This window comes from Ranitomeya imitator, chromosome 9, assembly GCF_032444005.1.
Source record: "Ranitomeya imitator isolate aRanImi1 chromosome 9, aRanImi1.pri, whole genome shotgun sequence".
Classification (NCBI taxonomy): domain Eukaryota; kingdom Metazoa; phylum Chordata; class Amphibia; order Anura; family Dendrobatidae; genus Ranitomeya; species Ranitomeya imitator.
Window position 1 is genome coordinate 105,867,803 of NC_091290.1, and position 72,089 is coordinate 105,939,891.

Here is a 72,089-nt window from a genome sequence, read left to right on the forward strand (position 1 = left end):
GGGAGAGGGATTACCGAGGGTGAATGGTAGCAGCCAAACTGTTGAGGAAGGTGAAGGAGGCAAGGAAGAAGTGGAGGACGAACTGGCGCTGGGCATGGAAGACTCATCAGATGAGGGAGACCTTGATCAAATTTCTGTTTTGCGGGGTTGGGGGGAGAGGGCAGACGAAGGAAGCATGATTCTCACCTCGCCACCACCAAGACAACAAGGACTTGGTCCTACTGGATGCGCAAGACACGTGAGTGCCTTCTTGCTGCACTACCTGCAACATGACCCTCGGATTGTCAGAATCCGAAGTAATGCCGACTACTGGGTTGCCACACTCTTAGATCCCCGGTACAAAAGTAAATTTGGCGAAATAATTCCTGCCATAGAAAGGGATTCACGCATGCAGGAGTAGCAGCAGAGACTGTTACAGAATCTAACATCTGCTTTTGTACAAAACACCAGTGGTGCATGTAGTGAATCTCTGAGTTCTAACTTGCCAACCGTGGGACTATCGGGTCATCACTCAAACCGTAACAGTAACATCGTATCTGGTGGTAACAGCAATTTTTTCCAATCATTTCAAGATTATTTTAGACCATCCTTTGCAAGGCCACAGGAGACAAGAAGTCTGACGCACAGCCAATACCTAGAGAGGATGGTACAAGAGTATCTCCAAGTTAACATCGATGCCATGACTGTGGAACTAGACCCTTGCTCATATTGGGTTTCCAATCTTGAAAAATGGCCTGAGCTCGCCACTCATCCCTTGGAGATCTTGTCGTGCCCCGCAGCCAGCGTTCTCTCTGAACGTGTGTTCAGCGCTGCTGGTGGTGTGCTGACAGATAAGTGCACGCGGCTGTCCAGTGACAATGTAGATAGACTAACGTTCATCAAGATGAACAAATCCTGGATCCGCAAGGACTTTTCTCCCCCTGTGTCATCTTGGGGAGACTAAAAGCTTGATGATTTTTGAAAATCACCTTACCAACCATTTTAAAAAAAACTCTGGTGAAATTGGTGCCACTTAAGTGGTGTCTGTGGCCAAATTTTAGGAAAATTTTTTTATTTATTTATTTATTTATTTAGACCCCTTGCTGAGTTTTACATGACGTTGCCATCATCAATTCCAGGTGGGTGCGGTCGTCTGTAAAATTGTTTACTCATACTATGGCCTGGGATTCAGAGGTCTGCTCCAAAGCTTCATTGTCTGCTAGTCAGCAGAGTAGCCCAGCCACCCACCGCCTGTTTACCTAAGTACTATTTTTAACGGCATCTGGCCCAGGAAATCCTTTTGGGCCTAGTAGAATTTGGTGCTACTTAGCAGCGTACCCCACCCATGAAGCAAGCTACACCGCCTGTTTACCTAGCTACTATTTTGTAACGGCATCTAGCCCAGGAAATCCTTATGGGCCTAGTAGAATTTGGTGCTACTCAGCAGCATACACCATCCATGAAGCAAGCTAGACCGCCTGTTGATCTAATTACTAATTTTTAACTGCATCTAGCCCAGGAACTTGTTTTGTACCTAATAGCATTTTGTGCTACTCAGCAGAGTACCCCACCCATGAAGCAAGCTACACCGCCTGTTTACCTAACTACTATTTTGTAACGGCATCTAGCCCAGGAAATCCTTTTGGGCCTAGTAGAATTTAGTGCTACTCAGCAGCGTACTTCACCCGTGAAGCAAGCTACACCCTCTGTTTAACTAAGTACTATTTTTTAACGGCATCTGGCCCAGGAAATCCTTTTGGGCCTAGTAGCAATTTCTGCTACACAGAGAGTACCCCACCCATGAAGCAAGCTACACCCCCTGTTTAACTAAGTACTATTTTTTAACGGCATCTGGCCCAGGAAATCCTTTTGAGCCTACTAGCAATTTCTGCTACTCAGCAGAGTACCCCACCCATGAAGCAAGCTACACCGCCTTCTTTCTTTCTCAATCTAACTTCTCGGCTCTGGGGTGTCCACTCTCCCTCCAGCTCTTTCCTTCTCACAGGTGGACTACCACGTGTTTTCACACTGTGGCGAATCTTTTGGGCCCAGGCATAAGAAGTCGTCGAGGTAATGGATAATATGTGCCGCCTTACAAACGTCCATGACGACACATTCGAGGAAGCAACTAAACGCCTCAAATAGTGAGCAGGATATGGAGCACCCCATGGGCAAACAGCGATCTATGTAGTATGCTCCTTCACAGAAGCAGCCCAATGGGAGGACACTATTCGGAGGCACAGGTAGTAACCGGAACGCCCCCTCAATGTCTGTTTTGGCCATTAGGGTGCCGCTTACCAGCTTCTTGACCTGCCTGATTGCCTCATCAAAGGAGGTACAGTACATAGTACTGTACTTGGTTCCGCATCGATGTTGTCGTTTACTGACCTGCCCCTTGGATATGACATATGGTGGATTAGTCTGAATGTATTGGGTTCATTTTTTGGCATAACTCCCAATGGGGGTACCACTACGTCTTCTAAGGAAAGTGTTCTGAATGGACCCGCCGCCATTCTACGGAAATATATTTATTTTTTTATTTTTTTTGTCAAGACGTCTGGGTGTTGGTAGATTGATTTCAGATTTTTACTACAGCCTTTCTTGATTTTAGAAGGGCATGACATGCCTATATCTGTGTCTCCTCCTTCTTTTACTCCTCCACCTCTTTTCTTTTCGCATGACTATATGTAGTTGTGACTTTTCCATGTGTTTGTTGTGTCTTCTGAGCAGTTTGTCTGCTTTTGGACACCTTTTAAGGTGTTTTCTATGTGTTTTCTATGTGTTTGTATGTGTTTGTGTTTGCCTGCCATTGGTTTCAATGGGGTTCGACGGTGTTCGTTTTAACGTTCGACAAACATTCGTCGAACACGTCCCTGTTCGATGAACCGAACCGAACCCGAACACTAGGGAGGTGGCTCAACACTAATCATGAAACATAAAAATATAAACCATGGCATCAGTATAAACTGAATTTATTGCAGCATGCTATATTTTTACAGATGACAATTTAAAGGGAATCTATCACCATGTTTTTGCTACCCCATGTGAGAGCAGCATGATGTAGATGCAGAGACCCCGTGTGTATATGTGTGTGTGTGTGTGTGTGTGTGTGTGTGTGTGTATAAGTGTGTGTGTAAGCAGAGTAGGGAAAATATTATAGCAGCTAGTCTCCACCCACTGGCTCAGAGACAACTTAAAATTAGAGGAGAAATTAAAACTTGTGAAAAATTCAAGATACAAGTAAATTAACACCAAAAATAATGTTATTCCTCATGTACTAAACAATAATAATATGCTTTAAGAGTCCTCAATTATTAATTGTAATAAATGTTCCTAAACCAATTTTAATTACCAGAACATTATTTAATTTTCAAATGCCTGTAACAATACTTTAAACATCTATAAGTTATTTTTATGGTGCATTTTTTTTAAATTTAGTCACAAAAATGACCATGTTCTATGCTTTTGCTTACTTAATTTACAGCTTGTTGCTTTGGAGCCATGAGTTTACTTAAGGACAAGTATAATCAAAGCTTCAAGTCAACAAGTCAGAATGATTATTTGTCATGAGTCATAAAGCTTTGTGCAGGATAATTCTGATGTGTTTTAATAGCATGCAGTTATTTTGGTTTTACTTTAACTTGCTAACTATTTATATTGCAGCCTGAGGATTACGACACTTTTAGAAAACACAAAACATCTACTAAAATTCATTTGGATGCAGAAGAGTGTTTCAAGACATGTATGACCTTACATGTGTCCTATGCAATGTGCCTTACAAGTAGGACAAGAGATTATTATTTAATATCTTTACTCTTTTTCGTATTACCAGAATAGATTTTGGGCACAACAATTTGACCATGATTTGACAAATGTTGCCACATGATATTAACATTTAACATTTGGCACATACTCTATTAATTGGAACTCTTTTTCACATAAATAGAACAATTTATGCAAGGATATAATTTTCAAATGTCTGAAATGTGAAGTTGTGTACTAAAAAAAAACAGAAAAACAGCTCTGAGATATTGAAATTTTCAAGACTAATATTGTTTGAGTTTTTCTATTGTGCGTAGGGATCAATTCTCTATATTCTCTATAGCAATTTCATCATCACCACAGGCAAGGCGTCAACCCACTAGTTCAGAGGCAACTGGAAATTGAAACTAGAGCCTTGAGAGAAAAACTGGTGAAAAATTCAGGGTACAAGTCATTTAATGGCAATAAAGAATGTTATTCATCATGTTCACACATGTAAAACGTATTCTGAAAAGTCACCTGATATTACAATTAAATTTTAAGCATATACATAAGTTGTTATGGATTGTTCATGAATACTGTCAACTCTTAATAGTTGGAAAAAGATGTATATTTGCGCTCCGATATACCTCTCGTTAATGCCGATACTTTATTGAAAAATAATTGACTAATGATACACGGTCAGGGAACCTTGACAGCCAGTGATGATAGTGTGGCAATGTAATGTTTGACTGACATCAAAGGGGAAAAGTCGTACTTTATCTATTCCCCCCATGGCAGATAAATATCTGAAATACAGTTTGGGTGAATCAGGGCACTTGTAGCTCAGAAATAAATGAATTAAAATACCTGTTCCACGGCGGTGCTGTTCAAATCGCTAAGTTCTTCAGTACCCCCATGAAATCCTTCCGTGCTGTGTAGTTAGTGGTTCTATGTTTAGATTTGAAGACCCCGGGCGTCCTCCAGGAGTCTTCACCCACGTGGAGCGGGAGTGCGATGCCTCTTCACTTTATCCCTGAAGAAGGAATACGTCTATTCCGAAAAGCGTATGTTAATCTATCCCGCTTCCTATAGCCAGTCACGTGAGTGACTACTTTTTCTTCATAGGTGCAATACAACTTCAGGCTGCAATCTGGTGCACTAGTATAAGGGTCTGGATAGGGACACTATTATTATTGATGTTTTTTTGGCACATGTTCACTTATTTTGATACCTCTCTTCCGTTCCTTTAAATAATTTTATTTATAGTGAGCCATATTTGATGTTGATTGCATGAAGCTCATACTCTACCTGCCTAGAAGCTGATTAACACTGGCTTACTAACTTTGGTGTGAATTTGGTGGTTCCCCCTCTGTTTGGGGTAAGTCTTGTGTACTGTGTAAATATAGCTTTTGATCATTTTATTATTTTGTCTAATAAATGTTAAATTTTAATTTACTTATGGTTCGCTTCATTTGGTTACAGGTTAATCACTGCTTGCTTGGTGTATGTACTATCGCAAAACCTGTTCGTCTAGGCACAATGCCTGTAATATAACGAAAATTAGTTGGGGGAAGGGGAAAAACATTACTCAAAACATTGGAATATACTTTATAATCCTATGCCTCTTTCCATAGCTAACAACCTCCTAAATGACAAGATCAGGGCATATGTAACTATTAAAACAATCGGATTTCCACCTACCCAATGCTTTGACTTCCCCGGGTAACATACCGCGTGAATCTGCCATTGTCGCTGCACCAATACGGAAAGAGCCTAATTCCCCCATGAGCTTTTTAAAAACCACTGAAAATCGATAATGAGTCAACGGTGTATTATCCTTATGAAACAATAAGACACTACCCTCCCCTCTAACTCGAAAATGCTCTTTTACCATTTTAACTGTGCAGAACTCCATTTTCAATTTGTTTACTGACAACCATGTACATTGTCCAAAAACATCCGTTTTAACCTCCTAACACATTTTAATATGCCTTCGCAAATGACCATATCCCTGAACAGCAGACCATTCTCCCAACTTCCCAGCCCTCCACCTCAAAAACCAACTTCTCCACCATTACTGAAGATTGACTCTCTACTCTACTCTCAAGATTGCATCTCACCACCTGCTCTTCTCTATTTACACCTTTGGCCTGGGACAGCTCATAGAATCTCATGGCTTTCAGTATCACCTCTATGCTGATGACACAGAAATCTACCACTGTAGACCACCCTACTGACCAGAATCTTTCAATGTCTGTCCGCTATTTCATCCTTCTCCACCACATTTCTAAAACTTAACATGGACAAAACAGAATTCATCATCTTTCCTCCATCTCACGCGAACCCCCCGATGAAGCTATCCAATATAGTAAACGGCTGCCCATCCTCCCCAGTCCCATGAGCTCGCTGCCTCTGGGTAATCCTTGACACTGATCTCTCCTTCAAACCACATATACAAGCCCTCTCCACTTCCTGCCGCCTTCTACTCAAATATATTTCACGGATCCGTACATTCCTAAACCCTAGTCCATGCTCTCATCAATCCTGCCTTGACTACTGCAGCCTCCTGCTCTGTGGCCTCCCCTCGAACACTCTCACACCCTTTCAATCTATTCTAAACTCTGCTGCCCAACTAATCCACCTGTCCCCCTGCTATTCCCCGGCCTCTCCCCTCTGTCAATCCCTTCACTGGCTCCCCATTGCCCAGAGACTCCAATACAAAGCCTTAACCATGGCATACAAAGGCATCCACAATCTGTCTCCTCCATACATCTGTGACCTCGTCTCCCGGTACTTACCTACACGCAACCTTCGATCCTCACAAGATCTCCTTCTCTACTCCCCTCTTCCCCCCATTGCATGGAAGATTTCTCTCGTGCATCACCCCTACTCTGGAATTCACTACCACAACATATCAGACTTTCTCCTACCATCGAAACCTTCCAAAAGAACCTGAAGACCTACCTCTTCCGACAAGCCTACAACCTGCAGTAACCACCGATTGACCAAACTGCTGCACGACCAGCTCTACCCTCACCTATTGTATCCTCACCCATCCCTTATAGATTGTGAGCCCTCACGGGCAGGGTCCTCTCCTCCTGTACCAGTCATGACTTGTATTGTTTAAGATTATTGTACTTGTTTTTATTATGTATACCCCTCCTCACATGTAAAGTGCCATGGAATAAATGGCGCTATAATAATAAATAATAATAATTCTCTGAATTCTTAATGTGGAACTAAAAAAAACATCCGTTTTGACCTCCTTTTAGAAGTTGAATAACACAGGCAAAGTATCTATAATTTTTTTTTAACTCCAGAATCTCAGAAAGGAGACAATTAATGAAAAATCTGCTAATAAGTAATTTAGGCAAAGCAAACATTTATTTATTAGAAATAGTAAGACTTGCTGGAAGCTGAAAAGCTGCTGGAAGCCTCTATAACATCTTATACAGTACACACAACGTAGATGAAAAATAATATGGTGTTGCCCTCACCTGGTATCGAAAGGAATATCTCACACTGGTACACATGAAAATCGGAGCGGAACTTGTAGTACTAAGGCACCAGTGAAAAACCCATGTTCATTGACTGGAACTTCCAGTAAATGTTCTTGCCACACATCCAGTGTGCTTCAATGTAACGTGGTTTGAACTTTTTATGTAACACAGGTACTCTATACAGTGCTACTATGTGTGGTAAAGCAATAAAGGCAAAGGTGGTTTTAAGTTACAATGGGTTTAGAAATATTATAGCCACTCATATAGTGACAGTTAGCTGTTAGCGGTCATGTCGAAGGACACGTAAGCTACTGCAACGCCCTGCATATGGGGCAAGCAAAATGGCTTATAAGAAGAATTATACCACATTTCTAATTTGAGGTATTTGCTAATATTAATATTCTCACACTTACTACATAATGGGATAAGATCTTGGAAATGGAAATACCCCTTTAAAGTCCACTGTAACTGTATTAAATATATTTCACAATCTAGATTCCCTATTAGTGTGCCTTCAAAAAAAACTGAAATATATCTCTATATATATATATAGATATATGTATATATGTATAAAGATACTTAAACTAAGCTTTTATTTAAAATTTCTACACAAAAGGAACATAAAATATAGCCTTAGTCCTAAGACTTGGTGATATGATGCACATAATTAACTTCAATGAATATAATTTGCAAATGCTGCGATTTTTCCTCTAAAATTGAAACAAGTCAATGACAGATTTAAGAATATTTCCAGTAAATTTCAGCAGGGAACATCTAGTACTACAGTCATTATTTGGCAGATATATCCTCTTATTTTATGGTAGAGTAAGTCTGGCTTCCGTCCATTATTTAGTTTTTAACGCATGTCGACAAAATAAGCTGAAGTGAAAAATCTGCCTGTGTTTAACAGCTCAGATAAATTAGAACGGTCATTTATAAAACACAATCATAGAGAGAAAGCAATGGGTCCTAAGGGAAGCAATTTCTGAAACAAAACTTTTTTCCATGGTCATCATCCAATGAGGTGTCAGAGAACATTAATAACTGCAAACTTGCTTAAGGTCACGGAAAAAAAATAATTAAAAGCTAAAAGTGAAGATGAGAGAGCAAGTGTCTTGTTAGAATTTATGTATGGTGCTTTGGAACCGTCTGATACAGAAAAAGATAAAAAAAAAGATTGATTACTACAATGGTAGGATGTTGCCAAGTTTAGAAATAAACAGCATTTTCACTTTTTCTCCTGACTTTTTTTTACAACTTGCTTTATTGGGTTAACCCCTTTATAGTTAACTCTCAATCATAGAAAATAATTCCCGGATTACTGCAGGATTTATTAGGAAGTAATGTAATTATTGGTAATTTATTTATTGATTTTACTCATTTGTACATTAACCCCTTTACCCCCAAGGGTGGTTTGCACGTTAATGACCAGGCCAATTTTTACAATTCTGACCACTGTCCCTTTATGAGGTTATAACTCCGAAACGCTTCAACGGATCCTGGTGATTCTGACATTGTTTTCTCGTGACATATTGTACTTCATGATAGTGGTAAAATTTCTTTGATAGTACCTGCGTTTATTTGTGAAAAAAACGGAAATTTGGCGAAAATTTTGAAAATTTCGCAATTTTCAAACTTTGAATTTTTATGCAATTAAATCACAGAGATATGTCACACAAAATACTTAATAAGTAACATTTCCCACATGTCTACTTTACATCAGCATAATTTTGGAACCAATTTTTTTTTTTGTTAGGGAGTTATAAGGGTTAAAAGTTGACCAGCAATTTCTCATTTTTACAACACCATTTTTTTTTAGGGACCACGTCTCATTTGAAGTCATTTTGAGGGGTCTATATGATAGAAAATGCCCAAGTGTGACACCATTCTAAAAACTGCACCCCTCAAGGTGCTCAAAACCACATTCAAGAAGTTTATTAACCCTTCAGGTGTTTAATAGGAATTTTTGGAATGTTTAAATAAAAATGAACATTTAACTTTTTTACACAAAAAATTTACTTCAGCTCCAATTTGTTTTATTTTACCAAGGGTAACAGGAGAAATTGGACCCAAAAAGTTGTTGTCCAATTTGTCCTGAGTACGCCGATACCCCATATGTATCAGTAAACCACTGTTTGGGCGCATGGGAGAGCTCGGAAGGGAAGGAGCGCTATTTGACTTTTCAATGCAAAATTGACAGGAATTGAGATGGGACGCCATGTTGCGTTTGGAGAGCCACTGATGTGCCTAAACATTGAAACCCCCCACAAGTGACACCATTTTGGAAAGTAGACCCCCTAAGGAACTTATCTGGATGTGTGGTGAGCACTTTGACCCACCAAGTGCTTCACAGAAGTTTATAATGCAGAAACTTAAAAATAAAAAATCATATTTTTTCACAAAAATTATATTTTTGCCCCCAATTTTTTATTTTTCCAAGGGTAAGAGAAGAAATTGGACCTCAAAAGTTGTTGTCCAATTTGTCCTGAGTACGCTGATACCCCATATGTGGCAGTAAACCACTGTTTGGGCGCATGGGAGAGCTCGGAAGGGAAGGAGCGCAGTTTGACTTTTCAATGCAAAATTGACAGAAATTGAGATGGGACGCCATGTTGCGTTTGGAGAGCCACTGATGTGCCTAAACATTGAAACCCCCCACAAGTGACACCATTTTGGAAAGTAGACCCCCTAAGGAACTTATCTAGAGGTGTGGTGAGCACTTTGACCCACCAAGTGCTCCACAGAAGTTTATAATGCAGAACCGTAAAAATAAAAAATCATATTTTTTCACAAAAATTATATTTTTGCCCCCAATTTTTTATTTTTCCAAGGGTAAGAGAAGAAATTGGACCTCAAAAGTTGTTGTCCAATTTGTCCCGAGTACGCTGATACCCCATATGTGGCAGTAAACCACTGTTTGGGCGCATGGGAGAGCTCGGAAGGGAAGGAGCGCCGTTTGACTTTTCAATGCAAAATTGACAGGAATTGAGATGGGACGCCATGTTGCGTTTGGAGAGCCACTGATGTGCCTAAACATTGAAACCCCCCACAAGTGACACCATTTTGGAAAGTAGACCCCCTAAGGAACTTATCTGGATGTGTGGTGAGCACTTTGACCCACCAAGGGCTTCACAGAAGTTTATAATGCAGAGCCATAAAAATAAAACAAAATTTTTTTCCCACAAAAATTATTTTTTAGCCCCCAGTTTTGTATTTTCCCTAGGGTAACAGGAGAAATTGGACCCCAAAAGTTGTTGTCCAATTTGTCCTGAGTACGCTGATACCCCATATGTGGGGGGGAACCACCGTTTGGGCGCATGGGAGGGTTCGGAAGGGAAGGAGCGCCATTTGGAATGCAGACTTAGATGGAATGGTCTGCAGGCGTCACATTGCGTTTGCAGAGCCCCTAATGTACCTAAACAGTAGAAACCCCCCACAAGTGACCCCATATTGGAAACTAGACCCCTCAATGAACTTATCTAGATGTGTTGTGAGAACTTTGAACCCCCAAGTATTTCACTACAGTTTATAACGCAGAGCCATGCAAATAAAAAATATTTTTTTTTCCACAAAAATTATATTTTAGCCCCCAGTTTTGTATTTTTCCAAGGTTAGCAGGAGAAATTGGACCCTAAATGTTGTTGTCCAATTTGTCCTGAGTACGCTGATACCCGATATGTGGGGGGGAACCACCGTTTGGGCGCATGGGAGGGCTCGGAAGGGAAGGAGCATCATTTGGAATGCAGAGTTAGATGGATTGGTCTGCAGGCGTCACATTGCGTTTGCAGAGCCCCTAATGTACCTAAACAGTAGAAACCCCCCACAAGTGACCCCATATTGGAAACTAGACCCCTCAATGAACTTATCTAGATGTGTTGTGAGAACTTTGAACCCCCAAGTGTTTCACTACAGTTTATAACGCAGAGCCGTGAAATAAAAAATTTTTTTGTTTTCCCACAAAAATTATTTTTTAGCCCCCAATTTTGTATTTTCCCAAGGGTAACAGGAGAAATTGGTCCACAAAAGTTGTTGTCCAATTTGTCCTGAGTACGCTGATACCCCATATGTTGGGGTAAACCCCTGTTTGGGCACACAGGAGAGCTCGGAAGGGAAGGAGCACTGTTTTACTTTTTCAACGCAGAATTGGCTGGAATTGAGATCGGATGCCATGTCGTGTTTGGAGAGCCCCTGATGTGCCGAAACAGTGGAAACCCCCCCAATTATAACTGAAACCCTAATCTAAACACACCCCTAACCCTAATTCCAACGGTAACCCTAACCACACCTCTAACCCTGACACACCCCTAACCCTAATCCCAACCCTATTCCCAACTGTAAATGTAATCTAAACCCTAACCCTAACCCTAGCCCTAACCCTAACCCTAACCCTAGCCCTAACCCTAGCCCTAACCCTAACCCTAGCCCTAACCCTAGCCCTAACCCTAGCCCTAACCCTAACCCTAGCCCTAACCCTAGCCCTAACCCTAGCCCTAACCCTAGCCCTAACCCTAGCCCTAACCCTAACCCTAGCCCTAACCCTAGCCCTAACCCTAGCCCTAACCCTAGCCCTAGCCCTAACCCTAGCCCTAACCCTAGCCCTAACCCTAACCCTAACCCTAATCCTAGCCCTAACCCTAGCCCTAATGGGAAAATGGAAATAAATACATTTTTTTTTATTTTTCCCTAACTAAGGGGGTGATGAAGGGGGGTTTGATTTACTTTTATAGCGAGTTTTTTAGCGGATTTTTATGATTGGCAGCCGTCACACACTGAAAGACCCTTTTTATTGCAAAAAATATTTTTTGCAATACCACATTTTGAGAGCTATAATTTTTCCATATTTTGGTCCACAGAGTCATGTGAGGTCTTGTTTTTTGCGGGACGAGTTGACGTTTTTATTGAAAACATTTTTGGGCACGTGACATTTTTTTATCGCTTTTTATTCCGATTTTTGTGAGGAAGAATGACCAAAAGCCAGCTATTCATGAATTTCTATTGGGGGAGGCGTTTATACCGTTCCGCGTTTGGTAAAATTGATAAATCAGTTTTATTCTTCGGGTCAGTACGATTACGGCGATACCTCATTTATATCATTTTTTTATGGTTTGGCGCTTTTATACGATAAAAACTATTTTACAGAAAAAATAATTATTTTTGCATCGCTTCATTCTCAGGACTATAACTTTTTTATTTTTTTGCTGATGATGCTGTATGGCGGCTCTTTTTTTGCGGGACAACATGACGCTTTCAGCGGTACCATGGTTATTTATATCTGTCCTTTTGATCGCGTGTTATTCCACTTTTTGTTCGGCGGTATGATAATAAAGCGTTGTTTTTTGCCTCGTTTTTTTTTTTTTTTTCTTACGGTGTTTACTGAAGGGGTTAACTAGTGGGACAGTTTTATAGGTCTGGTCGTTACGGACGCGGCGATACTAAATATGTGTACTTTTATTGTTTTTTTTTTTTTTATTTAGATGAAGAAATGTATTTATGGGAATAATATATTTTTTTTTTTCATTATTTTGGAATATTTTTTTTTATTTTTTTTACACATTTGGAAAATTTTTTTTTTACTTTTTTACTTTGTCACAGGGGGGGACATCACAGATCAGTGATCTGACAGTTTGCACAGCACTCTGTCAGATCACTGATCTGACATGCAGCGCTGCAGCCTTCACAGTGCCTGCTCTAAGCAGGCTCTGTGAAGCCACCTCCCTCCCTGCAGGACCCGGATCCGCGGCCATCTTGGATACGGGGCTCGAGCAGGGAGGGAGGTGAGGAGACCCTCGCAGCAACGCGATCACATCGCGTTGCTGCGGGGGGCTCAGGGAATCATCTTTGATCGCGGTGTGCCAGGGGTTAATGTGCCGGGGGCGGTCCGTGACCGCTCCTGGCACATAGTGCCGGATGTCAGCTGCGATAAGCAGCTGACACCCGGCCGCGATCGGCCGCGCTCCCCCCGTGAGCGCGGCCGATCGACTATGACGTACTATCCCGTCCAGGGTCAGATAAGCCCAGGGCACCTCGACGGGATAGTACGTCTAAGGTCACAGAGGGGTTAAACATTATTCAGACATTATTTCTTCCTAGATCTCTCAGGAATGTATTTGTGATACTATTTTACTAGGGCACTGTATAGTGACGGTATCTTGATGAGGCACCGTATGGGGATAGTCTCTGATCTAAGGTACTAAACGTATAGGGGCCTTTTAACTGGGCAGCATAAGGTTTGCTACCTGCCAGAATCTGCAACAAAGGCTGAGTAGTTCCAGCAGCCTAGGTGATGCTATCTGCAGAAGAGGCTGACTAGTTACAGCAGCCTAGTTGATGGAACCTTTTACCTTTGCAGGAAGGTTACGGCATATTATCACAGCCATGTGTAGCTGCTATGGATTCTTCCCAGGTCAAATAATTCAGTCCCCTAATGAAGTATACTTCAATAGAACTTTATATTCATGAGTAGGGACAAGCAGACCGATGGATTTTCGGGTTTTAGAAACATAGTTTGGTTCAGGCATCAGAACGGTACCCAAACCAGATCCCGAACCCGATTCCAGTGAGTGGGTGGCCCGAACATCAGCAGTTCCCACACTGTCCTCTGTGTGACAGCATGGGGAACAGTGGCTCTGACCGTTGGTAGCCTCTGGGTGACACTTTTACCACGCTGTCACATAGAGGACAGCATGTGAATCAGCACCAGTGATGGGTTGTGACAAAGCTACCTCCAGTTTGGTGTCGGCTTATGACTAAAACTCATCAGTGTCTCCTGCTCTTGCTGATAGCAGGAAGATCAGGTGATGTTGATAAGAAGATGAACGTGGATTGCTTTGTAGGATCATTTTATTATTAAATTGGTGAACGAGGGCTAGTGTGGGGGAGTCTTTATTTAAATAAAGGTTTTTTTTCTCAGTATGTGTATGTATCTGCTTTTTTTATTCTTACTACTGGGTTAGTAATGGGGTGTCTGATTGACACCTCTCAATTACTAATCCCAAAAACAATTACCCCAATTGCCGCCACAATAGAGCAATCAGGAAGAGCTGAGGCTAAGCACAAAAATTGGCACATGAAATATGATGCAGGCTGATATTTGTAGGTTGGGAATGGCCCAATAACCATGGCCATTTCTAGTCTATTACTATCAGCCCACAGCTACCTGATTTCCTTTAATTGGCTATTAAAATGGGGGGAACCCATGCCCTATTTTTAATAACCAGCCAAGGAAAAAAAGATAGCTGTGTGCTGTTCTTACTTTTCTGGGAAGGGGCCAAAATTCATGGACCTTCCCATCCTATCAATGTCAGCCCCTTCTGTCTGCTTTGTCTTTTCTGGTTATTAGAAATGGGGGGGAGGCAAAAAAAATGACAAAGGGTCCCTTCTAATTTTAATAACCAGCTTTCCTTTGCAGGTCATTTTTTCCTACAAACAAAGGGAGTTAGCATGGGAGGCAACGTCTCCCCCTTCTGTTGTGAATTCTGCCTTTGGGCTCCCTCCGGTGGTTGTAGGTGGTAATGCAGTTGTCCCTGGGTTGCAGTCCTGGTCAGGTGTATCTGCTGATTGCAGTTCTGACTGGGGTATTTAGGTGTGCAGGATTCATTAGTCCTTGCCAGTTGTCCATGGTTTTGGGAGGTGTTGGATCTCTGTCTGGTTCCTCCTGCCTTGCTGCCAAATCAGCAAAGATAAGTGTCTGGTTTTGTTTCTGTGGCACACATGCTGTGTGCTTTGATAATTCAGTGCTATTCATTTGTTTTTTCTTGTCCAGCTTAGATTGTGTCAGTATTTACTCAGTCTTGTTGGATTCTCGGGAGTTGCAGATATACGTTCCACGTCTTTAGTTAGATGGTGGAATTTTTTGTATTATCTGCTGTGGATACTTTTGGAAGGGTTTTAATACTGACCGCTTAGTATTCTGTCCTATCCTTTCCTTTTTAGCTAACTGCGTGTGTCTTTCCTCTCCTACTCACAGTCAATATTCGTGGGGGGGTGCCTATCCTTTGGGGTTCTGCTCTGAGGCAAGGTAGTATTCCTTTTTCCATCTATAGGGGTATTTAGTCCTCTGGCTGTGTCGAGGTTTCTAGGGTTTGTTAGGCACACCCCACGGCTACTTCTAGTTGCGGTGTTAGTTTAGGATTTGCGGTCAGTACAGTTACCACCTACTCCAGAGAAAGATTCATGCGGCTCCAAGGTCACCGGATCATAACAGTACAACTGGCCAATAATGAGTTAAATGCATCTCAGAAGAAGGGAAGAAAGGTGTTGAGCCATTTTTTTTTCTACAGTCTGCTTTGCCTTCTCTTCCCTCTTTTTCTCTGGGTGGCTGAGGAGTCTTGTGCTAGCATGGATGTTCAGGAATTAGCTTCTCGTGTAGACCAGCTTGCTGCTAGGGTACAGGGTATCTCTGATTATATTGTTTAGACTCCTGTTTTAGAGCCGAAGATTCCTGCTCCTGATTTGTTTTTTGGTGACAGGTCCAAATTTTTTGAGTTTTAAAAACAACTGTAAACTGTTTTTTGCTCTGAGACCTCGATCCTCTGGTGATTCCATTCAGCAGGTTAAAATTGTCATCTCCCTGCTGTGTGGCGATCCACAGGATTGGGCATTTTCCCTGGAATCTGGGAATCCGGCTTTGCTTAATGTAGACTCCTTTTTTCAGGCTTTAGGATTATTATATGATGAACCGAATTCTGTGGATCAAGCGGAGAAGACCTTGTTGGCCCTGTCTCAGGGTCAAGAGGTGGCAGAATTGTATTGTCAGAAATTTAGAAAATGGTCTGTGTTGACTAAATGGAATGATGATGCTTTGGCGGCAATTTTCAGAAAGGGTCTTTCTGAATCCGTTAAAGATGTTATGGTGGGGTTTCCCACGCCTTTCGGTCTGAGTGATTCTATGTCTCTGGCCATTCAGATTGACCGGCGCTTGCGGGAGCGCAGAACTGTGCGCGCTGTGGCGTTGTCCTCAGAGCAGATTCCTGAGCCAATGCAGTGTGATAGTATTCTGTCTAGAATGGAACGACAAGGATTCAGACATCAGAATAGGTTGTGTTATTATTGTGGCGATGCTTCTCATGTCATTTCAGTCTGCCCTAAGCGGACAAAGAGGATCGCTAGTTCATTTACCATCAGTACTGTACAACCTAAATTTCTGTTATCTGTGTCCTTGATCTGCTCATTGTCATCATTTTCTGTCATGGCATTTGTGGATTCAGGCGCCGCCTTGAATTTAATGGACTTTGAGTTTGCCAGGCGTTGTGGTTTTCCCTTGCAGCCTTTGCAGAACCCTATTCCTTTAAGGGGCATTGATGCTACACCTTTGGCTAAAAATAAGCCCCAGTTTTGGACACAGGTGACCATGCGCATGGCGTCAGCCCATCAGGAAGATGGTTGATTTCTGGTGTTGCATAATTTGCATGATGCTATCGTGCTGGGTTTTCTGTGGTTGCAGGTACATAATCCTGTGTTGGATTGCAAGTCTATGTCTGTGACTAGTTGGGGTTGTCAGGAGGTTTATAATGATGTTCCTTTGATGTCAATCTCCTCTTCTTCCTCTTCTGAAATTCCAGAGTTTTTGTCTGATTTTCAGGATGTATTCGATGAGCCCAAGTCCAGTTCCCTTCCACCGCACAGGGACTGTGATTGTGCGATTGACTTGATTCCAGGCTGTAAGTTTCCTAAGGGTCGACTTTTCAACCTGTCTGTGCCTGAACATACTGCCATGCGGAGTTATGTTAAGGAGTCTTTGGAGAAAGGGCATATTCGGCCATCTTCTTCACCGTTGGGAGCGGGATTTTTTTTTGTTGCTAAGAAGGATGGCTCCTTGAGACCCTGTATTGATTATCGCCTCTTGAATAAGATCACGGTCAAGTTTCAATACCCTTTACCTTTGCTTTCCGATTTGTTTGCTAGGATTAAGGGGGCTAGTTGGTTTACGAAGATTGACCTTCGAGGGGCATATAATCTTGTTCGTATTAAGCAGGGTGATGAATGGAAAACTGCGTTTAATACGCCCGAAGGCCATTTTGAATACCTTGTGATGCCATTCGGGCTCACTAATGCTCCATCTGTTTTTCAGTCCTTCATGCATGATATCTTCCGGAATTATATTGATAAATTCTTGATTGTATACCGTATTTTCCGCTTTGTAAGACGCACTTTATTTCCCCCAAATTTGGGGGGGAAATGTGGGTGCGTCTAACAAAGCGGATATACCGCTTACCATTACAGGCTGGGAGGAGGGGGTGTCCGCCGCCGCTACCGCCTGCCGCCGCTGTCGTCCGCCGCCACTGCCGGGGTTGTCCGCTGCTGCCCCGGGTGATGCTGAAGGCTCCGGTGCTGCGGGGGGCTCTGGCGACATATTGTGAAAGACCAGAGCCCCCCGGCAGTTCTTCCATGCGTTCCAGTATGACTAATTCCGGGACAATGGCCGCCGGAATCTCGGGAGATGAGATTTCAGCGCTGAGATCTCATCTCTCGAGATTCCGGCGGCCATTTTCCCGGAGTTAGTTCCAGTATGACTGACTCCGGAAAAATGGCCGCCGGAATCTCGGGAGATGAGATTTCAGCGCTGAGATCTCATCTCTCGAGATTCCGGCGGCCATTTTCCCGGAATTAGTCATACTGGAACGCATGGAAGAACTGCCGGGGGGCTCTGGTCTTTCACAAAATGTCGCCAGAGCCCCCCGCAGCACCGGAGACAGCCCTACAGCACAGGAGCCCCCTGCAGACCCCTCATCCCAGCCTGCAGCAAAGGAGCCCCCTGCAGACCCCTCATCCCAGCCTGCAGCAAAGGAGCCCCCTGCAGACCCCTCATCCCAGCCTGCAGCACAGGAGCCCCCCTGCAGCACAGGAGCCCCCTGCAGACCCCCTCATCCCAGCCTGCAGCAATGCTCCACTCCTGCCTCCGGCAACGAGCCTGGGACCCTGATCCACCACAACCACAACCCCCGGTAAGTAATAAGACGCATGGATTATAAGACGCCCCACCAATTTATTAAAAAATAGTTTTTTCCTATTTTTCTCCTCAAAATTTGGGGTGCGTCTTATAATCCGGAGCGTCTTACAAAGCGAAAAATACGGTATTTGGACGATATTTTGATTTTTTCCGATGATTGGGAGTCTCATGTGGAACAGGTCAGGATGGTATTTCAGATCCTTCGTGACAATGCTTTGTTTGTGAAGGGGTCTAAGTGTCTCTTTGGAGTGCAGAAGGTTTCTTTTTTGGGCGTAATTTTTTCTCCCTCATCTATGGAGATGGATCTGGTTAAGGTTCAGGCCATTCATGATTGGATTCAGCCCACATCCGTGAAGAGCCTTCAGAAATTTTTGGGTTTTGCAAATTTTTATCGCCGTTTCATTGCTAACTTTTCCAGTGTGGTTAAACCCTTGACCGATTTGACGAAGAAAGGCGCTGATGTGGCGAATTGGTCCTCTGCGGCTGTCTCTGCCTTTCAGGAGCTTAAACGCCGATTTACTTCTGCTCCGGTTTTGCTCCAACCGGATGTTTCTCTTCTGTTTCAGGTTGAGATTGACGCTTCGGAGATTGGGGCAAGGGCCGTTTTGTCTCAGAGGGATCCTGTTGGTTCCTTGATGAAACCGTGTGCCTTCTTTTCCCGTAAGTTTTCGCCTGCTGAACGCAATTATGATGTCGGCAATTGGGAGTTGTTGGCTATGAAGTGGGCGTTTGAGGAGTGGCGACATTGGCTTGAGGGAGCTAAGCACCGTATTGTGGTCTTGACCGATCATAAGAATCTCATTTACCTCGAGTCTGCCAAACGGCTGAATCCTAGACAGGCTCGATGGTCCTTGTTTTTTTCCCGTTTTGATTTCGTGGTCTCGTATCTTCTGGGTTCTAAGAATACTAAGGCTGATGCCCTCTCTAGGAGTTTTTTGCCTGATTCTCCTGAGGTCCTTAAACTGGTCGGCATTCTGAAAGAAGGGGTGGTCCTTTCTGCCATTTCCCCTGATTTACGACGGGTTCTTCAGGAATTTCAGGCTGATAGACCTGACCGCTGTCCAGTGGGGAAACTGTTTGTTCCTGACAGATGGACTAGTAGAGTGATTTCTGAGGTTCACTGTTCTGTGTTGGCTGGTCATCCTGGTATTTTTGGTACCAGAGACTTGGTTGGTAGGTCCTTTTGGTGGCCTTCTTTGTCACGTGATGTGCGCTCTTTTGTGCAGTCCGGGACTTGTGCACGGCCTTGTTGTTCCCGTGCTAGTGGGTTGCTTTTGCCATTACCGGTCCCTGAGAAGCCCTGGACGCATATTTCTATGGATTTTATTTCTGATCTTCCGGTTTCCCAGAGGATGTCGGTTATCTGGGTTGTTTGTGACCGGTTCTCTAAGATGGTTCATTTGGTGCCTTTGCCTAAATTGCTTTCCTCTTCAGATTTGGTTCCGTTGTTTTTTCAGCATGTGGTTCGTTTGCATGGTATTCCGGAGAATATTGTGTCTGACAGAGGTTCCCAGTTTGTTTCTAGGTTTTGGCGGGCCTTTTGTGCTAGGCTGGGCATTGATTTGTCTTTTTCTTCTGCATTTCATCCTCAGACAAATGGTCAGACCGAGCGAACTAATCAGACTTTGGAGACTTATTTGAGATGCTTTGTGTCTGCTGATCAGGATGATTGGGTGGCCTTCTTGCCATTGGCCGAGTTTGCCCTTAATAATCGGGCTAGTTCGGCTACTTTGGTTTCGCCTTTCTTTTGTAATTTTGGTTTTCATCCTCGTTTTTCTTCTGGGCAGGTTGAGCCTTCTGACTGTCCTGGTGTGGATTCTGTGGTTGACAGGTTGCAGCAGATTTGGGCTCATGTGGTGGACAATTTGGTGTTGTCTCAGGAGGAGGCTCAATGTTTTGCTAACCGTCGTCGGTGTGTTGGTTCCCGGCTTCGGGTTGGAGATCTGGTCTGGTTGTCTTCCCGTCATGTTCCTATGAAGGTTTCTTCTCCTAAGTTTAAGCCTCGGTTTATTGGTCCTTATAGGATTTCTGGGATTATTAATCCGGTGTCTTTTTGATTGGCGCTTCCGGCCTCTTTTGCTATCCATAATGTCTTCCATAGATCTTTATTGCGGAAATATGTGGTGCCCGTTTTTCCCTCTGTTGATCCTCCGGCCCCTGTGTTGGTTGATGGGGAGTTGGAGTATGTGGTTGAGAAGATTTTGGATTCTCGTTTTTCGAGGTGGAGGCTTCAGTACCTTGTCAAATGGAAGGGTTATGGCCAGGAGGATAATTCTTGGGTTTTTGCCTCTGATGTCCATGCTGCTGATTTGGTTCGTGCCTTTCATCTGGCTCGTCCTGATCGGCCTGGGGGCTCTGGTGAGGGTTCGGTGACCCCTCCTCAAGGGGGGGGTACTGTTGTGAATTCTGCCTTTGGGCTCCCTCCGGTGGTTGTAGGTGGTAATGCAGTTGTCCCTGGGTTGCAGTCCTGGTCAGGTGTATCTGCTGATTGCAGTTCTGTCTGGGGTATTTAGGTGTACAGGATTCATTAGTCCTTGCCAGTTGTCCATGGTTTTGGGAGGTGTTGGATCTCTGTCTGGTTCCTCCTGCCTTGCTGCCAAATCAGCAAAGATAAATGTCTGGTTTTGTTTCTGTGGCACACATGCTGTGTACTTTGATAATTCAGTGCTATTCATTTGTTTTTTCTTGTCCAGCTTAGATTGTGTCAGTATTTACTCAGTCTTGTTGGATTCTCGGGAGTTGCAGATATACGTTCCACGTCTTTAGTTAGATGGTGGAATTTTTTGTATTATCTGCTGTGGATACTTTTGGAAGGGTTTTAATACTGACCACTTAGTATTCTGTCCTATCCTTTCCTTTTTAGCTAGAGTTGCCTCTTTTGCTAAATCCTGTTTTCTGCCTGCATGTGTCTTTCCTCTCTTACTCACAGTCAATATTCGTGGGGGGCTGCCTATCCTTTGGGGTTCTGCTCTGAGGCAAGATAGTATTTAGTCCTCCGGCTGTGTCGAGGTGTCTAGGGTTTGTTAGGCACACCTCACGGATACTTCTAGTTGCAGTGTTAGTTTAGGATTTGCGGTCAGTACAGTTACCACCTACTCCAGAGAAAGATTCATGCGGCTCCAAGGTCACCGGATCATAACACCCTCCCTTGCTAACTTGGTGGTTGCCGTTTGAAGATTTTCTTTTGTTCTCTCAAAATAATAGTTTTCATGAATATATTTAATTTTATGGTAGCTATATTGACGACCTGAAGTGGAGGCAAAAAACGTTATTACTTACATTAACAATAATAATTTTATTCTTTGGTTTATATATTGCCTCTTTACTACATTTATTAATTACCATGATGTAAATCTATCTGGTGACATCAATACAGGTAAAATTTCCATACTTCCCTATAAAAAATGGACAGATATAAACGTCATCCCAGAGGCAAATTCTTTCCACCCTCCACATAAGAATGTGCAATATTGTAGAACTTTTGGAACACTTGTTGAATAAAAGGTCAGGAGATATTAATTTACCATTTTGTATAATTGCATAAAGAAAACTATTTGCTATAGGTACCCAAATTATAGGTGCATATGTGCAAAAATTAGAAGTGAAATTATATTTGAATTAAAATTAATGAATTTTACTTATACATGATTAGAATAATAACAGAAGTAAAAATCATGACCTCGTAAGGTCAAATTGGGCTCTTTTCCATATATCCACTCCTCCAACTCTCCCACTGTGACCAACCCAAATCCCGCCACCACCACTTAAACACTTATTCCACAATAAAGACATAACACGTTAAATTCTTTGGATAATTTTGGCCACAACGGCCAGTTTATTAACAAACAAAACATAATAATAAAAATATAATAATACACATGAAAAGTCGTGAGGGGGGTTTTTGGAGCTAAAAGATCTGGCATAATATATAGGCTAAAAACACCACAACATTTTTAACCAACACTTTTTAGCCTCAGCCGTAACCACCAGCTCGAGGGCACCATGTAACCCTTTTTCGGGCAGACCAAAAACCCCAAAGCTCCCGAGGACAATCCCCGTCCAGAGCACGTAACCACATGCCAGATCAACCCCAAGCCAATTGAATCATCATAATTTAACATACAATTCCTTCCTCCAATAAAACATCACCAACTCCAAGAACCCCGCCCCATCTTGCCACTGTGACAATATAAAGAACACGAAAATTAAAAAACCCAACCACATCCCTTCGCAAAGGAATGCCAAAATCCCAAAAAGTGGCCATAAAAAACAAAGTCTAACCGATCCATAAAAAAGGGGAAGTGTGGTGGGCTTTTCATACTGGATTCCCTCAGGCAAGTGGCAATTTTCCCGTGCTTTCCTTCCACTGAATCCTGCACCCAACCCCAAACTCCTCCCCTATAACCCTCCTACCAATCCGATTTCCAGCATTTCAATATTCAAATAAAAATCCTCCCTTGGCAACGCAGTCATGGGGGCCTACATCTAGCTGCCTTCATTCCAGCCCCCATCTTGACCGCATATGACCAAATTGGGCTCTTTTCCATATATCCACTCCTCCAACCCCTCCCACTGTGACCAACCCAAATCCTGCCACCACCACTTAAACACTTATTCCACAATAAAGACATAACACTTTAAATTCTTTGGATAATTTTGGCCACAGCGGCCAGTTCATTAACAAACAAAACATAATAACGATATAACAATACATATGAAAAGACTTGAGGGGAGGGTTCTTGGAGCTAAAAGATCTGACATAATATATAGGCAAAAACCACCACAAAATTTTTAACCAACACTTTTTACCCTCAGCCGTAACCACCAGCTCCAGGGCACCATGTAACCCTTTTTCGGGCAGACCAAAAACCCCAAAGCTCCCAAGGACAATCCCCGTCCAGAGACCGTAACCACAAGCCAGATCAACCCCCAGCCAATTGAATCATCATAATTTAACATACAATTCCTTCCTCCAATAAAACATCACCAACTCCAAGGACCCCGCCCCCCCACCAACCACAAACAGCCCTGATCGCCTCAGGCTTGTGAGTGCCCCACCACCGCCAATGCCCTCTCAACTCCCTCCTGTATTGCAAGCGCCCACAAATCAATACCTCTGTCATTTAGGTGCACACCATCCTCTCTCCAAAAATTACCGACCCCAGACTCCAACTCAAAATGCCTCACCGAAATCCCCCCATTCCTAGATACAAAACTCGCCACTGCCCTATTAAGTTTTATCCTGGCCCTATTAATTCCTTTTAAAGATTGAGAATTCCAGGTTAATTGACCCACAATCTCAAAAAATCAAAATGAATATCCCTAATCAATTCCCTAACTGTTTCTTACCTAAATCATTCCCCCCCATGTGCACCAGTAAAATATCCGGCGCTCTATCCAAATGCGTGGCCCTGGAAAACTCTGATAATACCCTATTCCACAACATACCCCTAAACCCCAACCATCGAATTACCATTGTATCACAGCGAAAACCTAATTGCCTACCATCCGGCCTATCGTCAGCATGAAACGCACCCCAATACACGAATGAGTGTCCGAAAATCCATGTCAATAAAGGGGCCCGACCTGAAAACAGAACAACAGTTAAGGACCAGCATAAAGTAATAGGCCCCAAAATAACTAGCGACGTACGTAAGTCAAATAACGATTCGAACTCCATCTGCCAATCCTGTTAATCACGTCAGCTCCTAAACCCAATTCATCTGCCTCAGATGCAGCCCCAATTCTAAAAGAGTGAGACCCTTAACTACAAGAATCGAAGCCTAACTCCGCCAACGCCTTTTTTAACACAGCCGAAAATTGAAAACATGACAAAAACGCCCCACCCTGGTGACGTAACAATGGGCCCGGTCTACCCGACCACAAACTCCAGTACTGCTCCAAACAACGCTGCGGGCACATTAAACATCCATCAACCTTCCCTAATATGACCCGCTTACCCTTTCCCAATTGGTCGGTTTTTGAACGCCTGGTCCAGAACATAATGCCTCCCTCCCAAATATCTACATCCTCTGCTAACAAACCCCCAGCCCTGTCTTTATTGGGGGACACCAGCTCACCCATTTGCAAAACCCCAAAGAACGCCCAAGAATAAGCCAACCTGAAAAGCATCGCTTCAAAATGCGAACAACAAATTCTCTTAACCACACCACCCAATTTTTCTAACATACTAAACAAAATAGGTCTGCGCCTGTCGAAACTCCTATTACCACTCCAAAGATCCTTCAACGCCTGCTTTATCAAAAAATTTTTTGTAATATTAACTGATCCCTGCAGCTTAAACCCAAAAGCCAGGCCTGCAATAAATTTGTTCACCTTTGAAATCGACCAACCCCATTCCGCAGCTTTGCCAACCAAAAACAACACCGCCAGCGTCTTATCACTATCAGACTCGACTGTTCCCCACTGACCCGACCAGTGTTCCCATATTTTCCAAGTTGATTCATAAGCTAACAATGTCTGCATTGTCTCAATAGAGACTATGACCCTCTGGCCTTCATCTAAATTTAAATTAACTTGAGTCTATATTTAAAGTGTTACTTCTCTAGTATAAAGTAGTTCTTATATGTTAGCCATTTATAATATTATCTGTACAATACACTGTATACTAATATGTTGGTTTCTCTTTACAGAGCCGCCTCTATTGACAATCAACATGCAAATCACTGCCCGCTCCCTCCCCCTTGGATTTCCCCTCCTTTGTTCCCTACCCGGCTGCTATTGTGATGTTTTGATTTCAGTGAGTGTTGTGCCTCTCTTAGATACACAGATCCACACTTCCGACTTCAGCTTAAATTACAGCCAGGATTACATACTCCATATGTTCATTAGTCATCTCCTCTTCCTACTATAACATGCCCCCCCCTTACCCCTCTGCCTTTTCTTATTTTTCACTATATGCTCCTTTTGATAGGTTATTCCTTCAGTGTCACTCGGAACTCTTTGTTCCTTGCGTCCATTTCCGGTCGGTTTTCGGGGTTTTGGGGAGGTGTCTGCCTATTACTTTTACTAGAGTTCCGATCCTTTCTTTGTGATGCTATTTTCAGCGTTTACTCCCAGAACTACATATTCCATAGTTCTTTGCGCCCACTTCCGGTCGGTCTTTCCGGTTTTGAGGAGGTGCCCGCCTTCTAGTTTCTTATAATGCTTCGTAGCGTGTCGCTACAGTGATTGCGGCCACCCCTGTGGTACATGGTCCACTGTTTAGCCCCAATATCATTTTAGTGGCGATTTGTCTCCCTCACTTTATCGCCACTAGGGACTACAAGTCCCATGATTCTTCACACCGGTTACGTCCGGCCGCACTTCCGGTATTTAGTCCCGCCTCCTGGCTATGTAGCTCGGCGCATCCAGTCTCTGATCATTCAACAAGCGGTGGACACCGCGTTGATGTTCCCGTCCAGCCCACGTTCCTCCGGTGAGTTCTTGTAACATTACTCTGGTCCCCTGCTTTAGATGTTCTGGCCCGTCTCTTATTATTTATATGCTCTAGGAGCTGCCTGCTTTTCGTTACCCATATTGGACTTTCCAGGGCGTTTTACATAATAGGTGAGCCAGATTGCCTCTCTTACTATAGCTACGCTCCACTGCAGAGTCTTATACATTTTTCCTTGTCACCAGAGAATTCAGCTCCCATTTGGTATCATGGGTCTATATTGAGACCTCCTCACTTTTGGTGAGCATCATTCTATTCACTTCTGGTGAGCATTATTTTATTTGTTTTATTTATTTTGTATATTTATTTTTTCAATTTTTTATGCTATGGGCCCAATTACAGTATTTCCTTTTACCCTTAGTGATCTGGACGCTATCTGGTCCCACACATATATATTATTCCCGGAAGCCATAGTTATTCCAAGTAGGTCTATCTTCTTCCTTCCCTCCCCCTCACCTGTATATTTCAGATTTCTATTCATTATTTCTCCCTATTTCTACAGCTCCTTTTCTGCAGTTATCCATTTCCTGTGGGTTGCATTAGATATTTCTTTGATCGGTTAGTATTACTCTACACATTTAGGCATATTTAGGCACATATTTAGGCACTGATAGGGGATGTTTCCTCATTCGGTTTTTTTGTTGTCCTAGGCCGTTTACTATTAAGAGTACGGGGTTCTTCATATGACTACCCTGTTATATTCATACTAAGTGCCGATTATACTCATAACCACAGCAGTCGGGTATGTAAAATTATGACTTCCCTACCTCTCTCTCCTTCCCTTCCATCACACACTTTGTTTTTTGAGATTTTACGTTGTTGTCCTTTTTTCATGCATTTTGATATTGTCATTTTCTATTTTGTAATTATCACATTATGTTATATACTTGTGCAGTTTACTGAAGAAGGTCATAATAACTGACCGAAACGTCTAATATATTGCTGGACTGCCATTCCAAGTAATAAATTTTGATTTTTTCAATTACCACTTTTCACCAAGTTGAGTGCCAAGTTATTTATTTATTAGACTTTCTGGTGTGGGATACCTCACTTGAGCACCGACACAGTTGTGCCACGATATACTTTACTTTTGCATTGTATATGAGACTTGAATCAACCGACCTCCTTGTCCGCAACAATTTTCCACAAATGTGAAGGGCAACCTACTCCTGAGGCCTCCGCATCTGGTGCCAACTCCCAGAAACGCTCCCACTGTGAACGAGATAAAGCATCTGCTATCGAATTTTGCACACCCGGTACAAGTACTGCAGAAATGTAGGCATTCAACTCAAAACAACGCAGCACCAATTCCCTAACCAACCTGATCACCGGGGGAGAGGAAGAAGATAGACTATTAATAACCAAGACCACACTCAAATTATCACAAAGAAACCTAACCCTTCGATTTTGAAAAATGTCACCCCAAACCACAACCGACAAAACAAATTGGGAATAACTCTAGCAGTGCAAAATTCTTGGTCAAGCCTTGTTGGCGCCACCATTCCGGCCACAACCCGGCACTCCACCTACCACCACAATAAGCGCCATAACCAACCCCACCGACTGCATCAGTGTAAATATCGCAATCAAAGTCATTCAAAGTTTCAAGCTGAATCAACGATCATCCATTGTAATTCTCTAAAAAACACTGCCAAACAACCAAATCTTCCTTGTGTTCCTTATTCTAATGAACAAAGCGATGCGCCACCCTGACTCCTGCTGTCGCTTTTGACAACCTGCGGCCAAAAATTCTGCCCATGGGCATGATCCGGCACACAAAATTCAAATGTCCTAACAAGGACTGCAACTCCTTTAAAGTCACTTTACACAGTCTCCCGATCCTCTGCCCTTCCTGTTTAAGCAACAAAAGCTTGTCCTCAGGTAACCTACACTCCATTCTCTCCAAGTCAATAAGAATGCCCAAAAACCTCAAAACCATGCCAGGACCCTCTGTTTTTTCTCTCGCCAAGGGAACACCGAAAAGCCCAGCCATCCACTCCATGGTGGCCAATAAATTCCTGCATAAAGCAGAGTCCAGTGGACCAATAAACAAGAAATCATCCAAATAATGAATGATGGAGGAAACTCCAGTAACGTCCCTAACCACCCACTCAAGAAAAGAGCTAAATGTCTCAAACAATGAACAAGAGATTGAACAGCCCATAGGCAAACATCTGTCCAAATAAAAACCTCCATCCCAAAAACAACCCAGCAAAGGAATACTATCAGGGTGCACCGGAAGCAATCTAAAGGCCGATTCAATATCTGTCTTAGTCAGTAAAGCCCCTTCACCATACCGTCACACCCATTGCACCGCTGCATCAAACGAAGTGTACACCACTGAGCATAACTCATCATCGATGCCATCATTAACCGACCTACCCTTTGGATAAGACAAATGATGAATCAACCAAAATTTGTTCGGTTCCTTCTTGGGCACCATCCCCCAACGGGGAAACGATCACATCGCTGCCCTGCTGTCCGCCACTCCTGGCATATGGCCCCCGCTTTGAGGGCATGGCTGATCCCCTTGAGGCTGCCTGCCTGCCATCCTGCTCTGCTGACCGCTTCCCCTGCCAGGTGCCCCCGTGTCGGCCGCTCCCGGGGTACCTGCCGCAGCCACCCAACGTCCTTCTTAGCTGCCGCTCCTGCCTGCCGTCCTCTCAGCGCCGGTGACCTGGCCTCGAGCACCGCTGTCCCGCGTTGTCCCTGAGCAGGCCGCACTTTTGGCACGGCCCACACTTCTGGTGGAGCCTGGCTAGCCATCGCGGCCCTCGCCGCTGGAATGCGCCTCCGACCCGCGTCAGTAGAACGGGCACCTAGATTCCTGCCGGAGGGGGCAAAGGATGGATCTGCCACACCACTGCACCCAGCCTCCGCAGGGTACCCGGAGGGGCTCCGTGGTGTCTATCTGCCACGCGTCACCATGTCTGGGGAAAGCCTTTCTGGGGCCTCGTCCGTCTGGTCTTGCTGCCTTGCCGTCCTTCATCACCCAGCAAGGATGCCAGCTGCTCTTCCAGCCAGCTGCCCCTCCTAGAATGCGCCACGTCCCGCAATCACTCCACCAAGTCATCCACAGAATCCATGGTGAGTCTGCACGAAGGTGAGGGGTGGTGGGCTTTTCACACTGGATTCCCTCAGGCAAGTGGCAATTTTCCCGCACTTTCCTTCCACTGAATCCTGCACCCAACCCTCAACTCCTCCCTTATAACCCTCCTACCAATCCCAAATCCCAGCATTTCAATATTCAAAGAAAAACCCTCCCTTGGCAATGCAGTCATGGGGGCCTACATCTAGCTGTGTTCATTCCAGCCCCCATCTGGTAAAAGGTGCTGGGAAAAAAGGGAGGCTGGAAAAAGCTCTCACTAAATATATATAAGTGTAGCAGCGAGAATATAAATTAATATTCAATCATAAATTAGCTCTTGATAGTCCAAAACTAAAGTGCCTGTTCTTAAAGAGTATATCTTAGCTAAATACAAACTTACTATATCAGGAAGATCCTTTGTTACTATTAGCAACCAGAAACAGGCATATCAGTCAAGTCTTAGCAAAATAAATAAAGCCTGTTGTGCATAACAGTAACCAAGGAATTTACAGCTCAAAAGGTAACTAAAGAAAAAGACAATTTTTATATCAAATTGTCTCTTCAGAGAGGAAGAGGACTAGAACTCTAGTGCCAACTATTGGAAGTAGCCATTCTAACAGTCAATGTCGACTCTTTAACGAGCCTTGTCACATGACTTAGGATAAAAGCCAAACCAGGTGTAGTATTTGTAATGGACCACAAGGTGGTGCCCATCTACCACAATTAAAGTTTTATTGCTTGAATGTAAAAGGTCTATCAATTGTAATTGTGCATGTTCCAGTCAAATAAGTATCGAAGACCTACTGTGGCCAAGAAAGAATGAGGCATTGTGAAGATAACAGAAATCTTCCATTTTCTGATATGTGTTCTATAAGGATAATCACTGAAAGTGATCATGGTGCTATAAGAAACAGTGTGTGAGGTTAAAAAATCCTTGAAGGTAACTTAGTAGTTGTGGCTGAGTGGTCTAGATGATGGACTTGAAATCCATTAGGGTCACCTTGCCAATAATGTCAATTTTCAATTACTTTTTTTGATGATTATCTGAGTAGATCAATTCATAACTTCCTTAGTCTATTCCCCCAAAAGTGGTTTAATATCTCTGGACCTGATTTGGAGAACCAACCTGATGGCATCTAAAGATCTTATTTTGGCCCATCATCACATGTGCATAGTGCCGCTAATCAAATGATGCGACCAGGTGCGATCAGGTAAGAGGTGCTTCTCCCGCTCTTGACCATTTGCCACAGACTTCTGTTATGGTTGATAGATTGGGATACGCGCTTCGATTTGCATCAACTCTACTTTAATTATCTCTCGGAACGTTACCACTAGTGATGAGCGAACGTTCTCACCCAAGTATCATTGTACTCGGTGTACTCGGCGAGCATCGAACATTTCTGGGATTACTCGGATGGAATTCTGGTCTCCACCCTGCACTTTTGGCAGTCATTAGAGACCCAATCAACAGGCAGGGATTGTCTGCCAGGCACTGTAACGTCACAGCCATCTTTGTTGTGGTCTTGCAGTGATTGGCTGGCTGCACAGCATCATGAGGGATATGAGAGACTGGACGCTGCCCTGCTCGGCGCATTCGGCTCCGGAATCAGATAGTGTAGGGAGAGCTGCTGCTGAGATAGGGTCAGATTTGGGGATTTCTTAGTCAGTGTGGGGTCTACTATCCTAAACTACTCAAATCCAGCTAAATCAACAGTCCTTCTAAGGACTAATTCCAGAGTATATAGGTTGCAGTGTTAGGTGGGCAGGGGAGTGTACGTCACTCTATACATATCAGTGCAAGGCCTGCAGGCACCATATGTGTCTAAATAGATATCATTGCATACATCAAGAGGGTCCATTCCATAACTGTCTGCTGCTGCTGCTACCCAGGCCCGGATTTAGGGGTGGGCCCAAGGGGCCCGGGCCCTGGGCCACCCACCAAGCGGGGGCCTCCCACCAAAATAGGGATAAATATCTCAAAACATGTAAAATACACGTCTCTTTGATGTGAACCATTTCTAATGATAAGGAATATTTAACAAAAGAGAAACTATTGACAGTGTAGGGACCTGGCTATGGTCCTACATCTCAGTGGCTGGTGCAGAGTGGCAGAGTCATGGCACCTGGCCTGCATCAGCATCCACTGACCTGGCTAGCCAGACTTCCTTAGTACCCTCCCTGTAGCTAATGCTTAGCTTATGGCATGTGGCAGCCTTCTCCAATCCCAACAAAAGCTTCTAGGTGCTACCTATTCAGCTATATGATCGCTCCCTGGGATTAGATCAGATGAGAGTTTGTTCAGCTACCTTCGAGGAAGGAGGTGGAGCCACGATGTTGGCACGAGAAGAGGATTCTACACCGCGGAGCGCGGCAAGACCTCACTCTGGATCTTCAGTCACTGAAGGTCCAGAGGTCTTCACAGTGTCGCGGTGGGTGAGTATGATCTCTGTCTGTGTGTGTGTCTATGTGTTTGTCTGTGTATCTTTCTTGGAGCTCCTGTCCTACACAGTACAATACTGTATATCAGAGGTGTCAAACTGCATTCCTCGAGGGCTGCAAACAGGTCATGTTTTCAGGATTTCCTTGTGTTGCACAGGTGATAATTTATTCACCTGCACAGAATGATTCCAGCACCTTGTGCAATGCTAAGGAAATCTTGAAAACAAGCATGGTTTGAGGCCCTCGAGGAATGCAGTTTGACACCCCTGCTGTATATACAAGTCCACACTATATCCTGCATTACAGTGTGTCTGTGTATACTGTATGTATATAGTGTGGACCTGTTTCCAGTATATTGCTGTGTATACACTTTATACAGCCCCTCAGCCTCTATTCTATATACAGCCAGCACAGCAACAGCCTCTGATATATACAGCCCGGCAGCAGCCCCTCATATATATACAGCCCAACAGCAGCTTCTAATATATACAGCCCAGCAGAAGCCTCTCATACATACAGTGGGGCAAAAAAGTATTTAGTCAGTCAGCAATAGTGCAAGTTCCACCACTTAAAAAGATGAGAGGCGTCTGTAATTTACATCATAGGTAGACCTCAACTATGGGAGGCAAACTGAGAAAAAAAAATCCAGAAAATCATATTGTCTGTTTTTTTAACATTTTTTTTGCATATTATGGTGGAAAATAAGTATTTGGTCAGAAACAAACAATCAAGATTTCTGGCTCTCACAGACCTGTAACTTCTTCTTTAAGAGTCTCCTCTTTCCTCCACTCATTACCTGTAGTAATGGCACCTGTTTAAACTTGTTATCAATATAAAAAGACACCTGTGCACACCCTCAAACAGTCTGACTCCAAACTCCACTATGGTGAAGACCAAAGAGCTGTCAAAGGACACCAGAAACAAAATTGTAGCCCTGCACCAGGCTGGGAAGACTGAATCTGCAATAGCCAACCAGCTTGGAGTGAAGAAATCAACAGTGGGAGCAATAATTAGAAAATGGAAGACATACAAGACCACTGATAATCTCCCTCGATCTGGGGCTCCACACAAAATCCCACCCCGTGGGGTCAGAATGATCACAAGAACGGTGAGCAAAAATCCCAGAACCACGCGGGGGGACCTAGTGAATGAACTGCAGAGAGCTGGGACCAATGTAACAAGGCCTACCATAAGTAACACACTACGCCACCATGGACTCAGATCCTGCAGTGCCAGACGTGTCCCACTGCTTAAGCCAGTACATGTCCGGGCCCGTCTGAAGTTTGCTAGAGAGCATTTGGATGATCCAGAGGAGTTTTGGGAGAATGTCCTATGGTCTGATGAAACCAAACTGGAACTGTTTGGTAGAAACACAACTTGTCGTGTTTGGAGGAAAAAGAATACTGAGTTGCATCCATCAAACACCATACCTACTGTAAAGCATGGTGGTGGAAACATCATGCTTTGGGGCTGTTTCTCTGCAAAGGGGCCAGGACGACTGATCCGGGTACATGAAAGAATGAATGGGGCCATGTATCGTGAGATTTTGAGTGCAAACCTCCTTCCTTCAGCAAGGGCATTGAAGATGAAACGTGGCCGGGTCTTTCAACATGACAATGATCCAAAGCACACAGCCAGGGCAACGAAGGAGTGGCTTCGTAAGAAGCATTTCAAGGTCCTGGAGTGGCCTAGCCAGTCTCCAGATCTCAACCCTATAGAAAACCTTTGGAGGGAGTTGAAAGTCCGTGTTGCCAAGCGAAAAGCCAAAAACATCACTGCTCTAGAGGAGATCTGCATAGAGGAATGGGCCAACATACCAACAACAGTGTGTGGCAACCTTGTGAAGACTTACAGAAAACGTTTGACCTCTGTCATTGCCAACAAAGGATATATTACAAAGTATTGAGATGAAATTTTGTTTCTGACCAAATACTTATTTTCCACCATAATATGCAAATAAAATGTTAAAAAAACAGACAATGTGATTTTCTGGATTTTTTTTTCTCAGTTTCTCTCCCATAGTTGAGGTCTACCTATGATGTAAATTACAGACGCCTCTCATCTTTTTAAGTGGTGGAACTTGCACTATTGCTGACTGACTAAATACTTTTTTGCCCCACTGTATATGGCCCAGCAGAAGCCTCTCATACATATACAGCCCAGCAGAAGCCTCTCATACATATTCAGCCCAGCAGAAGCCTCTCATACATATACATCCCAGCAGAAGCCTCTCATGCATATAGAGCCCAGCAGAAGCCTCTCATACATATACAGCCCAGTAGAAGCCCCTCATACATATACAGCACAGCAGAAGCCTCTCATACATATACAGCCCAGCAGAAGCCTCTCATACATATACAGCCAGCACAGCAACAGCCTCTGATATATACAGGTAAGCAGCCTCTGATATATACAGCCCAGCAGAAGCCCCTCATATATATACAGCCCAGCAGAAGCCCCTCATATATATACAGCCCAGCAGAAGCCCTTCATATATATATAGAGCCCAGCAGAAGCCTCTCATGCATATAGAGCCCAGCAGAAGCCTCTGACATATAGAGCCCAGCAGCAGTCTTTGATATAGATAGCCCAAATTTCTACAATATAAATACATACATATGTACATATTTTAATCTTTAACGCCCTTTCAGGACTTCAAGGGTTGACAGGGTCAGATATACTGCGTGAATTGGACTTTAGTGACATCATTAGTGATTTTGCAGCACAAAAATCAAGGAAAGTGCCCGGATTGTAAAAAATGAATAAGTTTACTTGAATTACTCTGTGTAAATGATTTTTGTAAATAAACTTGCGTTCATTTCATTTTGTGTTTTTGCATTACATATTGCAGCACCTTGAAAAATGGGCCTCCCTCCAAAATAGGCCCCGGGCCACCCACCTCCTAAATCCGGCCCTGCTGCTACCTATAGCATATATTGACCGTATATACCTGGCACCAGGTATAATTGGCTAGGTACATTTTTTTGCCAGATTAATAGAGGTTATTTTACTGCAAAGCAATCCAGAGCCCTTTTTTTCTCTCCATTTGCTTTTTGACACTGCACAATACAGCCAGGTCCTTTTCCTAGCACAGCATGAAAATCCAGCAATTTTAAAGGGGTCACAAAAATCACTTATGAGCAGTGGGGTAGGAAGGGGGGTGCGGGGGGGCGGTCCGCCCCGGGCGGCACAATGCGGGGGGCGGCCGGCGCTGCAGGAGGAGAAAGAAAGAAAGGAAAAAAAAAAAAGACGCCCCTTTAAATCTTCGGGCGGCGCCGTCCGCCGCCACGACCAGTCTCCCTCCACCCCCGGGCCCCCGCCCCCGCCCCCCGCTCTAATACTCACCTCTCCTGGTTCCTGCGGCAGCTACAGCGTCCTCTGACTCTGCGACGTCTCAGAGCAGAGGGCGCGATGACGTCATCACTGTGCGCGCCGCTCAGCCTCTCTGTCCTGAGCGTCGCAGAGCCGGAGAGACGCTGACTGGCTGCACCGAACCTGCGCTAGGAACGGGAGAGGTGAGGATTTTACTTTTTTTTTTTTTCTTTATGTCTGACTCTGGGGGCAATGCTGGACACACTGGGGCAATACTGGAGACCATGGGGCAGATTGCTGGACACACTGGGGCAATACAGGAGACCATGGGGCAGAATGCTGGACACACTGGGGCAATACTGGAGACCATGGGGCAGATTGCTGGACACACTGGGGCAATACTGGAGACCATGGGGCAGATTGCTGGACGCACTGGGGCAATACTGGAGACCATGGGGCAGAATGCTGGACACATCGGGGCAATACTGGAGACCATGGGGCAGATTGCTGGACGCACTGGGGCAATACTGGAGACCATGGGGCAGATTGCTGGATGCACTGGGGCAATACTGGAGACCATGGGGCAGAATGCTGGACACACTGGGGCAATACTGGAGACCATGGGGCAGAATGCTGGACACACCGGGGCGATACTGGAGACCATGGGGCAGATTGCTGGACACACTGGGGCAATACTGGAGGCCATGGGGCAGATTGCTGGACACACTGGGGCAATACTGAAGACCATGGGGCAGAATGCTGGACACACTGGGGCAATACTGGAGACCATGGGGCAGAATGCTGGACACACTGGGGCAATACAGGAGACCATGGGGCAGATTGCTGGACACACTGGGGCAATACTGGAGACCCTGGGGCAGATTTCTGGACACATTGAGGCAATGCTGGAGACGCTAGGGCAGACTTCTGAACACACTGGGGCAGATTTCTGGACATACTGGGGCAATGCTGGAGACCCTGGGGCAGATTTCTGGACACACTGGGGCAATGCTGGACACTGGGGTAATATGCTGGACACACTGGGGGTAATATGCTGGACACACTGGGGGTAATATGCTGGACACACTGGGGCAATGCTGGACACTGGGGGTAATATGCTGGACACACTGGGGGTAATATGCTGGACACACTGGGGCAGACTGCTGGACACACTGGGGCAATGCTGGACACTGGGGCAGATTGCTGGACACACTGGGGGTAATATGCTGGACACACTGGGGGTAATATGCTGGACACACTGGGGGTAATATGCTGGACACACTGGGGGTAATATGCTGGACACACTGGGGGTAATATGCTGGACACACTGGGGCAGACTGCTGGACACACTGGGGCAATGCTGGACACTGGGGCAGATTGCTGGACACACTGGGGGCAGTGCTGGATATACTAGGGCAGATTTCTGGACACACTGGGGGTAATATGCTGGACACACTGGGGCAGATTGCTGGACAACATGGGGGTAATATGCTGGACACACTGGGGCAGATTGCTGGACACACTGGGGGCAGGACTTGAGGCATGGGCAGAATGTAGATACGGGGCATGATTGGAGACACGGGGCAGGATTGGATCATGGGGCAGAACTGATACGATGGAGGCTGGTGGGGCAGGATGGGGAGATCATATGGGGTAGAATGGATACTCATGAGGGCAGGATGCGAGAACATATGGCTGGAGCCAGGAATGAGATAAACGGGGCCAGGGTGGGGAATAGTGTTACCATAGGGGCTAATTAAGGGATATTATTACTGCAGTGATGTATTTATTTTATTTTTTGAGTATACTGTTTTAAATGGGGAGGCGGTCCTGTTACTGTGCAGAGTGACACTATATCACCTTTTTTTCTTCATGTGATGTAATGTAGAAGTTGTGAAAAATTAAGTAATATGTTCTGCAAGCGGAGCTCGAGATAACTGTGTTATTTCCTGCAGAAACGAGTCCTGGCTGGAAGGAATGATGGCGGTCTGTGCTGGATGAAAGATGAAGGACTTCACCTAGAGACGTCACTGGTGAGTCAGTGTTACCTATACACTGACACTATACACTGTATACTATATACAGCGGTCCTGTGTACAATGTCACCAGTGATCACTGTATTATCTATACATTATATACACAGTTCCTGTGTATAATACCACCAGTGATCTCTGTATTACCTCTACACAGACACTGCATACTAAGTACAGATCTCCTGTGAATACTGGCACTTATGGTGATAGTATTGTGTTTTTTTTTTATTACTGATCAGTATTGTAGTATTCAGTCACTATGTGGTGGTAATATGTGGTCTGGAAATGGTGTTGTGGTATTTGTCCCTTGTATGTAGTATTATTCGGTCACTATGTGGTCTGGTCATGGTGTGGTGGTATTAAGTCACAGGTTTGGCATGTGGGGGTGACACCATTAGGCCCAGTTTAAGTTCTACAAAACAGGAAAACCATTTTTGGTAACCTTTGTGTGTATTGAGCCGGGGGAGAGGGGGGGGGGCGCCAAACTCGGGAACAGCCCCGGGCGGCAAAAGCTCTAGCTACGCCTCTGCTTATGAGTGCGCAGAAAAATCTTTCAATTTTTTGTGGTGCGGTAGAGTATTATTTTTTTTGAGTGTCTTACACAATTTCTTGACACCATTTTTCTGAACCCCCCCAAAAATACATACAGGCCACGTATTTTACAGTGTGGTATATCTGTGACACACCTCATACATCCGTGTGCTAAAAATTTGGGCATTTCAGGCCTAAATTCCATTGTTTTGCTATCTGTTACTCTAGTTATATACTGCACTATTTTTGCAGACCCCCCCAAAAAAACAGGCCACATATTGGGCAGTGTGGTATTTCTATGGCAGGCCTCATACTGTATCTGCATTCTCCAAGTTTGGGCATTTTATGCCGTTATTCCAGTTTTTTTACTGTCTGTTACTCGACTTATATACAGCACTATTTTGCATTAAAAAAAAATAAAAAATACAAGCCACATATTTGGCTGTGTGGTATTTCCATGACAGGCCTCATATACAGTGCCCTGTGAAAGTATTTGGCCCCATGGAACTTTTCAACCTTTTCTCACATATCATGCTTCAAACATAAAGATACCAAATGTACATTTTTGGTGAAGAATCAACAACAAGTGGAACACAATTGTGAAATTGAATGAAAGTTATTGGTTATTTTACATTTTGTGGAAAATCAAAAACTGAAAAGTGGGGCGTGCAATATTATTCGGCCCCTTTACTTTCAGTGCAGCAAACTCACTCCAGAAGTTCATTGTGGATCTTTGAATGATCCAATGTTGTCCTAAATGCCTAATGATGATAAATATAATCCACCTGTGTGTAACCAAGTCTCCGTATAAATGCACCTGCTCTGTGATAGTCTCAGGGTTCTGTTTGAAGCATAGAGAGCATCATGAAGACCACGGAACACAACAGGCAGGTCCGTGATACTGTTATGGAGAAGTTTAAAGCCAGATTTGAATACAAAATGATTTCCAAACCTTTAAACATCCCAAGGAGCACTGTGCAAGCGATCATATTGAAATGGAAGGAGTATCATACCACTGCAAATCTACCAAGACCCGGCCGTTCCTCCAAACTTTCATCTCAAACAAGGAGAAGACTGATCAGAGATGCAGCCAAGAGGCCCATGATCACTCTGGATGAACTGCAGAGATCTACAACTGAGGTGGGACAGTCTGTCCATAGGACAACAATCAGTCCTACACTGCATAAATCTGGCCTTTATGGAAGAGTGGCAAGAAGAAAGCCATTTCTCAAAGATATCCATAAAAAGTGTTGTTTAAAGTTTGCAACAAGCCACCTGGGAGACACACCAAACATGTGGAAGAAGGTGCTCTGGTCAGATGAAAGCAAAATAGAACCTTTTGGCAACAATGCCAGACGATATGTTTGGCGTAAAGGCAACACAGCTCATCACCCTGAATACACCATCCCCACTGTCAAACATAGTGGTGGCAGCATCATGGTTTGGGCCTGCTTTTCTTCAGCATGGACAGGTAAAATGGTTAAAATTGATGGGAAGATGGATGGAGCTAAATAGAGGACCATTCTTGAAGATAACCTGTTGTAGTCTGCAAAAGACTGGGATGGAAATTTGTCTTCCAACAAGACCATAATCCCAAACCTAAAAGCAAAATCTACAACGGAATGGTTCACAAATAAACGTATCCAGGTGTTAGAATGGCCAAGTCAAAGTCCAGACCTCAATCCAATCGAGAATCTGTGGAAAGAGCTGAAAACTGCTGTTCACAAACGATCTCCATCAAACCTCACTGAGCTCAAGCTATTTGCCAAGGAAGAATGGGCAAGAATTTCAATGTCTTGATGTACAAAACTGATAGAGACATAACCCAAGCGACTTGCAGCTGTAATTGCAGCAAAAGGTGGTGCAACAAAGTAATAAGTTAAAGGGGCCGAATAATTCACAAAAATACAAAAAAAATCTTTAAAGGAGGTGTGTCCAAACTTCTGGTCTGTGTTGTATATGGACATAGGGTTATTAGTTATATAGTGGGCATACCACAAAAACACACCTTCTATATGTTCAGGTCCACTAGCAATATATGGACATAGGGTTGTTAGTTATATAATGGGTTTACCACAAAACAAACCTACTATACTGTACAGACAAAAAGTTTGGACACACATTCTCATTTCAAGATTTTTCTGTATTTTCATGACTATGAAAATTGTACTTTCACACTGAAGGCATGAAAACTATGAATTAACACATGTGGAATTATATACTTAGCAAAAAAGTGTGAAACAACTGAAATTATGTCTTATATTATAGGTTCTTCAAAGTAGCCACCTTTTGCTTTGATGACTGCTTTGCACAATCTTGGCATTCTCTTGATGAGCTTCAAGAGGTAGTCACCGGGAATGGTCTTCCAACAATCTTGAAGAAGTTCCCAGAGATGCTTAGCACTTCTGGCCCTTTTCCTTCACTCTGTGGTCCAGCTCACCCCAAACCGTCCAGCTCATCCCCTTACACAGCCTGGAGATGTGTTTGGGGTCATTGTCCTGTTGAAAAATAAATGATTGTCCAACTAAACGCAAACCGGATGGAATAGCATGCCGCTTCAAGATGCTGTGGTAGCCATGCTGGTTCAGTGTGCCTTCAATTTTGAATAAATCCCCAATAGTGTCACCAGCAAAGCACCCCCACACCATCACACCTCCTCCTCAATGCTTCACGGTGAGAACCAGACATGTAAAGTCCATCCGTTCACCTTTTCTGCGTCACACAAAGACACGGTGGTTGGAACCAAAGATCTTAAATTTGGACTCATCAAACCAGAGCACAGATTTCCACTGGTCTAATGTCCATTCCTTGTGTTCTTAACCCAAACAAGTCTCTTCTGCTTGTTGCCTGTCCTTAGCAGTGGTTTCCTAGCAGCTATTTTACCATGAAGGCCTGCTGCACAAAGTCTCCTCTTAACAGTTGTTGTAGATATGTGTCTGCTGCTAGAACTCTGTGTGGCATTGACCTGGTCTCTAATCTGAGTTGCTGTTAACCTGTGATTTCTGAGGCTGGTGACTCGGATAAACTTATCTTCAGAAGCAGAAGTGACTCTTGGTCGTCCTTTCCTGGGACAGTCCTCATGTGAGCCAGTTTCTTTGTAGCGCTTGATGGTTTTTGCCACTGCACTTGGGGACACTTTCAAAGTTTTCCCAATTTTTGGGACTGACTGACCTTCATTTCTTAAAGTAATGATGGCCACTCGTTTTTCTTTACTTAGCTGCTTTTTTCTTGCCATAATACAAATTCTAACAGTCTATTCAGTAGCACTATCAGCTGTGTATCCACCAGACTTCTGCACAACACAACTGATGGTCCCAACCCCATTTATAAGGCTAGAAATCCCACTTATCAAACCTGTCAGGGCACACCTGTGAAGTGAAAACCATTCCCGGTGACTACCTCTTGAAGCTCATCAAGAGAATGCTAAGAGTGTACAAAGCAGTCATCAAAGCAAAAGGTGGCTAGAAAATAAGACATAATTTCAGTTGTTTCACACTATTTTTGTTAAGTATATAATTCCACATGTGTTAATTCATAGTTTTTACCGTATTTCTTTGTGATACTGATTTTATCCTATTACAATTTAATTTGAAGTCATCACTACACCTTCTTCTAACAACTCTATGTCCATATATTGTTAGTGGACCTGTACATACCGTACAGACCAAAAGTTTGGACACACCTTCTCATTTAAAGATTTTTATGTATTTTCATGACTATGAAAATTGTACATTCACACTGAAGGCATCAAAACTATGAATTAACACATGTGGAATTATATACTTAACAAAAAAGTGTGAAACAACTGAAATTATGTCTTATATTCTAGGTTCTTCAAAGTAGCCAACTTTTGCTTTGATAACTCTATGTCCATATATTGTCAGTGGACCTGCACATATAGGAGGTGTTTTTTGTGGTATGCCCACTATATAACTAATAACCCTATGTCCATATATTGCTAGTGGATCGGCACATATAGAACGTGTTTTTGTGGTATGCCCACTATATAACTAAGTTGTGCCTATGTGATCAGATTGGCTTGCATCCATATTGTGTTGTCCTAATTAGGGCACACCTTTTTGCTGTACTTGCGCACTTCAATGAATTTTTGCACTACAGTTTAAAGTGGTGGTATGTGCTAGATAGCATATTTTTAGTGATGAGCGAATATACTCGTTACTCGAGATTTCTCGAGCACGCTCAGGTGTCCTCTGAGTATTTTTTAGTGCCCGGAGATTTAGTTTTCATTGCCGCAACTGAATGATTTACATCTGTTAGCCAGCATAAGTACATGTGGGGGTTGCCTGGTTGCTAGGGAATCCCCACATGTAATCAAGCTGGCTAAGAGATGTAAATCATTCAGCTGCGGTGATGAAAACTAAATCTCCGAGCACTAAAAAATACTCGGAGGTCACCCAAGCGTGCGCTCGGGAAATCTCGAGTAATGAGTATATTCGCTTATCACTACATATTATACATCTGTATTTATGTGTGTATTGAAACTATTTCGTGCATAAGATCCTTTTATTTCTTCTCTTTGCACAATACGAGAAGGTGAAACTATTTAGTAAACAACTGAATATGGGCACTGACCCTCCCACTTTTTTCACAGTACAATTTAGTATCTACTACGAGATAAGCCCCTTTTACATGTTATTTGGATATTTTTTCGGTCATCAATTGTGTGTGTGTGTGTGTATTTCTGTGTGTCACATCTTTTGTTATGTTAGGGTGACCTAAGGACCATAGGGACACCGACGTTGAGCGGGGGCGCCATGTCGTCAACAACTAGGGTGCAAACCTCACAGACAGGTAGGTAGGGCATCATTAGGGCCTACTAGGGTGAATTGAGTCCCCCCTTCTATTTTTTTATTTATTATATGTATTTCTATTACCCCAATTTTAAATTATATCAATAACGGGTATATTTTAGGAGGTTTTTCTTTTGTTGTGGTGTTTAAATGGAGTTCGAACCTCTATATTTTCTTTTGAAGGTGTGTTTTTTAAGATATTATGTTACCATTGTGTATGATTGTAGATTTGTACTGCAGCTTTAGAGCCTATTTTCACCATCATTCAAGATAGTGCATGCTCTTTTCGCACAACACGCTGCATCCCAGTCAATGTTACGTTTGGTTCCATGGTGTAATGGTTAGCACTCTGGACTTTGAATCCAGTGATCTGAATTCAAATCTCACTGGAGCCTGGTCAATATTGTTTACACTAGTCTCAACTTTTCCACTTTCACTGAGTTGTACGATGCAAAAAGTTTATCATTCTCTGAGATGTGTTCCAGAGGAATAATCACTGAGATTGATCATGCTGCTATTAGGAGAGGTGTGTTAAACTCATAAAATCTCAATGGCTGAGTGGTTAAGGCGATGGACTAGAAATACTCGCCCAGGTCCAAAGTCTGCCAACTATGTTTCAGTAATTTTTTGACCTATTACCTGGGTAGATCAATTTGCATGTTTACTAGTCTATCAGCCTTGACAGTGGTCTGTGATCACTGGAGCGGGTTTCTAGAACCAGACTGACTTCATCTATGAATGTACTTTAGATTATCTGTTCTGGAGCGATATTCCATGTGCGACATGCCCCTAATCAAAAGAAGCACCGTGGATGCCATCAGGTAAGAGGTTTCTCTCCTGATCTTGTCCAGCGGCCACAGACCATTGTTGTGACAGATGTACTGGGACATGCACTTTGATTTGCAACAACCTTGAATTATCTCTCGGATGAAACCTTTTACCACACAATGAAAAATCTTAAACGACTTCTGGATGAACAGCTTTCTAACAGTAAAAAATTTTGCAATTTATTTTTTTCTCACCCTTTTTCCAAGTAACAGACCCAGCACTCTATTTATTAGCCACTTTTGATCAACATTTAAAACTGTCCTTGTGATATCATACAGCTCTTGGCACACTTGTGGAATAAAAGGTTATAAGATATTATGTTACCATTGTGTATGATTGTAGCTTTGTACTGCAGCTTTAGAGCCTATTTTCACCATCAGTCAAGATTTCACATGCTCTTTTCAGCACACCACGCTGCATCCCAGTCTATATTATGTTTGGTTCCATGGTGTAATTGTTAGCAAACTTGATTTTTGAATCCAGTGATCTGAGTTCAAATCTCAGTGGAACTTGGTCAATACTGTTTAGACAAGTCTCAATTTTTCCAACTGCACTAAGTTCTATGATGCAAAAAGTTTAACATAAAATTAGCATGATATAATCCACAATAATAAACAACAAAATATTTGAATGTTCCAAGGATGCAAAGAATGATCACTTTAAATCCTTTTGTCAAAGCTAGCTTCCGAGTATGATTAGTGAAATACTATATGTTCAGTCTTGTAAGCATTTTCAGAGTATTTTTAATGATGTTTATTGAGTGGACCGACTTCAAATCCACCTTATGAAGAGGGAAAAGCCTTGAACTGCGCATGGTTCCCATTGATGATGACTGTAAATCAGATTTTTACTTTTTACTGAGACCTGGAATTTTTTTCATTTTCTGAGATGTGTTCCAGAGGGATAATCACTGAGCTTGATCATGGTTCTATTAGAGAAAGTTTATGAAATTCATGAAAGCTCAATGTCTGAGTAGTTGTGGCCGAGTGGTTAAGGTGATGGACTAGAAATATATTAGGGTTTCTCCAGGCAAATCCTGCCGTCTATGTTTCAGTAACTTTTTGACTGATTACCTGAATAGATCAATTTGCACGTTTACTAGTCTATCCCCCATAACAGTGGTCTGTGATCACTGGAGCGGGTTACTAGGACCAGACTGACTTCATCTTGGAATATTCTTTAGATAATCTGTTCTGTAGCGACTTTACATGTGCGAAATGCCCATAATCAAAAGAAGCAACTTGGATGCCATCAGGTAAGAGGTTTCACTCCCAATCTTGTCCAGAGGACTTGTGGATGAACAGCTTTCTAACATTATAAAATTTGCAATTTATTTTTTTCTCACCCTTTTTCCAAGTAACAGATCACCACTCTATTTATTAACTACTTTTGATCAACATTTAAAACTGTCGTTGTGATATCATGGAGCTCATGGCACAATTGTGGAATAAAAGGTTATAAGATATTATGTTACCATTGTGTATGATTGTAGATTTGTACTGCAGCATTAGAACCTGTTTTCACCATCAGTCAAGATTTCACATGCTCTTTTCAGCACACCACGCTGCATCCAAGTCTGGGGGACGCACGGTGGCTCAGTGGATAGCACAGCAGCCTTGCAGCGCTGGAGTCCTGGGTTCAAATCCCACCCAGGACAACATCTGCAAAGAGTTTTTTATGTTCTCTCCGTGTTTGCGTGGGTTTCCTCCCACATTCCAAAGACATACTGATAGGGATTCTAGATTGTGAGCCCCATTGGGGACAGCGATGATAATGTGTGCAAACACATTATTAGCGCTATATAAAAATAAAGATTATTAAAATAAAGATTATGGTTCCATGGTGTAATGGTTAGCACTCTGGACTTTGAATCCAGTGATCTGAGTTCAAATCTCAGTGTGTCGTGCGTAATATTAGTTTCAGAAGTCTCAATTTTTCCACTTGCATTAAGTTCTACGATGCAAAAAGTTTATCATAAAATTAAAAAGTTAAAATCCACAATAATAAAAGACAACAACAGATTTGAATGTTCCAAGGATTCAAAGAATGATCACTTGAATCCTATGGTCAAAGTTAGCTTCCGAGAAGAATTAGCGAAACTTAAAATTAGCTTCAGATAACAAAACTCATATCATCTATGTCACACCAAGCAATCATACTCTGTGACTTGAGTCAATGTTCACATAACACTTTCTCCAGGGGGGTGAAACTCACAAGGATTTGAAGCTGAAATGGCTTCAGGAAATGGAGTTTTTTCCACTCATCTTTTCTCATGATTTTCAGCATTCCCTAAGTGGTTTGTAAACATTTTAGTGGTGTTTTACTAAGAATTCTTATGGGCATCTTTTTAATCCATTTTTTTACCTTTTTTTTATAGCTCACAGTATGCACCAAAAGTCACTCAGGACCCTTTATAGGGTCTTTCGAACCTTACCGTTGACTTGTATTATAGGTATTGAGCTCTTCAAAGCTAAAAACACCTGAAGAGTGATATGGCTTTTTCAGTTAACCGATTGATGCTTTTGGAAACTTGATTCTGTTAAAAGACGATCAACACCCTGATCACATGAACATCAAGTCCTATTTACTTGAGAATTACTATGTTCAGTATTCTAAGCAATTTCAGAGTATTTTAAGGATGCTGTCCGAGTGCACCGACTTCAAATCCACCACAGGAGGAGGGAAAAGCCTTGAACTGTGCATGGAACCCATTGATGATGACTTTAAACCAGATTTTTACATTTTACTGAGACCTGGAATTTTTTTTTCATTTTCTGAGATGTGTTCCAGAGGGATAATCACTGAGCTTGATCATGGTGATATTAGAAAAGGTGTGGGAAACTCATAAATGCTCAATGTCTGAGTAGTTGTGGCTGAGTGGTTAAGGCAAATAGACTAGAAATAAATTAGGGATTCTCCCCACATGTTCTAATCTTGTCAACTATGTCTATGCTTCAGTAACTTTTTGACCGATTACCTGGGTTGATCTATTTGCATGTTTACTAGTCTATCCCCTATAACAGTGGTCTGTGATTTCTGGAGAGGTTTTCTAGGACCAGACTGACTTCATCTTGGAATGTTCTTTAGATAATCTGTTCTGGAGCGACATTACATGTGCGAAATGCCCATAATTAAAAGAAGCACCTTGGATGCCATCAGGTAAGAGGTTTCTCTCCCAATCTTGTCCAGAGGACCTCTGGATGAACAGCTTTCTAACATTATAAATTTTGCAATTTATTTTTTTCTCACCCTTTTTCCAAGTAACAGATCACCACTCTATTTATTAACTACTTTTGATCAACATTTAAAACTGTCCTTGTGATATCATGGAGCTCATTGCACACTTATGGAATAAAAGGTTATAAGATATTATGTTACCATTGTGTATGGTTGTAGATTTGTACCCCAGCATTAGAACCTGTTTTCACCATCAGTCAAGATTTCACATGCTCTTTTCAGCACACCACGCTGCATCCAAGTCTATGTTATGTTTGGTTCCATGGTGTAAAGGTTAGCACTCTGGTCTTTGAATCCAGTGATCTGAGTTCAAATCTCAGTGGAACCTGGTCAATACTGTTTAGACAAGTCTCAATTTTTCCACTTGCACTGAGTTCTACGATGCAAAAAGTTTACCATAAAATTAGCAAGTTAAAATCCACAATAATAAAAGACAACAACAGATTTGAATGTTTCAAGGATTCAAAGAATGATCACTGTGAATCCTATGGTCAAAGCTAGCTTCCGAGTAGGATTAAAAAGTTAAAATTAACTTCAGGAAACAAAACTCATATCATCTATGTCATACCAAGCAATCATACTCTGTGACTTGAGTGAATGTTCACCAATCACTTTCTCCAGGTGGGTGAAACTCACAAGGATTTGAAGCAGAAATGGCTTCAGGAAATGGAGTTTTTTTAGAGTCATTTTTTCTCATGATTTTCAGCATTCCCTTAAGCGGTTTGTAAACATTTTTGGTGGTGTTTTACTAAGAATTCATATTGGCATCTTTTGAATCTGTTTTGTGGCTTTTTTTATAGCTTACAAAATGCACCAAAAGTCACTCAGGACCCTTTATAGGGTCTTTCGAACCTTACCGTTGACTTGTATTATAGGTATGGAGCTCTTCAAAGTGAAAAACACCTGAAAATTGATATGGTTATTTCAGTTAACTGCTTGACGTTTTTGGAAACTTGCTTCAGTTAATAGACGCTCAAAACCCTGATCATATGGACATCAAGTGTTTGTTACTTGGAAATGACTATGTTCAGTCTTCTCAGCATTTTCAGAGTATTTTTAAGGATGTTTTTAGAGTGGACCGACTCCAAATCCACCTTATGAAGAGGGAAAAGCCTTGAACTGTGCATGGTTCCCATTGATGATGACTTTAAATCAGATTTTTACATTTTACTGAGACCAGGAATTTTCTTTTCATTTTCTGAGATGTGTTCCAGAGAGATAATTGCTAAGCTTGATCATGGTGCTATTAGAAAAGGTGTGTGAAACTCATAAAAGCTCGATGTCCGAGTAGTCGTGGTCAAGTGGTTAAGGCGATGGACTAGAAATCTGTTGGGGTTTCCACGCGCAGGTTCAAATCCTGCCGACTACGTCGATGTTTCAGAGACTTTTTGACCGATTACCTGGGTAGATCAATTTGTATGTTTACTAGTCTATCAGCCTTGACAGTGGTCTGTGATCTCTGGAGATTGTTTCCAGGACCAAACTGACTTCATCTATGAATGTTCTTTAGATTATCTGTTTTGGAGCGATATTCCATGTGCGACATGCCCCTAATCAAAAGAAGCACCATGGATGCTATCAGGTAAGAGGTTTCTCTCCCGATCATGTCCAGCGGCCACAGACCACTGTCGTGGCTGATGGACTGGGACCCCCACTTTGATTTGCACCAACCTTAAATTATCTCTTGGATGAAACCTTTTACCACACAATGAAAAATCTTGAATGACTTCTGGATGAACAGCTTTCTAACAGTATAAATTTTGCAATATTTTTTTAACCCTTTTTCCAAGTAACAGATCCAGCACTCTATTTATTAGCCACTCTTGATCAACATTTAAAACTGTCCTTGTGATATCATGGAGCTCATGGCACACTTGTGGAATAAAAGGTTATAAGGCCATGTTCACACCATCCTTTTTTTCATGCGGAATTGCTGCGATTTTCCCGCTGCGGGTCCGCAGCTGTTTTCCATGCAGGGTACATTACAATGTACCCTATGGAAAACAGGAACTGCTGTGCCCACATTGCGGAAAATCCCGAAAAAAGCCGCGCTGAATAGCTGCGGTAAAAAAGAAGTACCATGTCACTTCTTTTTGCGGAACTGCAGCGGTTCTGCACCCATAGACCTCCATTGTGAGGTCAAACCCGCAGTAAAACCCGCAGATGAAAAAAATATCTGCGGGTTTTCTGCGGTTTGTGGTGCAGAACCGCTGCAGTGTGGCTGCCCCCCGTGCCCCAATCCCACCCCCCATGCTCCGATGCCACCCCCCGTGCTCCGACGCCCCCCCCCCCCCGTGCCCTCATCTCCCCCCTTTATACTTACCCGGCCTCCCGGTGTCCGTCCGTCCGTCTTCTCCCTGGGCGCCGCCATCTTCCAAAATGGCGGGCGCATGCGCAGTGCGCCCGCCGAATCTGCCGGCCGGCAGATTCGTTCCAAAGTGCATTTTGATCACTGAGATATAATCTATCTCAGTGATCAAAATAAAAAAATAGTAAATGACCCCCCCCCCTTTGTCACCCCCATAGGTAGGGACATTAAAAAAAATTAAGAATTTTTTTTTTCCACTAAGGTTAGAATAGGGGTAGGGTTAGGGGTAGGGTTAGGGGTAGGGTTAGGGGTAGGGTTAGGGGTAGGGTTAGGGGTAGGGTTAGGGGTAGGGTTAGGGGTAGGGTTAAGGTTAGGGGTAGGGGTAGGGTTAGGGGAAGGGTTACGGTTAGGGTTAGGGCTAGTGTGTGTGATAGGTTTAGGGATTGCGGTCAGCAGAGTTCCCACGTCTCAGAGCTCGTCCTATATTATCAGTAACTATCAGGTCATTCCGTGTGCTCGTAACCACCAGGTCCATTATTGTCCTGACCACCAGGTCATAACAGTGGCCTTCCTTGTCGCGCGATGTGCGTGCTTTTGTGCAGTCCTGTGGGACTTGCGCCCGGGCCAAGCCTTGCTGTTCCCGCACTAGTGGGTTGCTTTTGCCTTTGCCGGTCCCTGAGAGGCCCTGGACGCATATTTCCATGGATTTTATTTCGGATCTTCCTGTTTCCCAGAAGATGTCTGTTATCTGGGTTGTTTGTGACCGGTTCTCTAAAATGGTCCATCTGGTACCTTTGCCTAAGTTGCCTTCCTCCTCAGATCTGGTTCCATTATTTTTTCAGCATGTGGTTCGTTTGCATGGCATTCCGGAGAATATTGTGTCTGACAGAGGTTCTCAGTTTGTCTCTAGATTTTGGCGGGCCTTTTGTGCTAGGATGGGCATTGATTTGTCTTTTTCTTCGGCGTTTCATCCTCAGACTAATGGCCAAACTGAGCGAACTAATCAGACCTTGGAGACCTATTTGAGATGCTTTGTGTCTGCTGATCAGGATGATTGGGTGTCTTTCTTGCCGTTGGCCGAGTTTGCCCTTAATAATCGGGCTAGTTCGGCTACTTTGGTTTCACCTTTCTTTTGTAATTTTGGTTTTCATCCTCGTTTTTCTTCTGGGCAGGTTGAGCCTTCTGATTGTCCTGGTGTTGATTCTGTGGTGGACAGGCTGCAGCAGATTTGGACTCATGTGGTGGACAATTTGACGTTGTCTCAGGAAAGGGCTCAACGTTTTGCCAACCGCCGTCGGTGTGTTGGTCCCCGGCTTCGTGTGGGGGATTTGGTTTGGTTGTCTTCTCGTCATGTTCCTATGAAGGTTTCTTCTCCTAAGTTTAAGCCTCGGTTTATTGGTCCTTATAAAATTTCTGAAATTATTAATCCGGTGTCTTTTCGTTTGGCTCTTCCTGCCTCTTTTGCCATTCATAATGTTTTCCATAGATCTTTGTTGCGGAGGTATGTGGTGCCCGTTGTTCCCTCGGTTGACCCTCCTGCCCCGGTGTTGGTTGAGGGAGAGTTGGAATATGAGGTTGAGAAGATTTTGGATTCTCGTTTTTCGAGGCGGAGGCTTCAGTATCTTGTCAAGTGGAAGGGTTATGGCCAGGAGGATAATTCTTGGGTTGTTGCCTCCGATGTCCATGCCACCGATTTGGTTCGTGCTTTTCACTTGGCTCGTCCTGATCGGCCTGGGGGCTCTGGTGAGGGTTCGGTGACCCCTCCTCAAGGGGGGGTACTGTTGTGAATTCCGCTCTTGGGCTCCCTCCGGTGGTTGTAAGTGGCACTTTTGTGAGTTCTGCTCTTGGGCTCCCTCTTGTGGTTTCAAGTGGTATGGCTGCTCCTAGGAGTTAGCTGTCAGCAGCTGCTTCCACTGATCGTCTTTTCTGCTCGGCTATTTATGCCTGGCTCTTTCCTTCAGCCAGTGCCACTTGTAAATGGTTCCTGGTTGGATTCACACCTCTTTGGATTTCCCTGTTATCCTGACCAGTTCTACAAAGCTAAGTTCTTGCTTGCTCTTTTCTGTCCACAGATTGTAGACTTATCCGTTCTGTGCTTTCTATGTTTGTTCAGCTTATCAGTATGAATTAATTCTGTCTTGCTGGAAGCTCTGGGAAGCAGATTTACCCTCCACACCTTTAGTCAGGTGTGGAGATTTTTTGTAAACTCTGCGTAGATTTTTGTAGTGTTTGATACTGACCGCACAGTATTCCATCCTGTCCTATCTATTAAGCTAGACTGGCCTCCTGTGCTCATCCTAGTTTCATTCTGTGTATGTCTTTTCCCTTTCCACTCACAGTCATTATTTGTGGGGGGCTAATCTATCCTTTGGGGATTTTCTCTGAGGCAAGATAGTTTTCCTGCTTCTATCTTTAGGGGTAGTTAGCTCTTAGGCTGTGACGAGGTGCCTAGGGAGAGTTAGGAGCATCCCACGGCTACTTCTAGTGTTGTGTTGAGCTTAGGGACTGCGGTCAGTACAGTTACCACGTCCTTCAGAGCTCGTTCCATGTTGCTCCTAAACCACCGCATCATAACAGATAGCCCCCCACAAATATTGACTGTGAGAGGAGAGGGAAATAACATACACAGATATGAAATCAGATTATAGCATAGGAGGCCATACTAGCTAAAAAGAAAGAATAGAACAGAGTACTATGCGGTCAGTACAAAAACACTAGAAAATATCCACCGCAGAAAATACGGATCACCACATCTGACTAAAGACATGGGGGATATATCTGCATCTCCAGAGAAATAGCTAGGCTGCAAAAAATACTTCACAGACCAAGCTGGACAAGACAAAAACATGAAAATGCACAGAACTATAAGGTCCACTGCAGGTGGACAGCAAAAACAAAGCCAGGACTTATCTTTGTAGAAAAACACAGCAAACTGGAGAGACCAGCAGGGAAGTGAATCCTTCAAGAACAATGGACAACTGGCACCGACTAAAGGATCCAGCAAAGCTATATACCCCAGTCAGTTTTGCAATTAGTAGATACACCTGTCCACTCCTGCAGTCCAGGCACAACTGCATTACCCTCTACAACCACCGGAGGGAGCCCAAAAGCTGAATTCACAACAGTCAGCACACCTTGACTCGACGACTAGCAGACCAGCTGAAGAAGATGTCACTGCTGAGTGTCTTTGATGCATGGGAACCAGACACTTCTCAAGACTGGGTAAGTTCAAACGAAGCACTTTACTGGAACTCTTGACCAGAGCGGGTGGTAGAGTCCTTGGTTCAGAATGACCCATGGGCATAACAGACAGCATACGGAAAACAAACTTCTTCATGTATAAGGCTCCAACTTGGAGCTGTAGTTGTCCTTGCAGGACTAGACTGCTCTTTAACCCCTTAATCCCATAAGACGTACTATCCCGTCCAGGTGACCTGGGACTTAATTCCCAGTGACGGGATAGTACGTCATATGCGATCGGCCGCGCTCACGGGGGGAGCGCGGCCGATCGCGGCCGGGTGTCAGCTGCCTATCGCAGCTGACATCCGGCACTATGTGCCAGGAGCGGTCACGGACCGCTCCCGGCACATTAACCCCCGGCACACCGCGATCAAAGATGATCGCGGTGTGCCGGCGGTGCAGGGAAGCATTGCGCAGGGAGGGGGCTCCCTGCGGGCTTCCCTGAGACGATCGGTACACGGTGATGTGCTCACCGTGTACCGAACGTCTTCTCCCTGCAGTCCCCGGATCCAAAATGGCCGCCGAGCTGCATCCGGGTCCTGCAGGGAGCACTTCCGGGTCAGGATCAGGCTGCAGCTGCAGCTCTAATCCTGCCCGGCTGTATGTCAGATCACCGATCTGATAGAGTGCTGTGCACACTGTCAGATCGGTGATCTGTGATGTCCCCCCCTGGGACAAAGTGAAAAAGTAAAAAAAAAAATTTCCACACGTGTAAAAAAAAATAAAAAAAAAATTCCTAAATAAAGAAGAAAAAAAAAATATATTATTCCCATAAATACATTTCTTTATCTAAAAAAAAACAAAAAAACAATAAAAGTACACATATTTAGTATCGCCGCGTCCGTAACGACCCAACCTATAAAACTGGCCCACTAGTTAACCCCTTCAGTGAACACCGTAAGAAAAAAAAAAAAACGAGCCAAAAAACAACGCTTTATTATCATAACGCTGAACAAAAAGTGGAATAACACGCGATCAAAAAGACGGATATAAATAACCATGGCATCTCTGAAAACATCATCTTGTCCCGCAAAAAACGAGCTGCCATATAGCATCATAACCAAAAAAGTAAAAAAGTTATAGTCCTCAGAATAAAGCGATGCCAAAATAATTATTTTTTCTATAAAATAGCTTTTATCATATAAAAGCGCCAAAACATAAAAAAAAAGATATAAATGAGGTATCGCTGTAATCGTACTGACCCGAAGAATAAAACTGCTTCATCAATTTTACCAAACGCGGAACTGTATAAACGCCTCCCCCAAAAGAAATTCATGAATAGCTGGTTTTTGGTCATTCTGCCTCACAAAAAATCGGAATAAAAAGCGATCAAAAACTGTCACGTGTCCGAAAATGTAACCGATAAAAACGTCAACTCGTCCCGCAAAAAACAAGACCTCACATGACTCTGTGGACCAAAATATGGAAAAATTATAGGTCTCAAAATGTGGAGATGCAAAAACTTTTTTGCTATAAAAAGCGTCTTTTAGTGTGTGACGGCTGCCAATCATAAAAATCCGATATAAAAAACGCTATAAAAGTAAATCAAACCCCCCTTCATCACCCCCTTAGTTAGGCTAGGTTCACATTGCGTTAATGGGTTAACGCTAACGGACAGCGTTGCATGGCGAAAATGTCACAATTAACGCCGTGCAACGGGTCCGTTAGCACACCCATTGACAGCAATGTGATTTTCGGTTGTAGCGCATCGCTAGAGCGTGCCATTTTCGGCTCGCGCTAGCAAGGTGCCGTTCTTTTGTGGCGCGCCTCGGACGCTGCTTGCAGCGTCCGCGGCGCGCCCGAGGTCCGATCCCCGATCTTCCAGAGCGGGGACGTTAACGCGACCACTAAACACGACACCTAAAAAGACATTGCGTTAGCGCAATCCGCTAGCGCTAAACGGATTTCCCTAACGCAATGTGAACCTAGCCTTAGGGAAAAATAATAAAATTAAAAAAAATGTATTTATTTCCATTTTCCCATTAGGGTTAGGGCTAGGGTTAGGGCTAGGGTTAGGGTTTGGATTACATTTACGGTTGGGATTAGGGTTGGGATTAGAATTAGGGGTGTGTCAGGGTTAGGTGTGTGGTTAGGGCTACAGTTGGGATTAGGGTTAGGGGTGTGTCAGGGTTAGAGGTGTGGTTAGGGTTACAGTTGGGATTAGGGTTAGGGGTGCGTTTGGATTAGGGTTTCATTTATAATTGGGGGGGTTTCCTCTGTTTAGGCACATCAGGGGCTCTCCAAACGCGACATGGCGTCCGATCTCAATTCCAGCCAATTCTGCATTGAAAAAGTAAAACAGTGCTCCTTCACTTCCGAGCTCTCCCGTGCGCCCAAACAGGGGTTTACCCCAACATATGGGGTATCATCGTACTCGAGACAAATTGGACAACAACTTTTTGGGTCCAAGTTCTCTTGTTATCCTTGGGAAAATAAAAATTTGGGGGGCTAAAAATCATTTTTGTGGGAAAAAAAAAGGATTTTTTATTTTCACGGCTCTGCGTTGTAAACTGTAGTGAAACACTTGGGGGTTCAAAGTTTTCACAACACATCTAGATAAGTTCCGTGGGAGGTCTAGTTTCCAATATGAGGTCACTTGTGGGGAATTTGTACTGTTTGGGTACATCAGGGGCTCTGCAAATGCAACGTGACTCCTGCAGACCAATCCATCTAAGTCTGCATTCCAAATGGTGCTCCTTCCCTTCCGAGCTCTGCCATGCGCCCAAACAGTGGTTCCCCCCCACATATTGGGTATCAGCGTACTCAGGACAAATTGGACAACAACTTTTGGGGTCCAATTTATTCTGTTACCCTTGTGAAAATACAAAACTGGGGGCTAAAAAATAATTTTTGCGAAAAAATTTTTTTTTTAATTTTAACGGCTCTGCGTTATAAACTGTAGTGAAACACTTGGAGGTTCAAAGCTCTCAAAACACATCTAGATAAGTTCCTTAAGGGGTCTACTTTTCAAAATGGTGTCACTTGTGAGGGGTTCCAATGTTTAGGTACATCAGGGGCTCTCCAAACGCAACATGGCGTCCCATCTCAATTCCAGTCAATTTTGCATTGAAAAGTCAAATGGCGCTCCTTTCCTTCCGAGCTCTGTCATGCGCCCAAACAGTGGTTTACCCCCACATATGGGGTATCAGCGTACTCAGGACAAATTGCACAACAACTTTTGTGGTCTAATTTCTTCTCTTACCCGTGGGAAAATAAAAAATTGGTGGCGAAAAGATAATTTTTGTGAAAAAATATGATTTTTTATTTTTACGGCTCTGCATTATAAACTTCTGTGAAGCACTTGTTGGGTCAAAGTGCTCACCACACCTCTAGATAAGTTCCTTAAGGGGTCTACTTTCCAAAATGGTGTCACTTGTGGGGATTTCAATGTTTAGGCACATCAAGGGCTCTCCAAACGCAACATGGCATCTCATCTCAATTCCAGTCAATTTTGCATTGAAAAGTAAAATGGCACTCCTTCCCTTCCGAGCTCTGCCATACGCCCAAACAATGGTTTACACCCATATATGGGGTATCAGCGTACTCAGGACAAATTGGACAACAATTTTTGAGGTCCAATTTCTTCTCTTACTCTTGGGAAAATAAAAAATTGGGGGCGAAAAGATCATTTTTGTGAAAAAATATGATTTTTTATTTTTACGGCTCTGCATTATAAACTTCTGTGAAGCAATTGGTGGGTCAAAGTGGTCACCACACATCTAGATAAGTTCCTTAGGGTGTCTACTTTCCAAAATGGTGTCACTTGTGGGGGGTTTCAATGTTTAGGCACATGAGGGGCTCTCCAAACGCAACATGGCGTCCCATCTCAATTCCTGTCAATTTTGCATTGAAAAGTCAAATGGCGCTCCTTTCCTTCCGAGCTCTGCCATGCGCCCAAACAGTGGTTTACCCCCACATATGGGGTATCAGCGTACTCAGTACAGATTGTACAACAAAGTTTGGCATCCATTTTATCCTGTTACCCTTGGTAAAATAAAACAAATTGGAGCTGAAATAAATTTGGTGTGAAAAAAAGTTAAATATTCATTTTTATTTAAACATTCCAAAAATTCCTGTGAAACCCCTGAAGGGTTAATAAACTTCTTGAATGTGGTTTTGAGCACCTTGATGGGTGCAGTTTTTAGAATGGTGTCACACTTGGGTATTTTCTATCATATAGACCCCTCAAAATGACCTCAAATGAGATGTGGTCCCTAAAAAAAAATGGTGTTGTAAAAATGAGAAATTGCTGGTCAGCTTTTAATCCTTATAACTCCCTAACAAAAAAAAATTTTGGTTCCAAAATTGTGCTGATGTAAAGTAGACATGTGGGAAATGTTACTTATTAAGTATTTTGCGTGACATATCTCTGTGATTTAAGGGCATAAAAATTTAAAGTTGGAAAATTGCGAAATTTTCGCCAAATTTCCGTTTTTTTCACAAATAAACGCAAGTTATATCGAATAAATGTTACCACTAAAATGAAGTACAATATGTCACGAGAAAACAATGTCAGAATCGCCAAGATCCGTTGAAGCGTTCCAGAGTTATAACCTCATAAAGGGACAGTGGTCAGAATTGTAAAAATTGGCCCGGTCATTAACGTGCAAACCACCCTCGGGGCTTAAGGGGTTAACAGGGCTCGGCCATTATCAGGCAACGCCCACACCGGGTTCTGGAGCTGTAGAACGGAGATCATAAACCGTCTCCATGTGACAGGCAGCTTAAACACACCAAAGCTCCCAGAAGGCAGAGAAACAGTCATTAACTTTGATGGAGAGGAAGTACTCTTGCCAGGGACAGCCTCTCCTACTGGCCAAGGGTTTTGGAGTACAGGTTTCACAGGACAAAGACCATCTGAATGTTCTTTACAACCACAGGGATAACATATTTCAATCTCAGCACCAGATTCAGGCTGCAGATTTGCCAGCCCCCTCTTATTAGACCTCTTGGATCTTGCTCGGTTGGTCGCTTTGGCAGGTTGTGGAACGGGTGAGTCTTGGATGGTCATGGACGGAAGCGACGGTTTACCTACAGGTTTCTTTCATCTGGACCGTCTCTGTGAGCTTGGAGGGGAAGACTTTTCAGGAGATGCAGTACTTGGCTCATCGAAGGCTTTACAGAAGGCCACCAGGAAGGCCGGCAGATTCGAGATGATGGGGTCCCCTGCTTCCCAGAGGGGGTCGCACCACATCAAGTCATTAAGAAACCTACTTTCAACCAGTCTGTGGGGAATTAGGGAGCATGCCACTTGAAATAATGCAGGCACCGCTCCAAGAACACACGACATTGCTTTGGGTCCCCATAGTAGCATGGAGGATCTGCTGACATGGATTCGTCATTAGGAGCACAGGTTTGAAGTTGATCAAACAGCTCATTGGAGATGACAATTGGGGATGGAGCAGTGAAGGACTGGCTCTCAGACTGGGTAAACATTTTCCTCGGAGGCCAATACTGGCAAGAAGAGAGTTCATCTTGCTCTGAGAGCGAATGCACATGGGACTCAGCGGGGACCATGGCCTGTGCAAACTGTCACACTCGCACCCAGACTGGTTGGCATGGGCGTGCAGGAGTGTGGCCCCACTGGACCACAGATCAAACTTCCCTGGAAGTGGTGTAACTAAGTAGCTTCCTAGGTGTTCGCTTAAGCCTCTGATGGTGAGGTCAGACTTGTGCAATAGGAAGCTACCAGGTACCACTCCAGGGTGGTGTCTGGCTGTGGCTGCTGATCCCACCAGGGAACAGAACATAGACAGGCAAGCGGGCATGGCTGGCACTCTGGCAGACAGGCGGGCACGGCTGGGACACAGGCAGACTGACGGGTACAACAGAGACACTGGCAAGTAGGCGGGCACGGCTGGCTCTCTGGTAGGCAGGCAGGTATGGCTGGCTCTCTAGCAGGACAGGCGTGCAAGGCTGGTACACTGGAAAAACTGGTAGGGACCGGTCTGCAGACAGGTATGTAAAACAGGTAAGAACCTGTTCAGACAGGAGGACTTAAGAAAAGGTAGAGGAAGACCGCAAGAGCGGATGCAGAGCGAAAGCACAGGAGCTAGAGTGTTGTGAACAGGCAATTCAGAACCACAATGGACCTTGAAGTTCAGAGCACACCAAGTGACCTGACAATTACCCAAAAACATAGGACGAGCTCTGAGACGTGGGAACTCTGCTGACCGCAATCCCTAATCCTATCCAACCACACTAGAGGTAGCCGTGGAGCGCTCCTGACCAGACCTATGCGCCTCGAGCACAGCCTGAGAAACTAGCTAGCCCTAAGAAAGAAAAATAAGCCTAGCTTGCCTCAGAGAAATACCCCAAAGGAAAAGGCAGCCCCCCACATATAATGACTGTGAGTTGAGATGAAAATACAAACGCAGAGATGAAATAGATTTAGCAAAGTGATGCCCAACTTACTGAACAGACCGAAGATAGGAAAGATTGCTTTGCGGTCAACACAAAACCCTACAAACAACCACGCAGAGGGGGCAAAAAGACCCTCCGCACCGACTAACGGTACGGAGGTGCTCCCTCTGCGTCCCAGAGCTACCAGCAAGCAAGAAAAACCAATATAGCAAGCTGGACAAAAAAAATAGCAAACAAAAATAACACAAGCAAAACTTAGCTTATGCAGTATAGACAGGCCACAGGAACGATCCAGGAGAAAGCAAGATCAATACTAGAACATTGACTGGAGGCCAGGATCAAAGCACTAGGTGGAGTTAAATAGAGCAGCACCTAACGACTTAACCTCATCACCTGAGGAAGGAAACTCAGAAGCCGCAGTACCACTCTCATCCAGGAAGCTCATAGACAGAACCAGCCGAAGTACCACTCACGACCACAGGAGGGAGCCTGGCCACAGAATTCACAACACTAAAGCCAATAACAGAGATGCCGGAGGCGGAGCCAAAAGCAGGAGGCGGAGCCAAGTGCAGAAACGCAGGAGGGGAAGCCTAGAGCTGGAGGCGAGCCAAGTGCAGAAACGCAGGAGGCCGAGCCAAGAGCTGGAGGCGGAGCCAAGTGCAGAAACGCAGGAGGTGTAGCCAAGAGCTGGAGGTGGAGCCAAGTGCAGAATCGCAGGAGGCGGAGCCAAGAGCAGGAGAAGTAGAACCGCAAAAAGCAGAGCCAGGTAAAACTGCAAGGAGTGGAGTCGCAGAGCGAAGCCACAGAGTGCAGAGCAAGGTCAGAGTGCAGAACAAAGTTACTGTGAGCAGAGCCAGAGCTAAGCCACAGAGTGCAGAGATGAGTGCAGAGCAAGACACAGAGTGCAGAGCTGAGAGCAAAGCCACAGAGTGCAGAGCTGAGAGCAAAGCCACAGAGTGCAGAGCAAGGTAACAGAATGCAGAGCAAGGAGCAAAGCAAGGTCGCAGAGAGCGGAGCCGAAAGCGGAGCAAAGCAAGACGCAGGGAACGCACAGCAGGGAAAGGAAATCAAGACAGGGATATAAAGGAACACAGGAACAGGACTAGACTAAGACAGAGTCAGGAACGAGACAAGACACAGAAATATGGACACAAGCCAGGGTACGACGCCCCTCTGGGTGGTGGACATCGACCAGGGTACGAAGCCCCGCTGGGTGGCTACACAAGGACATATGCCAGGGTGCTAAGCCCCACTGGGTGGCTACATAGGGCACAGACCAGGGTAAAATGCCCCCCTGGGTGGCGGAACACAAGAGTCACAGAGACATGGCCTGGCACTTCAGCAGCTAAGAACTGACTGAAGGAGTAAGTTGCACAGGCCCCCACCAATGGGTGGGGATGTCTTAAATATAGGAAGCCTCATGGTGATTGGCCAGGGACACCTTAGCAAGGTGCACACAGTCTCTATAAGAAACAGGAGTTGGCGGTGCTGCCCCCCTATGCACACAGACAGAGCATGCATAGAGCAAACAGCAGACATGAGGCACACAGCATGGGGCTGGCAGCAGAGAAAAGTCACAACAAGGCCCAGAGAAATAAGTGAGTTTGAGTGTAATGCAGGGGAGAGATGGGAGGCCATGCAGTGATGCCAGCAGGGTAGTTACAGTATGTATGGTTGTAACATTAATAAAGATTGTTATGGTTATTGTTCAGTATACGCTGTTTTCTATATGATTTCACATAATAAAACAATGTAAAAACAGGACGTTATTTAAAAAAAAATGTTATATATATATATTAATAAATACGTATATTAACACATATATATTGATAAAAAAAAACCTTGGCAACAAAGAAATGTTGTAAAGCAATACATGTATTACAGAAAAGCACTGAAGCCCAGATTTTCATTTAAACCCTGGGGTGCTATAGTTTCCAATCTATAAACCCATCGGCTCTCCAGTTGCGCCAAGGCCTTGCCCAAATCCTCGCTTCTTATTCCCAACAAAATCTGATCAATGGCTTTTATTTTCAGACCTCTGGGATTGCTGTTCTGAAAGATTTTAAAATGTCTAGGGAGCGTTTTTAAAGTACTGGCATCCTCGACTGTACTTGATTTTGTGTTGTCACTCACATGTTCTCTTGTGCGAATTTTTAATTCCCTTTTGGTAAGGCCTATGTAAACCTTTTTGCACGGACATTCAGCGTGGTAAATAACCCCTTTTGATGAACATTTTAATGTTTTACGAATTTCATATTCTCTAGTCCCATTGAAATTACAGAAAGACTTACTTTTAACCAAATTGCCACACGCTTTACAGTTGCCACAAAGGAAAAAACCTTTTGAAGACGAAACTGGTTTTGAGAAATAAGCCCTAAAGTGACTAAGGACTAATAGATCTTTGAGATTGTTTGAACGTCTTGCAACAATACATGGTTGGTCCGGTAAGATTTTTTTCAGGACCAAATCTGTTTGAAGCACATTCCAATGCTTTTTCATGATAAGAAAAATCTCATTCCACTGCTTATTAAAATCCATTATCATTCTGACAGGTTGTTTCCTCTCAATTTTTTTCATCCTTTTGTCCATATAACAATTCTTCACGCGATTTTGAAAAGGCTTTTTTGAAACCCCTTTTGATTTGTCTCTTGCTGTACCCTCTCTCCGTAAAGCGTCTCGAGAGATCAGATGCCTGGTCCAAAAAATCATTTTCTTCTGTACAGATTTTACGAATCCTCATAAATTGTCCAATTGGTATCCCATTGATGGTAGAATTATGATGTGCCGAAGAGGCATGCAAGAGGGAATTTGTGGCAGTAGATTTCTGAAAAACATCGGTTACAACCGTACCATCAATAAGAGTGGAAATCTGTAGATCTAAAAAATCCAATTTACAACCAAAATTGTACGTCAACTTTATATTTAGATCATTGAGGTTCAAACCATGTACAATGGTGTTCAAAAGTCCTGCATAGGCGTGAAGAAAACTATATGTTTCATACTTCTGCATCTGTACAGTGAAACTGGTGGAACAGATATGTTTTTGTAATCCCTCATTGTATGCCATACTCATTTTTGAATGTCCCAAGTGTATAAATTGTTATGGTATGTGCATTTTTGATAATTTTTTTTACAGCATAACCATACCTACACCAGTCCAGTGTGTAGAATGGTGAACAGGTTTCTAAGTTCACTAACTTCCAATGCAAGTTCACACAGACTTAAATTTTACTTTTTAAGATTTATTATTTTTTATTTAATTCAGAGTGTTGAGCAGAAGGCAGCATTTTCTTATTACGGATGTCTATGTATTTTTTTGCATTGACCATACCCTCCACAATATGAAGCCTTCCAACACCATTGGCTGCCATACAGCCCCAGACCATTACTTTCATCGGATGTTTCACAGAGGAGCTCAAACACTCGGGCTTGTACTCTTCATGTGGGAACCTTCTCACATAAGACTTGCCATCATTTCCTAAAATGCAAAAAGTGCTTTCATCACTAAATAGCACTTTTTCCCACTCCTCCTTCCTCCATTTTAAATATTTCAATGCCCACATTTTTCGCCTTTGTCTTTGTATGTCATCAATGGCTTCTTTCGGGCCTTGCACCCTCTCAATCCTGCTTCCAAACATCTCTTCCTAACAGTTGATGTTGCTACCTCAATATTGCACTTTTCTTGCCATTCTCACAGAAGCTGAGGAGAGGTGAGCTTTCGATTGGCAAGGGATGTTCTTATCAGTACTCTTGTGTGTGAAACAACACTGTGAGCACAGCTACTAAGTGGTGCTATAGTTAGGCTCCCACGCCATATACTAAATCAACATAGAACTTAGCACTCAACTTGGGATGCTTGAACAGAAGAATTTAATTTTGCAGTATACTCAAAACGTTTCGGCTCAACATGAACCTTCTTCAGTTACATATACGGAATACATATGATGAATGTGCCCGGAAGTCAGCGGGCCAGAATAAATCTATGAAGGGGACATGCAGAAGTGATATGCGGAGAGAAGTACTGTAGGAGAGTGGGGTAAAGTCATGTATACCGCCAGACGCGGAGTCCACCGCTGACAGCATTTTCCCTTCTGTTCGACGTAACAGAGTTAGCTTCTACCGCCATATTGTGCCACCATTTGCTAGCAGCAGGTTAGTCTCCTGCACAGTAGACCCCGACCTGCGAAAGAGTGTTCTTACCCCAACAGCGCCATTTCGAAAAATGCTTCCTCTATGGGGGCGTGACTTAACATGGCCAGAGGTGGTGTCTAAATACAGGCAGTGATCAGAATGTACTATTTTCATTGGCGGGCAAAAGTGGGCGCTTCTCCACTATTTATCGTCTAGCCGGAAGTGAAAAAGTGACTTCCGGTCTCCGCACTGGAGCGCATGCTGGAACGCAAGATGGACCATGTGCGCAGGACCAGAAGTCAAGGCTGACTTGTAGAACAGAATGGCACCTCCCTTCAATGAAAAGTAAAGAGCCGCAGCAGTAGCGATGTGCAAAGGGGGGTGCTTTACAGTGAGTAAAATAAAACCTATGAAAATGCCTGTGAAAGTACAACACTCCCTAATGATGTAGTGATGTCAGTGTGTGTGTGTATGTATCAACGGAAACAGTGAGAATGGAATATGATATAATGAAGCTAAATTGCATAATAAAAATATAATGGAAAAATAAAAAATAAAAATTAACAAAATGAATATAAATAATGAATCAATGTGAATAAGTATATATACACAAACACAGAACATTGACCAGATGTGACAATGTGCAATAAATATACATATATAATATAAAAAGTGATAAATATAATAATAAAAAATAAAAAATAAGAGAAATCCGTGGCTTGTGCAATACATGTATTACAGAAAAGCACTGAAGCCCAGATAGATAGAATGAATAGATAGATTGAATAGATAGATAGATAGATAGATAGATAGATAGATAGATAGATAGATAGAATAGATAGAATGAATAGATAGAATGAATAGTTAAATAGATAGAATAGATAGATAGAATGAATAGATACATAGAATGAATAGATAGAATGGATAAATAGAATGAATAGATAGATAGAATAGGTAGATAGGTAGATAGATAGGTAGATAGATAAAATGAATAGATAGATAGAATAGCTAGATAGAATAGATACATAGAATGAATAGATAGAATAGATGGATAGATATAATAAATAGAATGAATAGATAGATAGAATGAATAGATAGATTGAATAGATATATAGAATAGAGAGATAGATTGAATAGATACATAGAATAGATAGATACATAGAATTAATAGATAGATAGATAGACTGAACAGACAGAATGAATAGATAGAATGAATAGATAGAATGCACATGTAAAGTGCCATGGAATAAATGGTGCTATAACAATAAATAATAATAATAATAACAGATAGATAGATAGAATAAATAGAATGAATAGATAGATAGAATAGATATATAGAATGAATAGTGTTGTGAATTCTGTGGCAGAGCTCCCTCCTGTGGTCACAAGTGGTACTTCGGCTGATTCTCTCTGTGAGCTTCTGTTGGTGGAGGGAAGTGGTGCTGCGGCTTCTGAGTTTCCTCCTTCAGGTGATCTGGTGAGGTCGTTAGGTGCTTCTCTACTTAACTCCACCTAATGCTTTGATCCTGGCTTCCTGTCAATGTTCCAGTGTTGGACTTGCTTTTCCCTGGATCATTCCTGTGGCCTGCTGCTCTGCATAGCTAGGTTCTTCTTTGCTATTTGTTTGCTATTTTTTCTGTCCAGCTTGTCTTATTTGTTGCTGGAAGCTCTGGGACGCAGGGGGTGTGCCTCCGTGCCGTTGGTTCGGTGCGGAGGGTCTTTTTGCCCCCTTTGCGTGGTTTTCTTTAGGGTTTTGTGTAGACCGCAAAGTTACCTTTTCTGTCCTCGCTCTGTTGGGAAAGTCGGGCCTCACTTTGCTGAATCTATTTCATCTCTACGTTTGTCTTTTCATCTTGACTCACAGTCATTGTGTGTGGGGGGCTGCCTTTTCCTTTGGGGTATTTCTCTGAGGCAAGGTGGGCTTGTTTTCTGTCTTCGGGCTGGTTGGTTTCTCAGGCTGTGCCGAGTTGCATAGGCAGAGTTAGGCGCGGTCCACGGCTGCCTCTAGTGTTGTTTGGAGAGGATTAGGGATTGCGGTCTGCAGAGTTCCCACGTCTCAGAGCTCGTTCTATGATTTTGGGTTATTGTCAGATCACTGTATGTGCTCTGACCGCTATGTCCATTGTGGTACTGAATTGCCTTTCATAACAGTACAGGAAGCCAAAAGTACTAATGATTCTCAATAGAGGGAAAAAAGAAGTTCTGAGACCATTTTTTTTTCTTTGCACTGTGTTTTGCCTTTTTTTTCCCCTAGACATTTGGGTGGTTCAGTACACAGGTGTAGCGATGGACATTGGAAGTCTGTCTTCATTTGTGGATCAGCTCTCGGCAAGAGTACAAAAGATTCAAGACACTATTGATCAGAAATCTATGTTAGAACCAAGAATTCCTATTCCTGATTTGTTTTTTGGAGATAGAACTAAGTTTCTGAGTTTCAAAAATAATTGTAAATTATTTCTGGCCTTGAAACCTCGCTCCTCTGGTGATCCAGTTCACCAGGTTTTGATTGTTATTTCTTTTTTGCGCGGCGACCCTCAGGACTGGGCATTTTCTCTTGCGCCAGGAGATCCTGCATTGAGTAATATCGATGCGTTTTTCCTGGCGCTCGGATTGCTGTACGATGAACCTAATTCAGTGGATCAGGCAGAGAAAAATTTGCTGGCTCTTTGTCAGGGTCAGGATGAGATAGAGGTATATTGTCAGAAATTTAGAAAGTGGTCCGTGCTCACTCAATGGAATGAATCTGCGCTGGCAGCTATGTTCAGAAAGGGTCTCTCTGAAGCCCTTAAGGATGTCATGGTGGGATTTCCTATGCCTGCTGGTTTGAATGAGTCTATGTCTTTGGCCATTCAGATCGGTCGACGCTTGCGTGAGCGTAAATCTGTGCACCATTTGGCGGTATTACCTGAGCTTAAACCTGAGCCTATGCAGTGCGATAGGACTTTGACCAGAGTTGAACGGCAAGAACACAGACGTCTGAATGGGCTGTGTTTCTACTGTGGTGATTCCACTCATGCTATCTCTGATTGTCCTAAGCGCACTAAGCGGTTCGCTAGGTCTGCCACCATTGGTACGGTACAGTCAAAATTTCTTCTGTCTGTTACCTTGATCTGTTCTTTGTCATCGTATCCTGTCATGGCATTTGTGGATTCAGGCGCTGCCCTGAATTTGATGGACTTGGAGTATGCTAAGCGTGGTGGGTTTCTCTTAGAGCCCTTGCAGTGTCCTATTCCATTGAGAGGAATTGATGCCACGCCTTTGGCCAAGAATAAGCCTCAATACTGGACCCAGCTGACCATGTGCATGGCTCCTGCACATCAGGAGGTTATTCGCTTTCTGGTGTTGCATAATCTGCATGATGTGGTCGTATTGGGGTTGCCATGGCTACAAGCCCATAATCCAGTATTAGATTGGAAATCCATGTCGGTGTCCAGCTGGGGTTGTCAGGAGGTACATGGTGATGTTCCATTTCTGTCAATTTCGTCATCCACCCCTTCTGAGGTTCCAGAGTTCTTGTCTGATTACCGGGATGTATTTGATGAGCCCAAGTCCGATGCCCTACCTCCGCATAGGGATTGTGATTGTGCTATCAATTTGATTCCTGGTAGTAAATTCCCAAAAGGTCGACTGTTTAATTTATCCGTGCCTGAGCACGCCGCTATGCGCAGTTATGTGAAGGAATCCCTGGAGAAGGGGCATATTCGCCCGTCGTCGTCACCTTTGGGAGCAGGGTTCTTTTTTGTGGCCAAGAAGGATGGTTCGCTGAGACCTTGTATAGATTACCACCTTCTTAATAAGATCACGGTTAAATTTCAGTACCCCTTGCCATTGTTATCTGATTTGTTTGCTCGGATTAAGGGGGCTAGTTGGTTCACCAAGATAGATCTTCGTGGTGCGTATAATCTGGTGCGAATCAGGCGAGGAGATGAATGGAAAACTGCATTTAATACGCCCGAGGGTCATTTTGAGTATCTAGTGATGCCATTCGGACTTGCCAATGCTCCATCAGTGTTTCAGTCCTTTATGCATGACATCTTCCGAGAGTACCTGGATAAATTCCTGATTGTGTACTTGGATGACATTTTGATCTTCTCGGATGATTGGGAGTCTCATTTGAAGCAGGTCAGAACAGTTTTTCAGGTCCTGCGTGCTAATTCTTTGTTTGTGAAGGGATCAAAGTGTCTCTTTGGTGTGCAGAAGGTTTCATTTTTGGGTTCATCTTTTCCCCTTCTACTATCGAGATGGATCCTGTTAAGGTCCAAGCCATCCATGATTGGACTCAGCCGACATCTCTGAAAAGTCTGCAAAAGTTCCTGGGCTTTGCTAATTTTTATCGTCGCTTCATCTGCAATTTTTCTAGTATTGCCAAACCATTGACCGATTTGACCAAGAAGGGTGCTGATTTGGTCAATTGGTCTTCTGCTGCTGTGGAAGCTTTTCAAGAGTTGAAGCGTCGTTTTTCTTCTGCCCCTGTGTTGTGTCAACCAGATGTTTCTCTTCCGTTCCAGGTCGAGGTTGATGCTTCTGAGATTGGAGCAGGGGCTGTTTTGTCGCAGATAGGTTCTGATTGCTCAGTGATGAAACCATGCGCTTTTTTTTCCAGGAAGTTTTCGCCTGCTGAGCGAAATTATGATGTGGGCAACCGAGAGTTGCTGGCCATGAAGTGGGCATTCGAGGAGTGGCGTCATTGGCTTGAAGGTGCTAAGCATCGCGTGGTGGTATTGACTGATCATAGGAACTTGACTTATCTTGAGTCTGCTAAGCGGTTGAATCCTAGACAGGCTCGTTGGTCGCTGTTTTTTGCCCGTTTTGACTTTGTGATTTCGTACCTTCCGGGCTCTAAAAATGTGAAGGCGGATGCTCTGTCTAGGAGTTTTGTGCCCGACTCTCCGGGTTTGTCTGAGCCGGCGGGTATCCTCAAGGAAGGAGTAATTGTGTCTGCCATCTCCCCTGATTTGCGGCGGGTGCTGCAAAAATTTCAGGCTAATAAACCTGATCGTTGTCCAGCGGAGAGACTGTTTGTCCCTGATAGGTGGACCAGTAAAGTTACCTCTGAGGTTCATTGTTCGGTGTTGGCTGGTCATCCTGGAATTTTTGGTACCAGAGAGTTAGTGGCTAGATCCTTTTGGTGGCCGTCTCTGTCGCGGGATGTGCGTGCTTTTGTGCAGTCCTGTGGGATTTGTGCTCGGGCTAAGCCCTGCTGTTCTCGTGCCAGTGGGTTGCTTTTGCCCTTGCCGGTCCCGAAGAGGCCTTGGACACATATCTCTATGGATTTTATTTCTGATCTTCCCGTTTCTCAAAAGATGTCAGTCATTTGGGTGGTCTGTGATCGCTTTTCTAAGATGGTCCATCTGGTACCCTTGTCTTAATTGCCTTCCTCCTCTGATTTGGTGCCATTGTTCTTCCAGCATGTGGTTCGTTTACATGGCATTCCAGAGAATATCGTTTCTGACAGAGGTTCCCAGTTTGTTTCAAGGTTTTGGCGAGCCTTTTGTGGTAGGATGGGCATTGACTTGTCTTTTTCCTCGGCTTTCCATCCTCAGACTAATGGCCAGACCGAACGAACCAATCAGACCTTGGAAACATATCTGAGATGCTTTGTTTCTGCCGATCAGGATGACTGGGTGTCCTTTTTGCCTTTGGCTGAGTTCGCCCTTAATAATCGGGCCAGCTCGGCTACCTTGGTTTCGCCATTTTTCTGCAATTCTGGGTTCCATCCTCGTTTCTCTTCAGGACAGGTTGAGTCTTCGGACTGTCCTGGTGTGGATACTGTGGTGGACAGGTTGCAGCAGATTTGGACTCATGTAGTGGACAATTTGACCTTGTCCCAGGAGAAGGCTCAACGTTTCGCTAATCGCAGACGCCGTGTGGGTCCCCGACTTCGTGTTGGGGATCTGGTTTGGTTATCTTCTCGTCATATTCCTATGAAGGTTTCCTCTCCTAAGTTTAAACCTCGTTTCATTGGTCCTTATAGGATTTCTGAGGTTCTTAATCCTGTGTCTTTTCGTCTGACCCTTCCAGATTCTATTTCCATACATAACGTATTCAATAGGTCATTGTTGCGGAGATACGTGGCACCTATGGTTCTATCTGTTGATCCTCCTGCCCCGGTTTTGGTGGAGGGGGAATTGGAGTATATTGTGGAGAAGATTTTGGATTCTCGTGTTTCTAGACAGAAACTCCAGTATCTGGTTAAATGGAAGGGTTATGCTCAGGAAGATAATTCCTGGGTTTTTGCCTCTGATGTCCATGCTCCCGATCTTGTTCGTGCCTTTCATGTGGCTGATCCTGGTCGGCCTGGGGGCTCTGGTGAGGGTTCGGTGACCCCTCCTCAAGGGGGGGGTACTGTTGTGAATTCTGTGGCAGAGCTCCCTCCTGTGGTCACAAGTGGTACTTCGGCTGATTCTCTCTGTGAGCTTCTGTTGGTGGAGGGAAGTGGTGCTGCGGCTTCTGAGTTTCCTCCCTCAGGTGATATGGTGAGGTCGTTAGGTGCTTCTCTACTTAACTCCACCTAATGCTTTGATCCTGGCTTCCTGTCAATGTTCCAGTGTTGGACTTGCTTTTCCCTGGATCATTCCTGTGGCCTGCTGCTCTGCATAGCTAGGTTCTTCTTTGCTATTTGTTTGCTATTTTTTCTGTCCAGCTTGTCTTATTTGTTGCTGGAAGCTCTGGGACGCAGGGGGTGTGCCTCCGTGCCGTTGGTTCGGTGCGGAGGGTCTTTTTGCCCCCTTTGCGTGGTTTTCTTTAGGGTTTTGTGTAGACCGCAAAGTTACCTTTTCTGTCCTCGCTCTGTTGGGAAAGTCGGGCCTCACTTTGCTGAATCTATTTCATCTCTACGTTTGTCTTTTCATCTTGACTCACAGTCATTGTGTGTGGGGGGCTGCCTTTTCCTTTGGGGTATATCTCTGAGGCAAGGTGGGCTTGTTTTCTGTCTTCGGGCTGGTTGGTTTCTCAGGCTGTGCCGAGTTGCATAGGCAGAGTTAGGCGCGGTCCACGGCTGCCTCTAGTGTTGTTTGGAGAGGATTAGGGATTGCGGTCTGCAGAGTTCCCACGTCTCAGAGCTCGTTCTATGATTTTGGGTTATTGTCAGATCACTGTATGTGCTCTGACCACTATGTCCATTGTGGTACTGAATTGCCTTTCATAACAGAATAGATAGATAAATAGATAGAATGATTAGATAGATAGAATAGATAGAATGAATAGATAGAATAAAAAGATAGATAGAATGAATAGATAGATAGAATAGATAGATAAAATGAATAGAAAAAATAGATAGACAGAATAATTAGAATGAATAGATAGATAGAATAGATAGATAGAATGAATAGACAGAAAGAATAGATAGATAGACTGAATAGATTGAATAGATATAGAATAGATAGATAGAATGAATAGATTGAATAGATATAGAATAGATAGATAGACTGAATAGACAGAATGAATAGATAGATAGAATAAATAGATAAAATGAATAGATAGAATAGATAGATAGAATGAATAGATAGATAGAATAGATGGATAGATATAATAAATAGAATGAATAGATAGATAGAATAGATAGATAGAATGAACAGATAGGATAGATATAGAATGAATATATAGATAGATAGACTGAATAGACCGAATGAATAGATATATAGAATGAATAGAAGGATAGAATAGATAGATAGAATGAATAGATAGATAGAATAGATAGATAGAATGAATAGATAGATAGATAGAATGATTAGATAGATAGACTAGATATATAGAATGAATAGACAGATAGCTAGATAGATAGATAGATAGATAGATAGATTAGACAGATAGAATAAATAGAATGAATAGACAGATAGAATAGATAGATAGAATGAATAGATAGATAAGACAGAATAAATAGAATTAATAGATAGAACAGATAGATAGAATGAATAGATAGGAAGGATAGATAGAATGAATAGATAGATAGCTAGACAGATAGATAGAATGAATAGATAGACTGAATAGACAGAATGAATAGATAGATATAATGAATTAATAGATAGAATGAATAGATAGATAGAATGAATAGATAGACTGAATAGACAGAATGAATAGATAGATATAATGAATTAATAGATATAATGAATAGATAGATAGAATGAATAGATATAATAGATAGATAGAATGAATAGATTGATAGAATAGATACATAGAATGAATAGATAGATATAATAGATGGATAGATATAATAAATAGAATGAATAGATAGATAGATAGAATAGATAGATAGAATGAATAGATAGATACATAGAATTAATATATAGATAGACTGAATAGATAGATAGAATAGATAGATAGAATGAATAGATAGAATGAATAGATAGATTGATATAATGATTAGATAGATAGAGTAGATAGAATGAATAGATAGGTAGAATGAATAGATATATAGAATAGATAGACAGAATAAATAGAATGAATAGATAGATAGAATAGATAGATAGAATGAATAGATAGCTAGATAGATGTCATGATCTGCATAGTTTGAGGGATTAGGCAGTTCAGAGGTTAATCTGGACGGCCTCACTATGGGATTCTGGGAGGCTTCTTATAGCCTCATTGTTTGCTCATTCCTGGTCGCTTATACTCTGAACCTTGGCCGAGTGTGTGTGACCCTGTTGTGCCTGTGTCTGTGCTTTGTGCCTGTGCTACTTTATGCTTGTCTGGTTCTGATCTGGTTCTGTCCCCGTTTTGAGTTCTGCCTGTTCCTCCTGCGCTGCTGTCTCCGTGTATGACTCCTTGCTTACGTTCTGACTATTCTCTGCTCGCCCCTCCTGTACCGCGCCGCCCTCTCCGTGTATGACCCCCGCCTGTCCGACCTGAGTTCCCCTCTCCTCTACTTCAGGTTCCCTTTAGAATCCTGCACTCATCTCCAGCAGCAGGACGCTAAGCCCCGCCCCCTGTGGTCACATGATCGTAGGTCCTTCTGTTCGCTGTCATACTCAGCACGCTGCTCAGGTCCCGTCATACTCAGCACTCTGCTCAGGTCCCATCTATCTGAGCTTTCCCTGTGGTATCTGATCCCGGTTTCTCCCGCAGTGTGGGTGAGTCACCCTGTTCAGCCGTGGCAGTGCGCCAGTGCTGACAGGATCCTGATAATAGATAGATAGAATGAATAGAGAGAAAGATAGATACTTGAGAAAGGCCCCCATCCTGGACTGAAATGTCGCACATGGGCCAATAAACCACACATCGGATAATAGCATGAGGTTTGGTACATACCTGGGAGAATTTTTTGCACCCCTTGTTTTCCTTTGGTGCTGCTTTTTGATTTATTTTTCTAGATAGATAGATAGATAGATAGATAGATAGATAGATAGACTGAATAGGCAGAATGAATAGATAGAATGAATAGATAGATAGCTGGTATGTCACTCTCCATAAGGAGAAACGTTACCCTTCAGACCCCAGTCCAGAGCCTCTCACCTAGCCAAATCAGTTCTCATGCTTCGCACTGACGAGGGCCAACAGCCCGAAACACCGTATCTGCGAATTGAGATACTGATTTGGCTTTTATCCTAAGTCATATTGCACAACTCGTTAAAGGGTTGATTGTGACTTGTAGGATCGCTACTTCCAACAGGTCGCGTTTTAGAGTTTAACCCCTTAGTGACAGAGCCAATTTGGTACTTAATGACCGAGCAAATTTTTACAATTCTGACCACTGTCACTTTATGAGGTTATAACTCTGGAACGCTTCAACGGATCCCGCTGATTCTGAGATTGTTTTTTCGTGACATATTGTACTTCATGTTAGTGGTAACATTTCTACAATATTACTTGCGATTATTTATGAAAAAAACGGAAATATGGCGAAAATTTGTAAAATTTTGCAATTTTCAAACTTTGTATTTTTATGCCCTTAAATCAGAGAGATATGTCACGAAAAATAGTTAATAAATAACATTTCCCACATGTCTACTTTACATCAGCACAATTTTGGAACCAAAAATTTTTTTTTGTTAGGGAGTTAAAAGGGTTAAAAGTTGACCAACAATTTCTCATTTTTACAACACCTTTTTTTTTTAGGGACCACATCACATTTGAAGTCATTTTGAGGGGTCTATATGATAGAAAATAATGAAGTCTGACACCATTCTAAAAACTACACCCCTCA

At 43.3% G+C, this 72,089-nt stretch overlaps 3 non-coding genes across 3 annotated transcripts; all 3 read left to right on the forward strand.

The window, feature by feature from the left end:
- Positions 1–42,164: 42,164 nt before the first annotated feature.
- Positions 42,165–42,236, forward strand: TRNAQ-UUG (transfer RNA glutamine (anticodon UUG)). Its single transcript has one exon. It is a non-coding gene; the product is annotated as a tRNA-Gln (tRNA).
- A 3,926-nt stretch (positions 42,237–46,162) lies between these two features.
- On the forward strand, positions 46,163–46,234 carry TRNAQ-UUG (transfer RNA glutamine (anticodon UUG)). The gene has a single exon. It is a non-coding gene; the product is annotated as a tRNA-Gln (tRNA).
- A 959-nt stretch (positions 46,235–47,193) lies between these two features.
- TRNAS-AGA (transfer RNA serine (anticodon AGA)) lies at positions 47,194–47,275 on the forward strand. The gene has a single exon. It is a non-coding gene; the product is annotated as a tRNA-Ser (tRNA).
- The last annotated feature ends 24,814 nt before the right edge of the window (positions 47,276–72,089 follow it).